General features: G+C 43.0%; 5 protein-coding genes across 6 annotated transcripts in view; 2 read left to right on the top strand and 3 right to left on the bottom strand.

The window, feature by feature from the left end:
* The window catches only part of LOC119918131 (zinc finger protein ZAT1-like), a 9,949-nt gene extending 4,191 nt beyond the window's left edge, over positions 1-5,758 (top strand). Inside the window, exon 4 of the mRNA XM_038738683.1 lies at positions 1-5,758. This exon is cut by the window's left edge and continues 1,566 nt beyond it. The gene's annotated coding sequence lies outside the window, so the exon portion shown is untranslated.
* A 2,473-nt stretch (positions 5,759-8,231) lies between these two features.
* si:dkeyp-113d7.1 (uncharacterized protein LOC407709 homolog) lies at positions 8,232-20,158 on the top strand. 2 transcript variants are annotated; one of them, XM_038709105.1, is made up of 3 exons: positions 8,232-8,560; positions 12,394-13,111; positions 17,174-20,158. In XM_038709105.1, exons 2-3 carry the CDS (start codon positions 12,653-12,655, stop codon positions 18,278-18,280), a joined length of 1,566 nt encoding a protein of 521 aa, XP_038565033.1. In that variant the 5' UTR covers positions 8,232-8,560; positions 12,394-12,652; the 3' UTR covers positions 18,281-20,158. The 2 variants fall into 2 exon arrangements, with proteins under 2 accessions (XP_038565033.1, XP_038565042.1); XM_038709114.1 differs by lacking the exon at positions 8,232-8,560 and adding an exon at positions 8,922-9,167.
* A 1,561-nt stretch (positions 20,159-21,719) lies between these two features.
* Positions 21,720-28,032, bottom strand: LOC119895800 (keratin, type I cytoskeletal 13-like). The gene is made up of 8 exons (XM_038709124.1): positions 27,416-28,032; positions 25,984-26,066; positions 25,213-25,369; positions 24,545-24,706; positions 24,328-24,453; positions 22,471-22,545; positions 22,233-22,378; positions 21,720-22,095 (listed from the first exon to the last, which is right to left on the bottom strand). Exons 1-8 carry the CDS (start codon positions 27,959-27,961, stop codon positions 21,981-21,983), a joined length of 1,410 nt encoding a protein of 469 aa, XP_038565052.1. The 5' UTR covers positions 27,962-28,032; the 3' UTR covers positions 21,720-21,980.
* Positions 28,033-46,239: 18,207 nt separating this feature from the next.
* Positions 46,240-51,356, bottom strand: LOC119895804 (keratin, type I cytoskeletal 13-like). Its single transcript, XM_038709137.1, has 8 exons — positions 50,905-51,356; positions 50,693-50,775; positions 49,738-49,894; positions 48,935-49,096; positions 48,711-48,836; positions 47,351-47,425; positions 47,100-47,248; positions 46,240-46,467 (listed from the first exon to the last, which is right to left on the bottom strand). The coding sequence occupies exons 1-8, from the start codon at positions 51,271-51,273 to the stop codon at positions 46,338-46,340; spliced, it is 1,251 nt and encodes a 416-aa protein (XP_038565065.1). The 5' UTR covers positions 51,274-51,356; the 3' UTR covers positions 46,240-46,337.
* An 8,802-nt stretch (positions 51,357-60,158) lies between these two features.
* On the bottom strand, positions 60,159-67,012 carry LOC119895773 (keratin, type I cytoskeletal 13-like). The gene is made up of 7 exons (XM_038709080.1): positions 66,583-67,012; positions 61,897-61,979; positions 61,586-61,742; positions 61,346-61,507; positions 61,010-61,135; positions 60,704-60,924; positions 60,159-60,330 (listed from the first exon to the last, which is right to left on the bottom strand). Exons 1-7 carry the CDS (start codon positions 66,952-66,954, stop codon positions 60,240-60,242), a joined length of 1,212 nt encoding a protein of 403 aa, XP_038565008.1. The 5' UTR covers positions 66,955-67,012; the 3' UTR covers positions 60,159-60,239.
* Positions 67,013-68,768: the final 1,756 nt, after the last annotated feature.

Here is a 68,768-nt window from a genome sequence, read left to right as displayed (position 1 = left end):
CCTGTACAGCGTTGACAGTCACTGTCACAGGGAGACGTGACCTTCTGATTTTTTTCTACCCGTTTGTTTTTAAAGTGCTCTTTTATTGTTTTTCCTCAACAAACTAAAAGACGTTTCTCCTTTTTAAAAAAGGTTTCCAAGGTTAAGTTTTTTTTTTCTTGTCGTTGTATTTTAAATTTTTGGACGCCCTTTGCGGAAGATCCTTGTGTCGCTACTCGTTGAAAGAAAAAAAACAAAACAACGGAAGACGGACTTAATCAGTGGCGTCGATTGTTTGGACTCGTTGAATGTGAATCCAGGCCGTTTCTATCCTTTTGTTGTACAGTTTCTACTTTTCAGACAGAACTGATGATGTATGATGAAATGAGAGAGGTTTTTAAATCTGCGACGGTTCCTTCTGTCTTTGCTTCATCCTCCCCCTCGTTCTTCAGCCCAGATCGGTTCATCACCTCATGTTAACACACAAATACCTCACCTACATAAACGAGACTACATGCGTTTATTTTTGCTGAAAATCATTGTTGGTGTTTATTTTCTCTGGCTTCTTGATGATCTGTACGGAAGCTCATTACTGCCAGAAGAAGAAATAAAATGTGAGAAAGGGACACAAATATTAAACACTTGTTTTAAGTCATAATAACGCGACACTTAATCCAAATCTTTTATTTGTGGTGAGGAAAAACAATTTCATCGTTTTTTTTGTAAAAATTACGAGAAATTAAAATAATTAATTCAGATTGTTTTGGAATAAAGGAAACAATTGTATTTTTATGTAGCAGAAATGAGCTTCCATATATCCAGCAGATATAAATGAGACAAAGAAATGACGAATGTCTATGGAACGGATCTTTTATAAGCGCTTTAAGCGTGCTGTACGTACAAAACAGGGAAAAGCAGCGAATAATGGAAATGAAGTAATTTAAGAAAGTAATCAACAAATACATAAAATGTTAACAAACGCTGAAGACTCATTTGGTGCAGCAGCGTTCAGGGCCTGTTGTTAGAGGTCTGTACTGGTCTAAAGGTTTGGACATGATCTGAAACAGACCCGTGGAGAGACCTGAACCTGACATGTAAACAGATACACAAAAAGGGCAGTGGATGGAAATCGGACTTGGCTTGGTTTCCGCAACTCGACTTCATTATTATTGAATGTCCTCCAGTACGTTTTGTTTATTAAATCAAACCCTGAAATGATTTAACGAATGATTTCTTCAAAACATGTGAATTACTGCCCTAGAAGAACAAAGTCACGCTCTCAAAAGACAAAAATTCTCAGTCAAAATTTTAAGAATGTTTTTTACACTTTACCATCCAGTAAAATGTGTTAAAGTGACGTCAAAGATATAACCCCAACGTCTCCACGTATGTTCGTTAAAAACCAAAATATAACTGTGAAATTCAAGTGGTCCAGCGTGAGTGATGATAAATTAGTCATTTAATTGGAGAGACCAATGGATGGAGAATCTCCCAACAACTACCAGACTCTGTTGACGCAGCGTTTTAATTTCATCTGTTTGTGCTGAGAGTCTCTGTACAAAACATGCTTTATCTTCTGTAGCATTCGTACAACAGGATGAGATAGAGGGATGGATCGGATAACGGATCAATGCATCAGTGATGCATCCTGATCCGCGACGCTTCAGCGCAAACAAGCCATCATTTTTTATTCTTTTGTAAATGTGCAAACTGAAAATTTTTTCTAGTGAGACTTTAATTCTGTTTTTATGTGTTTTGAACAAAACGTTTTAAGCAATATGAAGCCAAAGCTCTGCCGAGCGGCTGGAGTTTGATTTGTTGTAGAATAATAGAAGAAGCCTGTTCACAGCTGCTGGCGAACGTTCATCAGCAAAAAACAGAATAACAAGATGACGTTGAACCAAACCCAGACCACCGCTAGAAGATATCAGCAATGAAAAACTTGGATTTGATTTGGGTGGATCATGAAATCATACTTTAATTTGATAATATAATAATTTACAATTTAATTTCTGCCTCTGAACACTGCTTAAATAACTAAAGCTTCTCGTCTGCTTCGCTAACATCTGAATTACCCAACCACTTTTCTGCAAACGCCGAGCGTCTTTGTCTGGTTCATTGCACTTTCAGCCTCCACGCATGTTCACATACCTCATTTTCCTTGTAAAACATTTCAAGTTTTTAAATTTTTTCCCCCTCTTTCCACACAAACATTGTTACCTCAGTAGACGTGGGCCGTTGATACTACCGTAACGTGCATTTGTTTTATTTGTTGTTCTGTCTCATGTTGGATGCGTCTCAGCTTTTTGTTACACGGCGGCTGATGCTGTCTGGTAGAAACCACAAAACTGCAAATGTATAAGCTTCTCAGGTTTGAAGATGGGAGTCCGTTAAAGGTTCATTTCAATATTTTTAATCCTGGGCCCCTTTTTTGCACAGATGTTGGTGTTGAAATGACTCATAGATACAAAAGGTTTTTGAATCTGTGCAGTAGATGCTCCAGCGTATTCCTTTGTCAAAATGGCGTCCACAGAATGAGCTTCTTGTTGCCAGCGACAGGCTCAGGCTGTGACACCAGGAGTCTGACAACATCATGGAAAGGATCTCTACGAGGGACTCCGGGTGACCCCCTTTGTTTTTAAACAGGAAACTGAAGTCTCGCTTCAGTTTCCTGTTTAAAAACGGCATCTACTGCACAGATTTAAAAACAGCATCTACTGCACAGATTTAAAAACACCTACGAGTCATTTCAACACCAACAATATGTGGACACATGGCCCAGGTTTAAAAATACTGAATACGGAATTTATCCTTTAAGATTATAATTTATAATGAATAACTTAACCTTGGAAACCTTAATCTTCATTAACCTCTCTTGCTGCCTGACGCACACAGAATAGAAAGGTGAATATTAGAGACAGGTTTCCTCCTGACGGCAGCAGCATCATGTGACCTGTTAGCCCATCAGTGCTCCTTCTGTCTTTGTTTACAAAGCCATAGAAGAGAGAAATGTTTCTGGTCGGGCAAAACACAAAAAGGGAAAGTTAAGTATGAAGACAAATGTGAGTTTGAGACCAAAAACCAGGCGTAGAAATGAAACTGAAATGTTTTATTCACAGCACAATACAGGGACCCGGTAAATGAAAACTAATCCAATATAATGTGTTTAAGCTTTGTATTCTGAAGATTACGTGGGTGTAAGATGACGTTTTTATATCTAATTCTGTGATACAGATCTTGTAAGTAGGAGATCTTTGCTTGTATTTAAGCAATGCTAAAATCATCATTATGAGATTTTCTTTGGAAATTAGAGATGCTCCGATCCGATATTGACATTGGATAACGGCAGATGCTGACTCAGATAGCTGGATCGGGTGTCGGTGAAAAGGGGCCCGATGCGCCGGTAGACCTGAACATTTTGATTGGAGAGCTAACAGCATTTTATTTTACAACGTTAGGAAGCAATGTTTAAGACGAGCCTGATGTTGGCTTACACATAAAATAATGATCAAGGATATCTTTATTGTCCCTGAGGGGCAAATCTGGTGTACAGACAGCAGTCAACACAAAACTGTCAACAGTCACAACTAACAAACAAGCAATGTTAAAATAGGCAAAAGGAAATATATGTTAGAAGACCACAGTTGAAGTAAAACTTTAAAACAATAGAATGGAATTACAGTGAATTATTTAAAAGCCCAATAGCAGCTGGGACAAATGAATTTCTAAATCTGTTTGTCCTGCATGTTGACGTCCTCTATCTACAGCCCGAAGAGGGTGTTTAGGATCAACCAGGACTGAATGGGCCGCCTTCACATTCCAAACCTTGTAGGGTGGCTAGGATCAGCTAGAATTGAATGGGCCTTCTTTAAAGTCTGAACCTCGTAGGGTGGCTAGGATCAGCCAGAATTGAATGGGCCTTCTTTAAAGTCTGAACCTCGTAGGGTGGCTAGGATCAGCCAGGTTTCAATGGGCCTTCTTCAAAGTCCGAACCTCGTTGGGTGGCTAGGATCAGCCAGGTTTCAATGGGCCTTCTTCAAGTCCGAACCTCGTTGGGTGGCTAGGATCAGCCAGGTTTCAGTGGGCCTTCTTCACAGTCCGAACCTCGTTGGGTGGCTAGGATCAGCCAGGTTTGAATGGGCCTTCTTCAAAGTCCGAACCTCGTTGGGTGGCTAGGATCAGCCAGGTTTGAATGGGCCTTCTTCACAGTCCGAACCTCGTTGGGTGGCTAGGATCAGCCAGGTTTCAATGGGCCTTCTTCAAATTCCGATCCTAGTCCTGCATTCTGTGTGTGAGAAGCCAAGTCATTACAGTCAGAAATGACCGTAGAGCTGGTGCTCGTTTGTGTCGAAAGGGCCAGTTGAGGTGGTTGGGGCATCTGGTAAAGATTCCCCCAGGCGCCTCCCTAGGGAGGTGTTTCAGGCTTCAAACTTGCGGCTGCAATTTTCCTGCACACTTTGATGATGCTTTGCGATATATTTTCAGTCAGACGGCTTATTAATTTTACACTGGTATTGGATCGGTACTCGGCATCGGCCAATACCCAAAGCCAAGGTACCGGTATCGACTGATAAAGTCGGATCGATGCATCGCTAATCTTTATCTTCAAGTTGTGAGATACTGCTCTATCCTTATCTCGTAATTAAGACTTTATCTTAAATAATCGGAAAATGTCTCACGCCACCCTCCCATCAATGCTTATGAAGTGCTTCATAATAAAGAATCCCACCAGATGCATTTCTCTCTGACCGTTTTTAAAGTCAGTCAGTTTGTAGTTGTAAAAAGGTCATGAAAGTTATTATTTGAGACGCATTCAGACGACATTCATTTGTACATATCGGAGCACATCTCGACTCCTGTGATTTTTATGTTGTGTTTTTTCAAAAGTGGTTGTGTGGTTCCCGTGCGGAGAGAAGACAACCTTGTTTGAGTTCAGCCTTTTTACGCTGTGAAAGACGGGAGTCAGCTCTGCAGTAAAAGCTAACCATGCTTGTGTGGGAGCCCGGAGGGACCTTACAAACGGGTTCCTTAGTGAAACCCTCCACGGTCAGCTCAAAGAGAAAGAGCTGGAGTTTCTGCTGCAGGGGTTCCTCAGGGAACGATCCGAGGTCATCTTATTGTTCGATGCAAATGAGGGAATGAAAGGGATGCTTTAGTATTTTTAAAAGTGTGATTATTTTCCATTTAAATCATTTTTAAGCAGATTGTATGTTTGTAAATGGCATCGGGAAACGTGACCCTGTATAATCCCAATGAAGTGACTTGCTGTCATTTGTCAAAGAAAGTTCATCTCAGTTTTTTGGATTTGATGCAATACTTTTGATAAAAAAAAATGTGCCCTTTTTTTTTGTAACTCAGCAATCTAATAAAACCAAATCTTAACATTTCCTTTTTAATAAGATTTAGAAAAATTGAAGGAGTTAAGTGATGGACAGTTCAAACTTCAGTCAGAAAATGGAAAGTTTATTTCCGTTTTCAATAAATGTGAGAATTCACTGAAAATGGATTTGACCTTTGACCGTTGTCAGTTTTGAGTGAATAATTGCCAACTTTTTACATCTAAAACCAGTGAAAGCGAATATCCACTGTTAATTTTGTGCCCCGTGTTGATCACAGCAGCGTGGTCTGAATGTCACTTACGCCAAGTTAAAGCTGTCTGCCATGATGATGTGATGATGGTGATAGTGTTTTTTATTTTTATGACCTGTTTTAGTCATTGAGATCGGGTACTTTTTAGTGTTACAGTTCAAACAAAACCAATAAATGTTAACAACGACCAGCTGGCCTGACGAGTCTTCTTTACAGCTGTTGTAACAAACGATAAAAGGCAACAGAACCACAGACAGTAAAATGAGTGGACGTGGCCGCCGTGACGTCACAACCCTCGTATTTTTCATTTTGGCTGTGGCCATCTTGGTTTTTTGGAACCAGACATGACCATATTTGGACAAGAGGGTAGATTTAGCGAGCTTGGTTATTAGCAAGGTGCTTCTGTAATTCACATTAACTGTGAAATTTTGGCTTGTAACAAACGGGTCGCTATCTTGGCAACCTTTCAATGAGGACAGAAGGTAGCCCCGCCCTAAAGCCTCCCCTGCTTCCTGGTCTCTGTTCCTCTAAATGGGACCATAATTTACTAAATGAACATCATGCTGTGTTGAAGAAGACTTGAAACTAGCGACTGAGACCAGAAACTCATCAGGAAAGTGTTTACTGAGGGAATAAATCAGTAGAAACATTTTCTCAGAGACTTCTATACAATCACACTTCTTTCTGCAGCCGCTGGAGTCGCCCCCTGCTGGCTGCTGGAGAGGATGCAGGTTTAAGTTGATTCACTTTTCAGACCCAGAGGTTCCTGCATTAACCGTCCCGACGTTTCGGTAAATTGTGATGCTGGAAAAGTGCATCACAGGATCCATAGAAACTTCTGAATGTTGTCCATCCGTGTGAGCATTTTGTTCCAAAAATTCATATTTCAGAAATGTTACCTAAATACTTGTCACATGATTAAGTCTTGTCTTCTTATTGTAATCGAATCACATTTAAAGACCAACAAAATCTAGAATATACAATCTCACAAAAGTGAATACACCCTCACATTGTTGTAAATATCTGATTATGTTTTCATGTGACATCACTGAAGAAATGACTCTTTGCTATAATGTAAAGTAGTGAGTGTACAGCTTGTATACAGTGGGTACGGAAAGTATTCAGACCCCTTTAAATTTTTCACTCTTTGTTTCATTGCAGCCATTTTCCAAAAATCAAAAAAGTTCATTTTATTTCTCAGTAATGTACACTCAGCACCCCATCTTGACAGGAAAAAAACAGAAATGTAGAAATTTTTGCAAATTTATTAAAAAAGAAAAACTGAAATATCACATGGTCATAAGTATTCAGACCCTTTGCCGTGACACTCATATTTAACTCAGCTGCTGTCTATTTCTTCTGATCATCCTTGAGATGGTTCGCTGCTTTAACGCTGCTTTAACCCTCCTGGGCCTGGAGTTCAGCAGAGCTTCAGGTTGGCTCTGGAGTCCTCTTCCTCTCCTCCATGACGACATCACGGAGCTGCTGGATGTTAGAGACCTTGAGCTCCTCCACCTTCTGTTGGAGCAGCCCCACAGATGCTCAGTAGGGTTCAGGTCAGTCCGTCACCTTTACCCTCAGCTTCTTTAGCGAGGCAGCGGTCGTCTCGGAGGTGTGTTTGGGGTCGTTATCGTGTTGGAACGCTGGCCCGGTCTCAGAAGGGAGGGGATCCTGCTCTGCTTCAGTATGTCACATGTTGGCATTCACGGTTCCCTCAATGAGCTGTAGCTCCCCAGTGCCGGCGGTCTTTGTTTACCAAAGACAACCTCTGGACGTGACGCCGAGCACGTGCGCTCAGCTTCTATGGTCCACCATGGCGAGGCCTGTTCTGCGTGGAACCTGTCCTGTTGAACCGCTGTACGGTCTTGGCCAGCGTGCTGCAGCTCAGTTTCAGGGTCTTGGCGGTCTTTTTATAGCGTCGGCCATCTTTATGTAGAGCAACAGTTATTTTATTTCTGATCCTCAGAGTTCTTTGCCATGTTGAACAAATAAAACAAAGGTCGAACAAACGCTAAAGGAATTACGTATAATTAAAATCAAAGATCCAACTTTGTGACATTAGGCCGAACTATTTACTTGTTTCAGATACTATTGACCATTACTGTATCCCTAAATGTGGAATTAAATATAATCTGATCTTTTTGGGACAGAGGGGGTTTCCTTCAAAGTAATCATGGGTGACTACTGATGACACTTCACACAGTAAACAATTATGTTCACTTCAGATTAATCTGTCTTCTATTGATTGATTGGTTTATAAAACATCAGAAAATGTCATGAAATGTGTCGTTTTGTCCCAGCAGCAGGATGAACCCCCAAAATATTGATTTTACCAAAATTAAAAGTATTCTATCATATTTGAGAACCTGGATTCATCAGTAATTTGGCATTTCTGAAGAGGCGCAGATCAATAAGTTCATCAGAATCTCGGCTGGCTGCATCATTATTTAATAAGCACGTTAACGGTCCTGGAGGGACGTCAGCGAATCGCCACTTGACCCGGATCAGCGGGGCGCGTGCTCCTCGCTTATTCATTCATTTATCTTACTACACCGGGCGCGTGGAGCTAAAAAAAACACCCGGGGGAGGGGGGAGGAGGGAGGAGGGGGGAGGGGGGGCACGCACACACAACACAACGAGCGCGAGGTGGTGATGCTGTAACAATGTGTCGCGCGCGTACCCGCTCGTGGAACTGAGGTGAATCGGTGCTGCGCGCGCCCCTGAGAACTATACCCACCTACTACCGTTGCCGTAGTTACCGACATACCCGCCCGAGCGGGTGTGTGTGTGCACGAGCGGCCAGTGGGCAGGCAGGAAGGAAGGAGGGAGGAAAGCAGGGAAGGAAGGAGGGAGCGGAATTAGTCAGTGATAGAGGGGAGGAGAGGAGGAGAGGCGGCGGGTTCTTCTGCCGAGGTGGACGTGGCGGGTCCGGCGGAGTTTAGCTACAAGTGATCCGAGGCGGACGGACAGCCATGAACCGGACCACCCGCAGGTAACGTACCGCTCCCCGCCGTTGTTACCCGCCTGCTCGGCTCCGGTGAGCTCCTTTTCTTCTCGCCGCTCGGTTTCCTGCCTGCTGCTTCTTCTGTCTGACAGATTCCACATTTCATAATTTGACACAGTTGGTTTCTTTGGTGCTGCGGCCTCCCGCCGCTCCCCGCTGCGCCCGGACAGCCGGAGCACCGCGGCTCCCCCCCGCCCCCCCCGCCTGCCTCCTCTCCCCGCTTCACTCTCACTTTCTCCCCCCCGTGCTAACACCAGCTAGCCCGGCTAGTTAGCTTAGCGGGCTGCAAACGACGTTAGTGTGATAAACAAGATGGCCACTGCTGGCTAGCGGTGCTAGCTAGCTGTACATGGCATCTTGCCCCGTCTTTGTATCGCGGCTCTAACGCGGGCTGAAACGCATTTTATTGGCTCAGTCACGCAGAGTTTCGACTCTCGGAGCAAGAATCCACGAAACTTGAAACTTCGCTCGCACAAACGGGAGATGCGGTGTTAGTGAGGAGCGCACGGAGACATCCTGAGACACAAATCACCGCCAGATTGTGCGCAGGCTGCGTGGCGAGTTCTAACGGCTACCTGCGTGTTTGAGGACACAGGTAAGAAGTTTGCGTTGAGCTGGCGGGAGGCTGCGGCCTGTCTGTGTTTGGGGGGGAAAGTGCTGGCTTTAGTACTCTCACGGTAACCTGAGCTCATACCAGCCTCCTCCAAACTTTTCTGTGCGCGTGCGCGTGTAGCGGTGGCAGTAACGTTAGTTATTTGTGCCCACGGACACGCGGGGGGTCAGAGCAGGTCTGCGGTGCTCACCTGTGCGGTTCCTCAGGTGTGAGCCCGAACACTGTAAAACTACAGGAAACTGTTACCTGTCAAGCCTGCCAGAGACCAGATGCAGCGGCTCCAGGGTGGGGGTCTCATTTTTATTGAGTGGAGTCGAGTCCTGGTTTCCTGGAGTACTGAACAAGTCACCCAGTGCTCCTCGCCACATGCAACACTTTAAAATGCCTTTAATATATTTACAGGGCCCAACATTAAACGTTTTGCAACTGGCCCCAAGACAGTTTTTACTGTCCCTCCTCCAAAAGATGTAAATTAATCAGTGTTACAACAAAACCAAAGACTTTATAAGTTATGTTACTTTGTTGACATGTTTAACCGTTAAATAAATACATCCTGGATATAAAAAAAATATATAATCAGTTCAAACTATACAAAATTAAAAGGTAACCGTAAACAAAACAATTTACTTTTACAACAGAACATGCTAACAAACGCACACATGACCTGCGCTCTCTCCTGCCTATATCAGATGTTTAGAGACCTGTCAATCAGCTTGTAGCCCCGCCCTGAAGCCCCCCCTCTAAACGGGACCATAATTTACTAAATGAACATCATGCTGTGTTGAAGAAGACTTGAAACTAGCGACTGAGACCATAAACTCATCAGGAAAGAGTTTACTGAGGGAATAAATCAGCTGACAAGTAGAAACATTTTCTCATAGACTTCTGTACAATCACACTTCTTTCTGCAGCCGCTGGAGTCGCCCCCTGCTGGCTGACAGAGTGCTGTGCGTGGAATCCTCACTAAAAGTGTACGTGCGTGCGCCCAAAAGCATATGGCGTATGGCAAAAAATATTCACTTACAAAAACCGTGCGTACGCACACCTGTAAGCAAGTTCCCTTTATAAATCACAATCAACTTTAAATGTGGCGCGTGAGAGCGAGCTTCCTGTCCTGTAAATGTTCAGTGAAACGGCCCTCATTAATATTAATACGTCCTGACTGCAGAAAGAAAAGGAGGCTAATTCAGAAAGAAAAGGAGGCTAATTCAGAAAGAAAAGGAGGCTAATTCAGAAAGAAAAGGAGGCTAATTCAGAAAGAAAAGGAGGCTAATTCCGATGGAAAAGCTACAAAACGAAATTTAACTCATTGAGACACTGACGTTCCTTTAGGTGAAGCTGAAGTTGTTTGGTGGGTAAAAAACTGGGGCACCGGAGCTCCACCCTTTTGTAACCGATCTGCAGGAAGGGGCCTCCCTCCTGAATATTGACGTCGCTGGCTGGAGGTCGACACACAGGCGGGATGACCCACGTACTAATCTGGACTCCCCTGTTTGAAAAGAAAACAAAAGACGTCACCCTTGTGTTTAAACAGTTATTTACACAAACGGTCTACTCACTTAACGAGGCTGCTGATGAGTTAAAAGAAATACAACTTGTTGTAAATGACGTGTTTTTACAAGCGGCGCATCACATCCACACGCTGGCGCAGCGTTTGGCTCGAAAAGGCAACGAACATCTGATAACAATAGGCAGTTTTAAACTATGCACTCGTGTTTGCTCCACTGACTCTTTGAAAATGGCATTGATTGTGATTTATAAAGAGAACGTTATTTACATGTGCGTAGGCACGGTTTTATGAGTCTGAATATTTTTTTGCTGTACGCCATTTTTGGCTTTTGGGCACACGTGCACTTTTAGTGAGGATTATACGCACAGTTTTATAAATGAGGCCCCCGGAGGTTACCGAGGGCGGTTTCTATACCGCCAGTGGTTTGAGATTTTTATTTTGAAAAACAACACCGTTACTGATGATTGAAATGGATCATGTTGACCTTTTCAGACGGTCCCTAACTCCTCCTACAGTAACAGCAGCGTTGGACAAACTGCATCGTCATCTTTGGTGATTTTGAGTCGATCCAAACTGTGAAACGTCCGCCTGAATTAGATCTCCAACCAGGGCGGGACAATAAAACAATAACAGTAATTATCGCATTATAATTTTTTTCAATAACGATATAACAAATGTTCAATAAACATTCAGTATTATTCACCTGAATCATTCACGTATTAGGATTTTATTATTTTTTTTATTGAGATGCTTATTTTGTTGAGGGGGGAAAAGGACTGAAAAAAGATTTTACTAAATGTTACGCATATTTTTATCATAATAGTTTTGAATGTTCTACCTTTGGCATCAAGTGTTTGACCATAAAGACGAGTTTAAACCACAATTAACCATCAGGTTTCTTCAACTTTCACTCAGGAACAAAAATCAGCCTTTAAACTCAAAAGAAATAACAATTTGATTCTAATCATAAGAATTATCTATCGAAACATATGAAACTTTTTATGGTGAGAACATTTTTGCCCACATCGCTTTGACGAGGAGCTGTTGAAGGAAACGGCCGCGAAAACAGCCGAATGTTAATTATTAACGTAACTTCAGCCCTTATCGTAATCCTTTCCATTATTATTATAATTTATGTATTTCTACATTTATTTACATCAACTGTATGTTTGTCTACATGTTGCACTTTATCTCCAAAGTTTGTTTTTGGCAGAATACCTTTTTATCTCAATTAAAGGTATTGAAACAAATGTGTATGACATAAAAAGGCAAGTTATTAATTTGGCCAATAAAAAATGTGTTTGGCAGTTGAGCCGTGTTATATTAAATGTGGCGCCCTGGCCTTCTGCTGACCCCGGTGGTTTAAAGTGTATCTGGTCGTCTGGAGCTGAGTTCAAACTTTAAAGTTATTTAAAAATAAATCTTAAGACCCAATCTTTCAGTTTAGCGTTTTCCTCCAGTAATTTTTTTATTGATCTTAATATCTCTCTTCTTTCATGTCTTATATTTTTACTGGTATTTGTAGTTCTCATTGTGTTTTCTTAGCTTCCAGTCACGTCGCAGTGCAGGCTCTTAAAGCTTGAACTTGAACACCGTGTTCCGGCAGCTTGTGTTGTTGTTTTGCAGGAAAGGTGTTTCACAAATAAAGTCTGATTGATTCTACAGACTTAAGAAAACATGTTTGATCTGTCTCCACAGGCTGGTCCCAGTCAGGTGTGCGTGGTGACGCCCGCAGGACATCTCGCTTGTTGGTTTTCCAGAAGAGACGCTCAGGGACGCGTCCCTTACCTGCCGGCTCCCCCCCTCTCAGGACGGGTCGATTTCTTCAGAGGAGGGAGGGAGGACTCAGGGAGGAGGAGGAGGAGGAGGAGGAAGGAGGTGGACCTTTTTATAACCTCAGTGATACTAAAGGTGCTGAACCAGAGTGAGGCGAGGAGGGTTAGCTCCGCCCCTCACCATGACAGACTTAGAGACTGAGTGTTTGAGCCTCGGCCTACCCTCCGAGTGCGGCTCCCCGCCCCCGCCTCTGGACCCCTCCCTGCAGGTGGACTGCGGCGCGGGGCACGGCACCTCGGCCCAGTCTTTGGCCCTCCTCTCCTCCGACTGTCCCACGGCCACGCTCAGCTCGCTGGCGGCGGAGATCGCAGAGCCGCTGGTGATGCTGCCGTGTGTGAAGAGCGAGCCGGAGGACGGAGACCTGGAGCCCATCCGGACCGTGGACCTGTCCGAGATCCAGCCGCTGTCGACCGCCGAGCTGGGGCAGGACCAGATCAAGATGGAGATCAGCGGCCTCGACTACATCAAGTCGGAGCATCACGGCAGCCACCACCTGGGCCACTTCCACCACGCCGACGTCCCAGAGCTGGACTACAAGTCGCACTACGAGCCCAGCTCCGTGTTTGACTACATCTCCCAGGTAAAGAGGGTCGCAGGTAGATCCGGATGGGTCTTCAGAACAGTTAAAGGGCACACGTCGGTCCAGAACAGGGAGCCAGGGGGTCAGACTGAGGTCTGAGGCTCCGTCCACACTCCCACGGTTTGGTTTTAAAACTCACCTTCTGCTACGTTTGAACCTCCCGTCCAGACTAAAACGTTGAAGTTTGAAAACGCCGCCGATCCCGTTTTGGTTTTAAACTCCGGGGTTCCTGCTTCCTGTTTACACCGGCACGCACGTGCTCAGTGCACATAAACGGTCATATGACGTGCGTTCTCGGTCGTTTTAAAACAGACAGAGATCTGTTCTGATACGCAGCTGAAACACTGGCGATTGTTTTGAAACTCGTAGTAGTGTGACTGTGGCCTGAGCAAGAAGACATGTTTTAATATCTGTTGCGGCTCGACGCTACGTGAACGGCCCTGTAAACCATCAGTCTGTTAACAGCCAGAGTGAACATCAGCTGATCCATCGTTAGATGCGGGGTGCTACTGTGGATCAGGCACTCACACAAAACCTGTTAACCTGTTAACCTCTGATTAAACACATGACGGCCAGCTGCTGAACTTCTAAATCAGAAACACACTGTGGGCCTCTGCCCGCTGAAACGTTCTCTGTAACCTCCAGAAAGACTAAAAACAGCTGCTTAATAAATGAAAACAGACTCAGTTTGTCTTGACGTGAAGGAAACGGATCCCAAAGTGTTTCCATAAATGCACTTTTATGCTCTTTAAATATTATAACTGTTCAGTGACACAGCGTTGTGCTGCCCTTTCTCTTCCTACTGATGGCTGTATTTTGAGTTTTGACCCTTTGGGGTTGCTGTAGCTGGTCTGTGTGGAGTGCAGAAGCAGCAGATCAAGACAGTGAAGCTATTTCATTTCACACAGAGCTCAGGAAACATGCGCTTTAAGTATTTGCACAGTCTGTCACTCAGGATGTTCAGCATGTGAAGTTTATGTTAAGATTGTATTATTACGATGCTAATGTCAGTTAGCACGTTAATGGAGATTCCCATTATACGTTAGCATTGAGCTAACCATCGAAGCGCTATTTTTTGTTAATATTATGTAACAATATGATGGGCTGCAATATCGATACAGTATCATGGAAAAATGCACAACGATATATTGTCACATCCCTATCTGTGAATATAATCCAGTTATCCTTATTTCCATCCTGTACAGACGCCTTATTTTGAAAACCGGACGTGTTTCCTCCTCGCGCTAAATCCATCCAGTCCGACCCGGTTTGATAAATAATATTGTCTGTGGTTCTCGTACGGCGTAACATGAAGACTTCACACAGGGTACCCGCGGGCTCTTAAAAGTATTAAAGTCTTAAATTTCATTACCAAGGTCTTAAATTTTTTCTTGTCCTTTCGTAGGATTAAATTAAATAAACACTTTGTGTGTGTGAGACTTCATAATTTACTCCGTTTGGTGTGACTCTGATGTTACACGGCAGCACAGGTAACGTTCCTGTTTATGTCAGCGTTCAGCTTCACGCTCTGGACTGTGGCGTGTTCGCCGTGCGCGAGCTCTGACATCCGGCTCTGTCATTCTTAATCAATGGTGATAAATGATTCAAAGTATATATTTTATGAACGTTTAGAATATTTTAATACACTCAGTAGAAGTACCATTCCTTGACATTCAGTAAATATATGTGGTGAAAACGCCGTTTGATCAATGAGCACAGCAAAGTGTCTGACGAGGACCTAAAGAGGTGGACGCGTAATTCGGCAGATCAAATTTTGTAGGCTACCTGCTGAGATTTGCATCCACCTCTTTTCTCAGCATAGATTACCGTTAACACCTGCGAGGTGCGTGCAATTCTCGGCAGGCAGGCAGATTCGGCACCAGTCACTCTGTGGCGAGCGCTAATGGAACAGCGGAGCCCGAAGACCCGCTGCAGGTTCCTGGTCAGTTAATGTCACAGCAGCAACGGAGAGACAGGTGTGTGAAGACGAGGACGGTGTCTGTGTGTCGGCGTTTGGCCTCTGTTGTGGGCTAATGTTATGTGAATGGAAACTTTAAACTTACATAACTCGGATGCGCCGATCACGAGAACGAGAGAAAAATAAATCCTTATCCCCGCTGCTTTCCAGCCAATACTATATAATACTGTATTTCAAGCAGCCTTTAGATGCTTTACAAAACAGGACAGGATGAATAATCACTGAAGCAACTGGTATTTTATTACTTTACCTTTTCTAGCCAAGGTGCAACTCATAGTGCACAATGTGTTTGTATTTTTGATTTCACCCCTTCAGAGTTCTTAGTGCACAAATATTGTATTAATTTCATAGGTGTCATTAACGCTGTGGACACTGGGGACGTGTCTCCTTCACTTTTGTTTTTAAAGCATTTGTTAAATATGTTCTGAAAATGGCTTGCAACAAGAAATGTTAAAAAAACAAATGAAAATACTTTGAGAAAGGTTTATTTTCACAATAAGAAAACCTGCAATGCAATTTAAAGATAAAAGAAACAAAAGTTTCTTAAGCAAAAAAACAAGCTGCTTTCCCTCCAGGGTCCTCATGTCCACGCTTTGTTTCTGGTTCGCAACCTCTACTTCTTGTTGATCACAGCCGTGCGTAACATTAACTTCTGACGAAAGCACACATTGCAGAGCCTGGTTCATTCGCCCCAATATAGTTGATGGAAACACGGCTAATAACAAACCTCAGAGAGAACGGGATCGGTTAAAACGGAGAGAAGATGTTTTCAAAGGGCGCCGTTAAAAGCCAGATTATACTTTGAGGATCCATGCGGCCGTAAAGGTCCGTTCAGCGTTATGCATTTATGACCGTCTGTGCTGTCGGGTGTCTGATCCTGCTGAGCTCATTAACTGACGCCTGCAAATCCTTTTAAACAAACACCCTGCTTACAGCTGAACTGACTCTCCCAGCTCAGACTTCTTTTAGCTTCTCTAAACAGGATGTGAACGGAACCCTTCCTGGCGGTCCGGGGGGGATCAGGCGGCGTTCAGCTTGGTTCGCACGGTCAGCAGCTCCGGGTGTTTGTGGAGGATCAGACACGTATCTCATTCCACATTTCATAAAGGGCGTACGTCATTTAAAGAACAACACACGCCTGCTGGTGTTTAATTGAATCGTGGCATATCTGGCATTTTTACTTCGTGGGACTCTTCGACAAAGTGCATCACTTAACACATCTGAGGTAGAACATTCAAAACTACGATGATAAAATATTTTTCATAACGTTTCATATTTTCTCTTTATTTAACGGCCACGTATGAATGTGTGAATCGTTTCAGTTGTTTTCTTTGCGCCACACTGCTGCAGAAATAGATTTTATTATCACACTGCATTACTCAATAATGAAATAAATCCACGTCAGAAACATTTGAAGTTGTAAGTTATTGTCTGTTATTGTTATTATCACATCTCATCAGTGACGTGGATTCAAGATCTGCTGCTATTATTCTAATGTGCTTCATCAGGATGACTGGATTGTTTTTGATATTTATTTTGGATAATAACATTTCTTTAGAATACACAGTTAGTGGTTTGATTAATCGACTTGAAAAATAATCGTCACGTTCAGCCCTGTTGGGATGTTCTTGGGAGTTTGTTTGTCAGTAGACGATTCCCTTTCTGTTCGACCACACCAGGGCTGAAACGATTACCGGTTTAACGGCAAACCAACCGACAGTTATTACTCTAGACATTTTAATGACCTTGGTAACCGGCTTTGGTTACGATTATAAACTCACGGCAAACAGCGTCCAGCATCAACCAAAGTCACGCGTGTGCAGTAACGTGCAACGTGGGTTTGTTTGGGTCGATGATGCAATTTGTGTGAATAGTTGATACTTTAAAGTAAGTAAAAGTCCTGCATTCAGACCATACCAAAGTAAAAGTACTCGCGTTGCAGGAAAATTATAAAAATAAACTCGTAAGTGTGGAAGGAGTTCGTCTTCGTGACTTTACTGAGAGCACAAAGTGTTTCTTCTTCTTCTAGATGTGTTCTGTCTGGAGGACTGAGTATGGAAACGTGCTCTTTCTCTGTGTTGCAGGTGACGGACACTCTGGAGTACATAAAGTCAGACCACCACGTGGACCTGCAGTGTTACTACACAGAGTCGGGCGCCATGTCCACCCACCTGCCGCACAACGGCCTGGAGTCCATCCACATGGCCGAGCTCCGCACCGAGCTCAACAAGCTGCGACCCGACTCCCTGCTGATGGACGGCATGGGCAAACTGGACCCTGAGTTTGCAGGGGGGGCGCTGTACGAGCTGCAGCCGGCCGAGCACGGGAAGACGGGGGCCGACATGGCGGCGGCAATGACCGGGCAGGGAGGAGGCGGTAGCCTGGTCATCACGACCAAAACCCAAAGCCCGACTGTGAGGAAACCCCGTAACATGCAGGGGGAGAAACCCTTCTCCTGCACGCAGTGCGGGAAGAACTTCAGCACGCTGGGAAACCTGAAAACCCACCAGCGCATCCACACCGGGGAGCGGCCCTACACCTGCTCGCAGTGCGGCAAGAGCTTCGGCCAGGCGGGAAACCTCAAACGACACCAGCTCATCCACACGGGCCAGAAGCCGTACGTGTGCGCTCACTGTCCGAAGGGCTTCACCAAGGCCGACGACCTGCGATCGCACCAGCGGCTGCACACCGGCGAGCGTCCGTTCATCTGCCTCACCTGCGGGAAGAGCTTCGGCCAGTCGAAGGAGCTGAAGGCTCACCAGCTGAGCCACACGGGCGAGAGGCCGTTCTGTTGCCAGCACTGCGGCAAGAGCTTCAGCAAGGAGACCAGCTACCGCAACCACGTGCAGATCCACACAGGCGAGAAGCCCTTCACCTGCTCGCAGTGCGGGAAGACTTTCAGCAACTCGGGCGTGTTAAAAACCCACGAGAAGATCCACTCGGGCGAGCGGCCGTTCGGCTGCACGCAGTGCGGGAAGAGCTTCGGACGCCTCGGCCACCTGAAGGCTCACCAGCAGATCCACACGGGGGAGCGGCCGTACGCCTGCCCCCACTGCGCCAAGACTTTCAGCCAGTCGGGTCACCTCAAAGCACACGAGCAGATCCACAAGCGGGAGCGAGTGGACACGGCGAGCAGCAGCAGCAGCAGCAGCAGCAGCAGCAGCAGCAGTGTGGGCAGTGACAGTAGCTAAAATAAACTCCATACCCTTTAACCTCGCGGAAAAACAAAGTATTATTCCTCTTTTTTATAAATACTATATATAAATTTTTTTCCTTATGAATTTTTTCTTACATTTTCATACCTTTTGTGCTCTTTTGCATTATATCTGTGGGCCGGGTGGACTCTGACTGATTTGCTCTTATGCAAGTGTCTGTGTGTACATGTACTGTGTGTGTGGGTGGCTGTGATACCGAGGGGCTTGTAGATAATCTTCAAACTGGTCTGTCTGAGCTGTCTCGAGTCCCAGTACTTATTTTGGAGTACTTACTGATACACAAGCACAAATACTTCAGTAACAAAGTTTGAGTACTTCATTTAGTTTTTTACTGAAACAGACCAGCAGCTGATGAACCAGAGCCCCGTTTACTAAACGCTCCGGCGTTTCCTGAAGCAGTACTTCAGAGCAAGTACGTGTTCACCATGTCTGTGGCGACGGGGACACTTCAGAGTAAAGTGGCGAATGTACCTGAAGGAATACATAAATCCCACAGTGTAGACGTCAGGAATGTTTTATACTTTTTATACTTCAAGCTTAAAGTTCGGTCTTATCTGGATAAAATCCGGACTTCGTTTAACAAACTTCAGATCCGCCACAGGTCTGATCACAACCCGTCCTTGTTTTCTCAGCTACACGTAAATCAGGTCGACCCTCCAGGTGGAGTTTAAGAAGTCCAACGGCGATGTATTACATAAATACATGATGGAAATAATCAATCTTGACACAGATCCCTTGGATTTGTTTCTTTTCTTTAAAGAATTGTGACCCAGATGCTTTGTCCCTGGGGGGCAGTTGGTCTTGCAGAAAGACATAGATGCAGCGTACAGAGGGTACAACAAATAGACATCAGATACATACTGAGCGTAACGCTTTACTGGGAAAAACCCGGGAAAAGCTGCACAGTTTCTAAGCTCAAAGCTAGTTTTAACATATCAGCCAACATAAACGCACAAGCCCATTTATCTGTCTTGCTCTAATGGTGATCCACACCAGAAGAAGAACTTAAACTAGAACAAAAAGCAACAACAACGAGCAGTTATGGTTCATAAAATACTGATGAATGTGTGTCATCAGTTGTAGGAGTTGTCATTATTTGTGTCAACGGTCAAAAAACGCACACGTCCGAGAGTAAAAAGTAAAAGTGGTAAACTCTTAAAGCCAAAGGAGATTCACATACTAGGTTCTAAATAAAGTTTGTTACGTTGCCAAATAAACCGTCATCCCTCGTGTTACACCCAACACGAGGCCACGGCGCCAGCGTTCGTGGTTAAAGGACAGAATTAAACGTGCAGCTTCTGAATCTCATGCGATGGTTTCTTCATGAGACGGCGTGTTCAGATGCTTTTGGGAAACGGCTGTTTGTCTTCAGAAGATTAAACTCGGTGCGTTCGGTGAACAGGGCTGTGGTTCCATTACTCAGCGTGTCGACAGCAGTTAAAAGTACTTTTGCCAACCGTGTGTGGGTACTTATTTTTGAGTACTTGCTGCCAGTTTACTAGTATTTTCCTTACAGGTGTGGGTACTAGCAGGTGTACGCTCTTTCTGTATAGTTAAAACAAATCTGATATAATTTTTATATTTTGTATTGACCAGTATTGTTTTGTTGTTGATGATAATCTGCTGATGACATTCCTTTAAAATCATTCCAGTATCGTCACAAGATAAAGGACCAAACTCATCAGCACAAAGGAACCTCCCCTATCCCCCCGTCCAGATCGCTCACTGTGTACAAATCTATTGATTATGTCATTACTTTTAAAAAATAAAGAGAAAATGGGGGAAAAAAACAGAAGTGAAAAAGTGATGCAGCATCTTGTACTGGAAAATGAATTATTAAAGAAACTAATGACACGTCCGGCTCTGTCTCGGGTTTGTTTTTAGACCGGCGCTGAAAGGTGGTGTATTTATTAAAATCTGTGTACTGTTGTTGTGAATGTGACAGGAAGTGATGATGCAGCGTCACCGTTCAAGGTACGAACCAAAGAAATAACATATTATTTGTAAAGTGAGACAGTTTAACTAACACTCAGCTTTTTTTTTTTTGTAGAATCCTCTTGTTTCCTGGCCGATCCGAGGACGCAGCCCACGACTTTAAGACCCGACCCAACTAAACCCGGGTGTTGCCGCCAACTTTGAAACAAAATCCAACCCGAGACCTTCGTCCCTAACTGAGCAGGCCAACTCAGCAGTCGGACACGCTGGGTGTGATTATTTAATTATTCACGTTTATTCTTTTGACAGATGCTTTTGTCCAAACCTACAAACAAGTGAGGCACAAATCCAAACCTCAGAGCTTTGACGCTCAGGTGCCTGAAGCAACGAGTGCAGAGTTACTTTTTAAAAAAATGATTTGAATCTATAAAATATAAGAAAATAGTGAAACCGACTAGCTCAGTCTGAGGGCGGAGCAAGTAGGGATGCACCAGCTACAGATATCCGGAGCGATACGGACTAAAATATGTGATTGGGTATTGTGACGCCGATCTATTCAATTACACGCGGTCTACATGATGCGTCGGTAGACCCAAACATTCTGCTAGGAGCGCCAACATAGCATGGAGGGAGCTAAAAACAAGGGGTCAGCAGTTTGGAGGTCTTTCACGGTGGCTTCTACCTGCAGTATCTGCAGCGCCAGTGTTTGGAGGTGTGGCAGCAAAATGTAACACTTTTATTAACCAATTTAAGCAGCCAAAGAAGCTTTGAGTGTCGTTCTCACAGCGAGGAAGCCATCATACAGCTTATTCATTTTACACTGGTATGGGATCCGTACTCTGCGTCGTCCGGTACCTGAAGCCCGGGTATCTGATATTGGGTCTGAAAAAGTCGGATCCGTGCATCTCTTATTAACAGAGAGAATAACATTTGATGTAAAGCTGCAGATTCAGCTGATGACTGTAGGTTCATCACTGGCCTTCACCGATATCTGCGTTAAAGTCAGTATTTTATTGTATTCTTGTCTGTCGATAAATTTGCTGCTGTGAAAATGTGTCATTGAATGCAAATTAGTACCAAAATTGTGAGACTTGAGTAGTTTGACACAATCGCCTATACAACATTCCCTTCAGACGTACAAACCTGTACGACCGTCTTTTGTTACGACACAGCAACTGATCCATCGATGAAGGCTGTGAGTTGAAAGCTCTGGGGGGGGGGGAGCTCTTAAGTGAACCTACTTTACAACTTATGCATCCAGTTTGACAAGAAAAAAACCTCAATACGTTTCTGGAGCTTTCAGCCGCATGTTGAGGCCTTCCTCAGCAGGTCGGCTGAGAAGACCGTGAGATGTGGTTGAAAGCTTTGGAAACATGGAAAGTTGGACCTTCTGTAAAACTGCGGTTTGCAAGGTTTGAAATTAACCTTCATGTTGAATTCTATATCAAGCCCTTTCTTCAGAAACATTCGACACTTTTCATTGAGGTTTTTTGAGTTTTATTCCTTGAAGCAACAGACAACAGGTTTGTCGCCACACCAGTGAAGTTCCCCCCAAACCAGACTATCAAGGAAGGTTACATTTCCCCTCACAAATCCAGTCTTCACTGATCGGGGTTTTAGTTACAGCAGAAAACGAGCGAAAGGTGACAGATGAAGGCAGATTCTTGATGAAGAGGGGAAACACTGTTATAGGTTGAGATCAGGCTCCTCCCCTCCGGATCAGATGGATGTGGGATTGGTCTCAGGTGGCTTCCTCCAGCTTGAAGTCCTTTTCCTTGACCTCTTCGTTGTAGACTTTTATGATGGCTTTTTTGGTGGTGGTGGAGACGGTGTGATCAGAGGAGGAGAGTAAAGATCTGAGAGAGAGAGAGACATGGGGAAGTGAGAGCTCTGATGTTATTTAATTACTCTGGTTTTAATGTTTGGTATAGGCAATGACTGATGATAAAACTTTAATTTGAGATTGTGAATTGACTCTCTGATCTCCTCTTACCCGACGCCCTCTCCGTCCAGCAGCTTCCTGTACTGAGCGATCTCCATCTCTAGTCTGGTCTTGATGTCCAGCAGCATCTGGTACTCTTGTCCCTGTCTCTCCAGGTCGGCCCTGAGCTGCATCAGCTGTTCCTCCATACTGCCCACCTGCACACGGTCACACAGGTAGACTGTGTCAGAGCGGACGCTAAGTGCAGCTAACAGACTTTAACGTGATGCCGGCAGTCTGAAATGCTCACCTGCATCTGGTATCCGTTCAACTGCATACCGTAGCGGCTCTGGACTTCGCCCAGTTGGGCTTCAAGAGACCCTTTCTACAGGGAGACAGAGTTAGAAGACAGACAATGGACCACTGGACGACCGGGTGTATGCAGTAATACATATTGAGATGCTTAACAAAACTAAGTCTGGACGGGGACACCTGTTAGTCAACGTCTGTGCAGAGACAGCTGGGAGACATTTTCTGTCTGGGACACCTGGGACTCGTCGTCGTCTGTAAAGGGACCCGTGAGAGTCTACAGGGACGCCTGGCACTTGTCATTGTCTCTATGGGTACATCATAGTCTATACAGGGACACCTGGGGGGGAGTCCTTGTCTCTATAGATACGTCATTGTCTGTCAGGGACCCCTGGGAGATGGGGACACCTGGGTGTCATCATAGTCTGTCAGCGACACCTGAGACTCGTTATTGTCTTTACGGGTACCTCATAGTCTGTCAGCGACACCTGGGACTCGTTATTGTCTTTACGGGTACCTCATAGTCTGTCAGCGACACCTGGGACTCGTTATTGTCTTTACAGGTACCTCATTGTCTGTCAGCGACACCTGGGACTCGTTATTGTCTTTACGGGTACCTCATAGTCTGTCAGCGACACCTGGGACTCGTTATTGTCTTTACAGGTACCTCATTGTCTGTCAGCGACACCTGGGACTCGTTATTGTCTTTACGGGTACCTCATAGTCTGTCAGCGACACCTGGGACTCGTTATTGTCTTTACGGGTACCTCATAGTCTGTCAGCGACACCTGGGACTCGTTATTGTCTTTACGGGTACCTCATAGTCTGTCAGCGACACCTGGGACTCGTTATTGTCTTTACGGGTACCTCATAGTCTGTCAGCGACACCTGGGACTCGTTATTGTCTTTACGGGTACCTCATAGTCTGTCAGCGACACCTGGGACTCGTTATTGTCTTTACGGGTACCTCATTGTCTGTCAGCGACACCTGGGACTCGTTATTGTCTTTACGGGTACCTCATTGTCTGTCAGCGACACCTGGGACTCGTTATTGTCTTTACGGGTACCTCATAGTCTGTCAGCGACACCTGGGACTCGTTATTGTCTTTACGGGTACCTCATTGTCTGTCAGCGACACCTGGGACTCGTTAATGTCTCTACAGGTACATTGTCTATCTGGGACCTGGGACTCGTCATCGTCTGTAAAGGGATTTGTGAGAGTCATAATGGTCTTTACGGGGACACCCGGGAGTCATCATAGTCTGTCAGCGACACCTGGGACTCGTTACTGTCTGTACGGGTACCTCATAGCATGACAAGGATGAGGTATTTGCTTCTCTATTCTTGGCCTGCTAACCTTACTCTATAACATCATTCTTTCTAATCAACACTTTAATGTAATTTGTGTTCAGATACAGTTTTGTATCCCCTGGTTCCACTCCTGTGCGCTGACTCGTGTTCGTCGGCCTTTCATGCTTTTTTACAGACTTGAGAGTTAAATGCAGTTAAAACAAGTACATAGTCCTCTACGTCCAACTGCGTCTCTGACTATTGTTTTCAGAACTTTCAATCAGGCTGCTGGCACTTATAAATCAGAAATGTGGCTTCACATCGAGCTCAAATGTTAAAGCTCCCAAACTGCCTGTAAATGTTACTTGTTCCCTGATCTCTCTTGTAGGAGAGATGTTGATCTCTACGCAAAGTATCAAGTGGCTACAGCTTCAAAACAATATATATTATGTTTAACTATTGGTGCCATTAAAACAGAACAAACTTTTAAAAAGATCACGCCTTGATCAAGGGCCACTACATGCTAACTTTGTTGTAAAGTTAGCATAAGGTGGCGCTGTGGCCTCACCATGCTGAGCTGCGCTTGGAGCTCGATCTCCAGAGCCTGAAGCTGACTCTTCACCTCCTTCACCTCAGAGGACGTCGTTTTCAGCGTCATCTCTGTGGTCGCCACCTCCTGCATGATCTCCTCCGACTTAGAGAAGAAGAAGAGGACGTCACCAAGATGCATAAAGGTAAACATACAGGTTTATAGATGTACTTCTTTACGGTGTTTTCTCTCTCACCTTGGTCTGGTACCAGCTCTCCAGCTCTTTGCGGTTCTTGGCGGCGATGCCCTCGTAGTGTTCTCTGATTTCCTCCATGACCTTACTGAGGTCAACCTGAGGACCGGCGTCCACCTCCACGTTCACCTGGCCGCTCATCTCACCTCGCATGGACAGCAGGTCCTGCAGCAGGAAGGGGGGCTGAGGTCAGTCAGGTGACAACAGGAGGGGATGACCCAATCCCAATCTCTTATTGCTGCCAAATCATCAGGTACACCCTTTCTGTAAAACTGCATCAGACTTCGACTGGGGGAACTACACAGTTCATAGCGTTGTGACGTTACTCGGCGAAGCCCGGAGGTGTTACAAAAAAAGTTAACGAACAAAGAAAGTCAAGTACTGAACCCACAATTGTACGTAACGTGTTTTGCCGTCACCAAGGTAACGTGCTATGTTGCAAAGTGCCGTTCCATTACACCATTTTGTGCCCTTGCAGCCTCTCGCACTCACCAGGTGACTTCAACTAAGTCTGTGAGGGTTTAGGATGGAAGTTGGGATTGGGCCAGTTGGTTTTTAAGTGTCTGTTAGCTGCATGACAGAAGCTATAAAGGTTAGGCTGCGTGGTCCAAGATATTTGGGATTAAAAACAAGAAAAGTAGAATGATCGGCTCTCAGGTAACATACGTTACCTCCTCGTGGTTCTTCTTCATGGACTCCAGCTCGTCCTTTAGGCTTTCGATCTGCATGGTCAGGTCGCCCTTGGCCGCGCCCAGTTCTCCCAGCAGCATCTTCAGCCCGGCGATGTCCGCCTCCACCGACTGACGCATCGACAGCTCGTTCTCAAACCTGCACAGAGTTCATCATGGGATCAGAGCTTCAGGTGTGTGGATGTGTTGAAAACATTTCTAGTTGTCTAAATGAAATCTGGGTGTAATGTTTCCCAACACTAGGACCTCATAAAGACTTAAGCAAGATAAAAAACACTGTTTACAGCCTTGAAAGGCTTTCAGATAAAGTCAGTTTCTAAGAATTGATTTAAAAGATGCTACAGAGTTAGCTAGACTGAGACATTCAGGTATGTTCTAACTATGAACTATTCTCTTTGCTGCGCGGTCACAAGCTTTAACCAATCAGAGGGTTAAAGTGCTTCGTTTGGTTAAAAGTTTGAAATGTTTAAAATTAATTTTTCAAACACAAAATAATACATTTTATGATGTTTGCAGGGGAGGTTTTGTGTAATTTTCTATAAGACAGTAATTCCACCTTGCAGCCAGCAGAGGGAGTGATGCTGCTGGTAATAACACCTGCTGTCCGGTGGAGACCCGGTTTGTCTCTTTGTATCTTTAGTTCAGCTGAATAACAGAAAGGTTTATCACCATCACGACTTAGTTTTTACTTTGCATAGATTTTGTTGTTCTTGTGTTGCAGCAGAGGCTGAAAGAAGACAAAGAGTTACTGACTTGACTCTGAAGTCGTCCTGAGCCAGCTTGGCGTTGTCGATGCTCAGCATGACTGTTCCTCTGAGGACGATGGCGTCCTGGATCTGAAAACACACCGACACAAAGAAGAAGTTGTATCACCAGATCAGTCCTGCATCTGCAACAACACACACCACCGGACGCCAGGGGATGGAAAGAGCAACTTTTATTTAATTAATTTATGTGTCAAAGATGCAGCAGCATGAATATACTGAGCAGGTCTGGTGAGCAGAAATATTCTTCATGCGCACATTAAAGTAGAACAGAACAGAGTAAAAGCTTAAGTGGAAATAAAGCAGGTATAATGTTCAAATTACAAAGTATGAGCGATTTAATAAACCAAAAAATGTGTGTGTTACAAATTTCAAACTTAGAAATACAGATTATAAAGAAAAATGAACATAAAATAATCCAAGATAAGAATTTAAAATGTTTTTAGGTAGTGTTATGATTTAAAGACACGGGTTTTTAGGAAAACATTGGAAAAGGAAAACTCATCTTTCGTGCTGCGGTGAAATATGAAACGTCAAACTGTTCATGTCGTCTGAAGCATTTCTAAATCAGACCAGAGTTTTTAAGGCGTGGCAGCTTCACCTGGATCAGGCGTGGTCGACATCCGTCTGATTCACTTCTCACTTTGCTTCTTTTAACTTTCTATAATTATTATTTATGGAAGACGAGAGATGCCATCATTATCGTTAAAAAAAATATTTTACTGTCTTGTCTCTTTTCAGAGAAAATGATTTTCCTTTCAGTCGACAGCAATCAAATTGTCCCTCTGACACAAAATCAGCCCTGTGCAGGGAGACGCTGAAATGAAATCGGAGCTGCTTTTACACCTGGATGGAGAGTCAGGTCAGGTCGTCTGTGTGCAGCAGCTGGAGTTTTTGAGGCGTGGCCGCCTCACCTGGATCTCTTACACACAGGTGGGGTCGACCTATTTCGATTCAGAGACATCCATCCAGTCACTGAGAGCCCCGTTTACTTCTCACTGCCTCAAATTACAGAACAGTCCGTGAATCTCGAGCTTCTGCTGTTTATTCTTGCGGTTATGTTATTTTATCTTTGATGCACTAATTATCTCATTATCTCCCGAGATACATAACCGGTTATTAGAGGAAGAAGAAGAATGTATTACAATCCTGGTTACTTCTACTGTTATTGTATTTATTTAGTGTGTAGATTTTGTATTTTCCTTCTGGAAAGGATTTTGTCTTTTGTTTGTGATGTTGAACTAGGTCTGTGTCTTTTGTTTTACTACTTAAGTTACGAGCTGTTATTATGTTAGAGATTAGGCAGAAGTTTCGTCTTCTGTACAGTTATGTTCTCCTTTGATATTGCTTTGTGAATAAAAGAAGACCACAGCTAGATTTAGACACACCACCCCGTTTCCCATGCTGCCCCTCTTCCTCACCTTGCCCTGCAGATCTGCGATGGTAGCGAAGAAGTGGCTGTAGTCCCTGGCCTCGGGGCTGACCTGGCTCTCCACAAACTGCCTGATCTTCAGCTCCAGCTCGCTGTTGGTCTTCTCCAGAGCCGCCACCTTGGCCAGGTAGTTGGCCAGGCGGTCGTTCAGGTTCTGCATGGTGAACTTCTCGTTGCCGATGAGGCTGTCGTCCGCAGACGCCCCTCCACCAAAGCCTCCTCCGAAACCTGCACCACCACCGAATCCTGCGCCGCCGCCTCCGCCGCCACCACTACCGAAACCTGCTCCTGCTCCACCACCGAAGCCGTAGCCTGCACCTGCCCCGCCACCTAAGCCGTAGCCACCGCCACCTCCAGCAGCAGAGAAGCTCCTGCTGGCCTGGGAGACCCTGACACCACCACCTCCAGCTCCTCCCACCACACTGAATGAACTCATGCCTTTGCCATAGGATGCTCGCCCCATGCCCAGGCCGTAGCTGCCGCCACCACCGCCACTGCTCATCATGCTGCTTCGAGCGGAGAACATCGTAGTCATGATGATGGAGTAAGAATCAGAGGAGGTGTCTGTCGGTCTTCTCCAGCGGAGGGAGGAGTAGAGAAGTGAGGAGAGACGGATGAGTTTTCTCCTTTTAAAGGTGCTCAGGTGGGCTGAGCTGCAGGTGAGGGGCAGGGTCCACAGTCCACACCCCCCCCAGAGGTGGAACGTAACTCGGCGCTTCCACTCCTGTGCTGTACGGTGTGATTTTGAGGTACTTGCGCTTTTTTTGATTATTTGTTTTTATGCCATTTTTTTGCAACCTGCTACTTTACTACGCTTCAGAAAGAAATGGTTTTCCTGCAGTGAGCAAAGAATTCAGTTACATCATGAAACTGGTTCTGTCGTGTTTCCTGCAGCTCAGATATGTTGCAGAAATGAGATCCATCATTGCACCTGGAGAGAAGAGTCCTGCCTTCATAACCTCCCAGTTAGATGTGCACTTAATAAATCAGCTTGTTTCTGCTGAAGGTCCGCTCACATTACTTCATTTTAACATCAATAGGTTCACAGTTAGTCAGTTTTACTTACTACACCTCAAACCAAACTCAGATCCGATGGAGACTAAGCTTCTGTTAGCGTGTCCTCTGACCTGAATGTGGTTTTTAACCATATTTTGTTAGAACAGCTGATTCAATTAATATTTTTAATCTTGTTTTGAGAATTAATCTTCATAGCTTGTCTGATTTTGCAGTAATTATGGAAACATATTTTGCATCTAACTTACATCGTTGTCCTTTTATTTAATTACAAGTTTGTGTCTTACTTTGTGACCACTTCTCAGCATCCCTAAGAACTCTAATTGTTATTAGGGATTATATTTCTTACAATTAAAATAAAGTGTATTATTATTATCACATTTATCTCACAGCTGCAGTTACTGGTTTCTTTCCAGATTAAGATTTTACATAAATGATCGTTCAAGATAAATTCAGTGGTTTCAAACCTTTTTTTCCCCAAGTCGAGGCCAACAAGTCACCTGACGACCCCTTACATTTATCTGGTGACCCTTTGGAGGGGTCCAACCACTGGATTAAACTAGTTAGCTGTACTTGTTCCAGGAAGTCTTGATGTTGAGGGACAAGACATGGCTGGATAGCTGCGCGTCGCCCGTTACTCACTGTCAGATAGAATCAGACATCAACCACACGAGACATTTTGCTGCACAACCAGTACTTTTAACTACATTAGGCTGATAATACTTCTGTACTTTTACTGCAGAGACCTTTTCTGCATGAAGTTGAGACTGTGTGCTTTTACTAAGTAGGATTTTGGAAGCTTGACTTGTAATGAAGTGTGTTTGTTTCTTTGTTACTCAGAGGTGGAAGAAATATTCAGATCTTTTACTTAAGTAAAAAAAAAATAACAGTGTAAAAACAGTCCTGCTGTTTGTCTGTAAGAAAAAGTCCTGCATAAAATTTTTAAAAGTTCGAGCGGAGAACATCGTAGGCTCACAATGTACTTAAGTAGTAACTCATCACGCAGCATAATGGATGTTAGGCCGTATTACTGAATTATAAATGTTGATTCTGTATTGATTGGTGGCCTACTTGAGTAAATGCACAGTTACTTGTTTCCAAATTCTGTGTACTTTTAAAGATATAAATACTTGTTGCACCCCTCCTCTCGTGGCTCTGGGCTGTGTGATATGTGAACCAAGTATCTCGTTACTGCTGGCAGTTTTTTTCCTCTGAGTACAAAGAGCTCACTGAGCAGCAGCAGTGACTCAAACGCTGCTGGCACCGAGCGCTCACCTGTCTGAAAATGTCCTTCTTTAGGTGTACACGCTGTGAGAAAACGCCCCTGGCTGACGGCGAGAGTGTTGGTTTGTTGTGTCGTCATGGCGACCAGCGAGTGTGCTTTAGTTGTTTTGTTAACTGTTTGAACTCTGGGCTTTTTGACTTTTGCTCCCTTCACTTGTGTGAGGACGGTACATCCAGGATAAATCTGAGTTACTCCTAAATCCCACCCCTTTGCTCGTACTTGTACTATACATGTAGAGACAGCCGTGGAGGAAGAAGTGCTCCAAGTAGAAATACCATAGTCTAAAAATACTGTTACAAGTAAAAGTACAGAAGTATTCTCAGTGAAATGTACTGGAAGTAAAAGCTGAACTCTTTCCTGAGCTTGTCAGAAATTTAACTCTTCGTTCTGGTCCATATTAACCCCGGTCAAATAACAGGATCTGGGTCCTGCAGCAGAATAAAATAGCAGAGAGTACACTTTATTTTCCCCAAGGGGACATTTGTTTTGGGCGCGGTACTACAACCTGTTGCTTCATAAAACAAACATGTACAAGAAAACCCAACGTATTTAATAAAGAAATCAAGATAAAATTGTCTAGAAATCATGATAAGATCAACAAGACATCAGACATTTTTGAGTTCACATACAACACGGCATCTTGAAAAGTGCTAGAAGCAAAAGTGCTGGTGCATTTATTGCAATTTGCTCTAATGTGAAATGATCTATTGTTATTCAGCAGCGTGACATGTTCATTTGGATGAATGACAAATTAGTTTGATTTATATTTTGGCACATGGAATCTTCTCCCTGACGGCAGACGTTCAGCAAAGCAGCAACCACTTCACCTTCAGCTGACGTTCAGAGCGTCCTGCACAGCAATCAGTTATTCAGTTGAAATTTTCTGAATGCTAAAACTGAATGAATTATGTTTTTACTTGAGCAGCTGCAGCAGAGCCCCCCCAGTGAGGAGCAGGATGAGGTTAATGAACATGCTGAAGATTCAATAAGGGATTTTAAAGGATTTGATGGGAGGCAATTGAACCCTAAATCTACATGTTCTAGGCCAGTTTTTTTTTTTTAGTTTCAAGTATGACATAACTTGAATTTTAGGGGGCTTTAACACCTGAAAGTCTGCACCAAGGTCTGAACCAAAGTTCATGTTTTTATACACTTTTATATATTCGTTAGTTTTGGTTTGGTTTCATGCTGCAATTCTGCAACCGCAATAAGGGACTTTACATGACACACTTGAGTCCTGTCGTCGTCCTCTATGTGGGCTGCGTCTCCCTCTACTTCACATTGATTGGTTTATTAAGCAGTTCCGCGGGTGTTTGTTTGACAAGAATGAATGAATAAAAAATGAACATATGCATATTTGCCACTATATTATTATGGCATTACTACCTGCAGCGCCAATTTATAGGCCTACTGAAGGCTAGTTCAGATTCCCAATTTAACGTCCTCTTTGTGCGAACATTATAACGTTGCTGACAGAAGACAGGAAGCGATCCTTCTGCACCTCCGTTTCAGGAGAAATATAATATATGTAGCAGTGTGCTTCTATAGTGGCTGTCTGTTTGAAAAGATGAGCCACGGGGGCGGCTGTGGCTCAGGAGGTAGAGCGGGTTAGCTGTTAATCGGAAGGTAGGCTGCCCCTGGTTGCGTGTCGAAGTGTCCTTGGGCAAGATACTGAACCCCCAATTTGCCCCTGGCGGCTGTTCCATCAGTGTATGAATGAGTGTGAATGTTAGTTTCCGTTTGAGCACTTGGGCTCAGTGTATGAATGTGTGTGACTGGTGAATGCAGATGTAGTGTAAAAGCGCTTTGAGTGGTCAAAGACTAGAAAGGCGCTATACAAGTACGGAGCATTTACATTTTACATCTGTCACAGGAGATTTATAATTGTGTCCTTTATCTATGTATTTCTCCGTGCATTTGTTTGTTTCCGGTTTACACATCAACCGCCAAACTTCCTGTAAATAGTGTGAAAGTCCGAACCATCCAAAAAATGCTTTCACACCAGAATGCTGAATGTTTGATCCGGACCGAGACTACCTCTTTTCATCTGACCAAATTTCGTCTGTTTGGTCCAGTCCATGGTCCGTGGGAGGTTTCACACCTGCAATTTTGGTTCGGACCAAACTGAAAAGTCCGAAAGTCCGGACCAAACGAGGTAGGTGTGAACGCCCCCTTAGTTGCAATATTGTGCAACTAAATTATATCCTCAGAAAGTGCAACTCAGACTGGATCTACAAGTATTTGTATGCTGACTGTGTATTCAGATTCAACTCGTGAGTCAGTGACTTCTGACTCATCTTTATTTTATGATTGATGAGGCTATATGAGCTGAAGGAATTAATATGTTCAGCTGGCAGCAGAGTGAGTTCTGATGTGAGGAATGAAAAGATCTGCAATCTGCTGTCACATGTACCAGCTTCCCTGCAGCCAGTAAAGCACTTAACCCCGAATGATGGGAGTGATTTGTGGGCGTATATGTCTCTGCATGCATACGTGCAGGTATTTGTGCGTTAATAGCTAATATATGCAAGTCATAAGTTTATAAGCGAACGTTGCTGACTGCTTCAAACTGTTAACACTGGTGTTATCTGGATTTGATCACGATGTTTTAGTGACACATCAGCAGGAAGAAGTTCAGGGTTCACTCTGCAAAAAGGACTGATGCTGATATATCTGTTGGTGTGAAAGGAATGTTTCACTACATTACATTCATTATATCAACCCCAAAATAACTTAGTAACCAACTAACTAACAGTAAGCGCATTCATTGCCCACAGGAACAAGAGCTGACATGTGTGTCTCGTTGTTACTTCATACCAAATCATTGCATGTGAACAAGAAACTTGTCAGTAAGATTCATCCTCTGGGCGACCACGACTGTGCAAAGTTTAAAGGTAATCCTTTCAATAGTTGTAGAGATATTTCCATCCACAGAACCATGTTGCTGTCATGGTTTGAAAAAGACACAGAAGCATCACGACATGATGCACTCGATGCACATCAGAAACCCTGCTGGTCTGGGTTGACCTTAATTGGGCGTAATTGTGTTAATAAGGGATGACTTCAGGGCCAGTGTGGACAGGAGGAATGATTAAAAAACACTGTCTTCAGAAACTTTGATTCAACATGCAGCTTCACGTTCAGTCAGTTCAGCACAAAGTGATTCAGTGCCTTGCTCAAGGGCACATTGATACAGTAGATTGTGGTTGGATTACTCAGCAGGCTTTCTAACTTGGCTTTAGGCCCTCCTCTGGTCACTTTCTAAGCTGCAAAGTGCGACCACACCTTAGCTCTAAATGAAGCTAAAGCTCTGTAAACCATCTGCCAGTCAACTCCAACAATGAGTTGTAACTTTGCATTTTCTTTTCAAGTCACAACAGAAACCACGGGGCAGCTGACCAGGAATATGAACCAGTGTTGAGATTTAAGAAACAAAAAAACAACCATCTAAGTCAACTGGTGACCTAGTTTGTCTCCTTCATTTACAGTTAAACTTCACCTCACTGACCAGCGTCAGAAACTGTGACGTCTTACCCTTGTCTTTCTGTCCATACAAGACACTGGACCATTAGGACTTTAGAAAGTCACTGAGACGGAGTTCCAGTCCCAACATCGACTGTCGTTCAATAAGAAATAGTTCCGGTCTCTGCACCAACTGTGATAGAGTAAGAAATAGTTCCGGTCACTGCACCAACTGTGATAGAGTAAGAAATAGTTCCGGTCTCTGCACCAACTGTGATAGAGTAAGAAATAGTTCCGGTCTCTGCACCAACTGTGATAGAGTAAGAAACTGTTCCGGTTTCTGCACCAACTGTGATAGAGTAAGAAATAGTTCCGGTCACTGCACCAACTGTGATAGAGTAAGAAACTGTTCCGGTCACTGCACCAACTGTGATAGAGTAAGAAACTGTTCCGGTCTCTGCACCAACTGTGATAGAGTAAGAAATAGTTCCAGTCAATGCACCAACTGTGATAGAGTAAGAAATAGTTCCGGTCACTGCACCAACTGTGATAGAGTAAGAAATAGTTCCGGTCTCTGCACCCACTGTGATAGAGTAAGAAATAGTTCCGGTCACTGCACCAACTGTGATAGAGTAAGAAATAGTTCCGGTCTCTGCACCAACTGTGATAGAGTAAGAAATAGTTCCGGTCTCTGCACCCACTGTGATAGAGTAAGAAATAGTTCCAGTCACTGCACCAACTGTGATAGAGTAAGAAATAGTTCCAGTCACTGCACCAACTGTGATAGAGTAAGAAATAGTTCCAGTCACTGCACCAACTGTGATAGAGTAAGAAATAGTTCCAGTCACTGCACCAACTGTGATAGAGTAAGAAATAGTTCCGGTCTCTGCACCAACTGTGATAGAGTAAGAGTTCCGGTCTCTGCACCAACTGTGATAGAGTAAGAAATAGTTTCCATAAATTTAATTTCAGCATTAGGAAATGGAACACAGCTAACCATTACACTAATCATTATTAGACATTTATTCACCCATTAAACTGTACTGATCAACCGGCATCTAAAATCTATGCTTCAGATGTGTTTATTGTCTGATGTGTTGTACTTTATGAATCAGTGAGTATTGTTACTGAAGGATTAATAACTAAATTTGCTTGCATGTTTGGATTTACCTGCAGGTGAAGGAACAACAAGAACAACATCTACCGCTGCTCTGCAGCCTTTACATTTCAGACAAATCTGACTTTACATTTCCAAAAAGAGAAGATTTTATGTTTATGAACTGTGTCTCACACTGTGCACCATCATTAGATGTTTTTGATTTTCCATTTTCTGCTCCTCCACCACTGCAGAGGAGAATTAGCCATCAGCACACTTTCAGATCATGAAAATGATCAGATTTATGGTCATCACCAGGAGCGTGACAGTAGCCTGGGGTAGAGGAGTGGCTACATACACTATTTTGTAATTTTGAGAAGCTGCAGAGCTGCAGTCTCTTTTCATTCAACTTACACTACATTTCCAGCTAAACTGAGGCTTTTTGAAGACCCATTTCTCTCTCTGTCGCCTGCCATTCACCGGTCTTGAGCAGAGTTTTGCGTGCATTCCGTGCTGCCAACAACTGCATGCACGTTGCGGTTCCTCGTGGGTCTATTTCAAGTAGCCAGCCATTTTAAAAATTTATAAATTTATTCACGCACTTTAAAAACATTTATTGAAAGTTTTTTTTCTTTTTACATGTTTATTTACAGCATTAAACATTAAAATGTATATTGTAATAAGGTGTATATTAACTTATTGGGAGAAAACTGGTAGTTCTATGTAAAATCAGACATTGAGCACCCCCATATCGGCAAAATGGTGTGATCCTTGTTTCACTGCAAAGCTTCGACTGTGAGATTGACAGTTGAATCAGGCTGCGCCCATCCAAGCATCGAATCTTCGACTATTTGGGGTCAACCCTAGAACCTTCACAGACATGACATCCCATTCTTAATCTGTAGGGATTCATATGGAGTTGGCCCACCCTTTGCAGCTATAACAGCTTCAACTCTTCTGGGAAGGCTGTCCACAAGGTTTAGGAGTGTGTTCATGGGAATTTTTGGCCATTCTTCTAGAAACGCATTTATGAGGTCAGGCACAGATGTTGGACGAGAAGGCCTGGCTCGCAGTCTCCACTCTAATTCATTCCAAAGGTGTTCTATCGGGTTGGGGTCGGGGGCCGAATTACAGAAAGTTCCTAACTGGCAGATCCTAACTGCTTGGTAACCATGGTAATAAGGGTTAGGAACAGATTTAGGAAAAAGGCCATTACAGATGAACTGTTCCTAAGTTAATATTCCTTTCCTAACTTTAGATAAGGAAAATGTTTTACAGAAGCATCCTAACTTCGTAAAATCTTAAAGAAGCTCTCCTAACTTTTTGGACAACTGTTAAGCTGTCCTAACTTTTACTTTTCCACCAGTTAGTGTTTGGTAACTCGTTTAATTCACATGGTTGCTTTTTAATTGCTTTTACGAAATCAACAAAATGTAAACAGGCTGAACTTAATTGATTCTACCGATGTGTTTGTTGACAAAACACTCGTTAGTAGGAAGGCTGTAGGCGATGTAACGCTAGATAATGTCTCATTATATAACATAATGTAAAGGCTTGATGTGACAAAATCATCCTAATGCAAGTCTTTGATAGATCGTTAAATTAAAAAAACATACATGAAAAACCAGCGGTTTCATCTGCTCTTTGGACACAACAGTTGCCTGTGTCTTCATATCACTGTAAATACACTTATTTTCTTTTTAACAACAACAACGCTCTGCTGGATGCCGGATATGCGGCGGAGACTGTGTCTGCTATTTTAGCCCAATCTCTCTCTTTAATCTGCTGAGTTAAGCGTTATGTGGATTTGGATTTCTTGACGGAGGTTACCAACACCTCTAAGTCATCTAACTTGAAGTTCAATGATAGTTGTTGTTTCTGCTCCATTTTCATGTTTCATTAAAAGAAACAGCGAAAAAAGCCGGATAGCTCGGCGAAATGAGAAAAGTGGCATCGGTCGCTAGGTAACAGACATAAATGTTGATAACCGATGTTGGATCGAGTATTTAGGATTTCCTAACCTGAGATAAGATAGGATGAAGTAAGATAAGATAGGATTCCTAAAGTTATTTAGGATTTGCTTCTGTAATACCAAATTGAGAAAAATCCTATCTTAGACTCTTCCTATCTTAACTTATGACTTAAGATAAGAACTTTCTGTAATATGGCCCCTGGACTCTGTGCAGGCCAGTCAAGTTCTTCACACCAAACTCGCTCATCCATGTCTTTATGGAGCTTGCTTTGTGCACTGGTGCACAGTCCTGTTGGAACAGGAGGGGGCCATCCCCAAACTGTTTGCACAAAGTTGGGAGCATGAAATTGTCCAAAATGACTCGGTATACTGAAGCATTAACAGTTCCTTTCACTGGAACATAAGCCGCGTTTCGACCAAAAGTACTTTTAAGATCTCTTTTTAAAGCCCCCTCCAGCTAGTTTTAACTGCCGTTTTTGGCGAACGTTCTTTCTCAAACAGAGAATGGGGGTGTGGTTAATAGTCGGATACATTACCATGACAACCAAAAACTGACCAGCTGGAGCGTTCACCAACGATATGCTGTGTTAACATCACTACACTGTAAAGTTTAGTCCACTTTACTGTCTGGCAGGAGTAGCTATTACTTACCCATGATAGAAACTAATGTGTGAATATCAGCAGTTATCAATCATACAGGACAATAGGCAAGCAGCTTGGTGAGAAGGCAACAACTGTTGGCGCAATTAGTAGAAAATGGAAGAAGTTCAAGATGACGGTCAATCTCCCTCGGTCTGGGTCTCCATGCAAGATCTCACCTCGTGGGGCGTCAGTGATCATGAGGAATGTGAGGGATCAGCTCAGAACTACATGGCAGGACCTGGTCAATGACCCAAAGAGAGCTGGGACCACAGTCTCAAAGAAAACCATTAGTAACACACTACGCCGTCATGGATTAAAATCCTGCAGTGCACACAAGGTCCCCCTGCTCAAGACAGCGCATGTCCAGGCCCTTCTGAAGTTTGCAAATGACCATCTGGATGATCCAGAGGAGGAATGGGAGAAGGTCATGTGGTGTGGTGAGACAATAATAGAGCTTTATGTTCTAAACTCCACTTACTGTGTTTGGAAGAAGAAGCATGAGCACAACCCCAAGAACACCATCCCAACTGTGAAGCATGGAGGTGGAAACCTCGTTCTTTGGGGATGCTTTTCTGCAAAGGGGACAGGACGACTGCACCGTATTGAGGGGAGGATGGATGTATCGCGAGATCTTGGTCAACAACCTCCTTCCCTCAGTAAGAGCATTGAAGATGGGTTGTGGCTGGGTCTTCCAGCATGACAACGACCCGAAACACACAGCCAGGGCAACTCCAGACCTGAACCCAATAGAAAATCTTTGGAGGGAGCTTAAAGTCCGTATTGCCCAGCGACAGCCCGGAAACCTGAAGGATCTGGAGAAGGTCTGTATGGAGGAGTGGGCCAAAATCCCAGCTGCAGCCTATGCAAACCTGGTCAAGAACTACAGGAAACGTATGATCTCTGTAATTGCAAACAAAGGTTTCTGTACCAAATATTAAGTTCTGCTTTTCTGATATATGAAATACTTATGTCATGCAATAAAATACTAATTAATTATTTAAAAATCATACAATATGATTTTCTGGATTTTTGTTTTAGATTCCGTCTCTCACAGTAAGACAAGGAAATATCATAGAAATGTTAAAATACACTGGAGGGGGCTTTTGGGATTTTAAGGATCTTTATTACCTTTATAATCAGCTGTTCTGCTTGTTTTGGAGGTGAACATCACGAGACTTGTGTGGTTATCTGACGGTTGATTGTGATTTATTGGTTTGCAAACAACGGTGGAACAGAGAGGAGCAGTCGTAGAAAAACACCAGACATTCTCAAGTTAAAGTCAGTAGCCTACACACGCCTATTCAGAATTTCACTGCAAGGCACTCCACTGCTCTAGTGTCCAGTGGCGGCGTGCTTTTCACCACTGCATCCGACGCTTTGCATTGCACTTGGTGATGTAAGGCTTGGATGCAGCTGCTCGGCCATGGAAACGATTTTATGGAAGTGATTGGAACACCTGAATTCAATGACTCGGAGGGGTGGCCTAAAACTTTTGCAATATAGCCATTTTTCTTATATTCAAAATTTTCCATCTGAACACTGCTGCTGTGAAATGAGCTTTGCTGCTAGTCTATCAAAATCCCACAGCTGTCCTCCAGCACAGCACGAGTTAATCACAACATTCTCAAGAATGTGTCCTGATGTTGATGGGCGTACCGCTTTGCTCATAAAACATTTCTTAATGTTACATAACTTAAATTTATTGGAGTTTAGCTACCAGCCAAAGTTTCAAGAAAATATGAGGTAAGATTTAATTTTGTGAAAGAGAACGTAAAGCTGTCTGAAGCTGCTGTGCACTTTCATAATGATTTATTAATTTACGGTGGCAGAAAACTGCGGCAAGACGACACGCGTCTCCGTGTTCTTATATCTTTGTGAGGAGCAGATTGAATTTAGAAAGTGGGGAGGGTGATTGTTTGGTTTACATATATAAATAATAAAATTTTATTTATATAGCACCAATTCATAACAGGAGTTATCTCATGTCACTTTTCATAGAGAGCAGGTCTGGAACTTTGTATTATTTACCCAACATTCCCACTATGGGCAAGCACTCGGCCACAGGGGCACAGAAATATAAAAGTCTGATGATGTGGTCAAAATCTTTAATGGCTTACATTAAAACCACAAGACAAACAAAAGGTAAAATACAAAAATCATCAATACATTTTTTATATTAGTATAGAGAAATTGCACAATATAAATGTGGATTTATAAATTTATATTTTAATTGAATGTTTTTGGAAAAGACTTTTGGACATTGAGGGCATATTTGTCTTTTCTTAAACTGTTTGAGGTGTTAAGGTTTGCTTTTAGGTTAAAGGTTAGAATCAGGTTTAGGCTGGAGTTACGTTATATGGTATTAATATATTGGGGCGGCATTAGTTCAGTCTGTGGGTGCTTGATTGGGAACTGGGGGGTTGCCGGTTCAAGTCCAGCATGGACGTTTTCCGAAGGTGCCCTTGATCAAGGCCCTAAACCCCTAACTGCTCCTCAGGCGCTGCACAGTGGCTGCCCACTGATCCTAATTAGGATGAGTTAAATGCAGAGAACTACACTGAACAAAACTGTAACTAACACTTTTTGCCCCCATTCATCATGAGCAGAACTCAAAGATCTAAGACTTTCTCTATGTACACAAAAGGCCTATTTCTGTCAAATATGGTTCACAAATCTGTCAAAAGTGCAACACATTCCCTTTGCATAGAGTTGATCAGGTTGTTGATTGTGGCCTGTAGGGCGTTGGTCCACTCCTCTTCAATGGCTCTGCAAAGTCGCAGTCAGGTCGAGACCCCAATGAGGTCGACGTGAGGTTACACGTGGTCTGCGGTTGTGAGGCCGTTTGGATGTACTGCCAAATTCTCTGAAACGCCTTTGGAGACGGCTTATGGTAGAGAAATGAACATTCAATTCATGGGCAGCAGTTCAGGTGGACATTCCTGCAGTCAGCATGCCAACTGCACGCTCCCTCAAAACATGTGACATCTGTGGCGTTGTGCTGTGTGATGGAAGTGCACATTTTGGAGTGGCCTTTTATTGTGGCCAGACTAAGGCACACCTGTGCAATCCCCATGCTGTCTGATCAGCATCTTGATATGCCACACCTGTGAGGTGGATGGATGATCTCAGCAAAGGAGAAGTGCTCACTAATGCAGATTTTGGCAGATTTGTAAACAACATCTGAGAGAAACAGGCCTTTTGTGTACATAGAGAAAGTCTTAGAGCTTTGAGTTCAGCTCATGATGAATGGGGCAAAAACAAAAGTGCTGTGTTTATAATTTTGTTCAGTATAATTTTGTATACTGTGCTGTGTGTAATTGTATGTGACAATAAAAGTTGATTGTTGGATATTATGTTCTCCGGTGACAGTACAAACACACACACCAGTGTGTACATTACTCATCTCACTGTGGGACACAAACCAGTTTCACTCAGTCACATTATGGGAAATCCCCTCAAGGCAAATTGTGATTTGGGCTATATAAATAAAAATGAGAAATGAGAGAAAAAGTGACAAGTTTAATGGTGGGAAGTCACACACAGTGTTCTTAGAAGTACAGTGTGTCTCCTCCAGGCTTCCATATTTCTCAGCTTCTGTTCTGCAGGCAGAGGCAACATCCAGTTTCTGCTATTCTTTCTTTTGTTGCATTCATTTGTTCATCCGCACGGAGAGAGAAAAACTGCATAAGCAACAAACTGGCATCAAGTTTGTACACAGACAATAACATGAACACACAAAACTCAAGAAGCAACCTCCTTAGACGTTGTCAGCTGTATTTCAATTTTGAAAGACGTTTAAAAGTCCTCACAAGTAAGCAATGTGGAGAAACATGTAAATCATCACTTTTTACATCCAAATTGTGGCCTTGATAACCATGCTCTTCTGGAAATATTCAGTTGTTCTCTTTTACATGAGAAATCCAACAAAATCTAACATTTTGACAACGTTGGAGGAGTCAGAAAAGGCGTTTTCATTTCTGTGTGTGCATGTAAGGTTGGAGGAATTAAGCCCGGGGGGGGGTGACAAAGAACAACCTGTGATGGAAGGAAATTTTATCCTGATCTTGGGCATGAAGCAGCCTGCAGAGCTGCTGCAGCTGCCAAAACACACAGGAGTTTAAAAATATACATAAGTTTCAGTAGAGTAGAAAAAGAAATGCAACAAAAGCAGAAAAGACAAAAAACTGAAAGAAAAATGGGAAGTGATTGTAATAGTTTAAAGGTCCAGTGTGATATTTCTGAGGATCTGTTGACAGAAATGCAATATAAGATCCAGAACTATGTTTTCAGAGGTGTATAAAGACCTCACATAATGAACCGTTATGTTTTTATTACCTTAGAATGAGATATTTATATCTACATAACCGCAGGCACCCCCTGCTGTGGAGGTCGCTGTATTTTGTCGTCATGTTTCTACCGTAGCCGTCAACGAACAAACAGCGCTACAGAGCGCGTTTCGTCATCACGCCGTTCTTCTTCTGCTTGTGTAATTCTGGTAGTGTAGACGCCCGTCACTACATTGAATACGTACAAAGAAGAAGAAGAGGGAATAATAATAGTAATATCCAGTCTCTGAGTAGTCTTCTGGTTTATTAGAAGTAATAAGAAGAGAAGTGACATTTGGACAAAAGAAGGAGCAAGAGCCAACAGCTAGACTGAGTCGGGACAGACAGCTGACGGCAGAAATCACGGATTTTGTAGATTTTCCCAGATGGAAGGCTGTAACGTTAATGTGGGACAGATGTTTTCAAAGCGGTGCTGAAGTTGTCTGTTTTGTGCTGGACAGGTAATTAACTTTGTTTGTCAGACTTTAGCGATGCAAAATAATCACAGAGAGACATGTTTCCCCCGTCAGTGGTGTGAAATATGGATTCATTTCAGGCCGCCTACTTATTCTCCAGCCTGTGTTTTGGCTTTGCTGGTTACATTAGCGAGACAATCAACTGATCAGTAACGTTAATTGGCAATAAAACCATAACGTTAGCTTAGAGCATGGCTGCCAACTTTTCAATTTAGTTTGGAGTGAGATTCGATATTAGAGGTCGCTTCATTTTAGGCCTTCTGTGTCGTATCACACCGCAGGGGTCGAGTGGGTCCTCCCCAAGCAGATTTTTATCATTAAACACTTAATTTTCTGCATCAATTTATGGTGGAAATGTTTTTATCTAGGCTATGACAACAGAAACGCAAAACTCAGGCAGCAGGTGACAATTTAAAATATAAAATATACCAGAATTCAGTAGGCTTTCAAGCAGGCTGTATTTCTTTTTCTTTCATGATTTAGTCGGCCCTCTCCTTTGTGTCTTTGTTTGGGGAAGTTCCTCTTTAAATGTGGTACCTTTTCACCTCAAGGATAAATTAATTAATTTTAATTTAGTTAGAATGCATCTATCCCACATATCTGTGTAATCTGACATCTCCAGAAAGATTTTTAAGAGAATAACATCCTCATTTAATCACAATTCACAATATTTTTCAAAATCTCCCCGCTCTATAATCTGCTGTTCATTACAGATTGAATCCCAGACAGACAGACACAGACTGTCTGGATGAGACCTGTGCAAAACGAAACTGATAACACATCACCACAAATCCTCACTTGTTAACTTCAGCAGCTTTGTGCAGCTCACATTCCCAACAGAGCAAGGCTGCGCTTTAGATTCTACATTTTTATATCGCAAAACTCTACCAGCTACATCACTGCGTGATAGCGGGCTTGCTCGATTCCTGTCACAGCGTCCGCCAGTGTCGCATCAACTGGGTGGAGTGTAATCGCGCCGAGTCGACGCAATTAATTATAGGCTACATTAGTTTTTCCAATGCGTGAGAAAAGTGCTGTATGGCGTGAGGGCGTGTGAAAATTGTCAATTGCGTGAGAGTTGGCAGCTCTGGCTTAGAGCATGGAAGCATTAGCCAGCTAAACCTTTACTGGCTGGTAGAAAAACATTTATTGTTAGTTGGATTGGTTTCATGTAGTGACTCTCTCTCTCCAGCGCTCTGTTTTGGCTTTGTCTGTTACGTTATTGAGAATCAGCTGATCGCTAATAGGCAATTAAACCGCAGCTTCCAGCATCGAAACTCAGATCAGTCAGCTAAACTTTTACTGCGCTGGTAGAAAAAATATGTAGTTGGATTGTAACTTCATGCAGTTCTTCTCCAGACTCTGTTATGGCTTTGTTACATGGACAGAAATTACCTTCCTGAGACAAACAGCTGATGAATATTATAGGTAATAAAATGGTCACAGCAGGGAAGCTCAGATCAGCAGCTAAACTTCACATTTTACTGCCCTGGTGGAAAACATGCATTTCTTTTTACTGCTAATGGTCATATATAACAAGACTGTGTGCCTATCAAGTGACCAATAATAAATACTTACTTAAATACTACGAATTTGCATTAAATAATTGTTATTGGATATTGCTTCCCACTGTGCACACAAATATGTAATATGTACATTCACACGCTAAATGCCCATTAAAACGTTGCACCGTTTTACCACAAACTGAAATTATGGCTGTCACTACTTTATGTTTCTGTTGTATTTCAAAAAATTCAAAGGACATTGTGGTAATATTTGCAGATTACTTGTCTAATTAAGCAAAGCGAGAGGAGCCTTGATCCTCCCCTGACGATGCCTTTGTAAACGTCATGTATGATGTGGTTTATAATGGACTGTGGTGCAGAAACAGTGAGCTCACATTGTCCTGGTATCTGTCAGTGGTCATACTTGATGCACTAGATGTGATAGTGTTTGAGATGTTCTTCATTTTCATTTTCTTCTATGTTAGTCCAGATGAGCCAACCCTCCCAAGATGTAAAATACTTTATTACAGGAGTGTGAGACATCATGTAGCACTTCACTTCTTCATGTGGCTGTTGTTTAATGAAAAAGTAACAATAATATTCAAAAAAACATTTGGTTTTACATCATTTATATAATTTCTTAATATATCTTAAAGAAACCTAATTTCTTGACTGGCAATCCCTTTTATCTCATAGATGACATCTTTGTCCTGCCTCAGCCACCGTAGCTGTACTGCTCGCTTGGGTAGGGGAGGGGGGGTGCATTTCGCGACCCTCACCACTAGATGTCACTAGAACTTACACACTGAACCTTTAAAAGAAGGAAGGGACTGATGTTTGAGAGCACCAGCAGGGGGGCGGCATCGTCACTCACCTGGGTTTGTTTTAAAGACTCGAGCGGCTGAAACTTTAAACGTGCAGAACTCTGTTTGAAATGTGTTTCTTTTCCTCTTATCTGTTCTTATTTTATTCTCTTTTTGTCCCACTGTGTGCGACGCTTGTATCTACATGCATTTCACCAATAACTTCATTGTGGTTACTTGTAATGAATGTGATATGTGGAAAACATTTCCTGGAGCTGCTGTGAAACTGGAACAAAGCCACAGAGTCACAGTGCAGCTGAGTTTAGTCTGAAGAAGCTGAAGGGGAGCGAGAGTTTCTGCTTCTGCGTTTTCACATTTATCCATAGGTGTATTAGTATTCAGATCCTTTACTTAAAAGTACTAATACCACACTGTACAAAATACTGTTACAAGTAAAAGTCCTGCAGTGAAATGTTACTCCAGTGCAAGTACTAAAACCTAATAAAGTACTGCATTGAAAATGTTCTTACAGTAAAAGTACGTGGGTATAATCAGGAATTAAAGTATTAAAGCAGTAAAAGTATGAGTATACTCCAGCCTTGAAGTATTAAAGCAGTAACATGTTGTACTATTATATCTCCTCCTCAGATTCTTCTTCATTAATGTACAGCAGGATGTTGCAGCTGCAGCTCCTTCTGAGCGGTTTAGTTTCAGACTGCAGCTGACGATTCTTTTCATTCTGGATCAATCTGCCGATTATTTCCTCCATCACTACATTGACCCAGAGCCCAAAGAGACTCCTTCACAAGATCAACGTTACTAACAAACGTCAGTGATTACAGTCCGAGGAGACGGAGCAGATCTTACATGTAAAATGACTTTATGATAAAAATAGCCAATTTGTCTCTCAGTTGACTCATTGATTAATCGACTAATTGTCAGCTGTATAAGCTGTTTATAACAAAACCTGTTTAAAAACTCTTCGTATGTTTTATTTGTAAAAGCCTTAGTTTGTAAAGTAACTGAAGCTGTTATAATAGTGAATAGTGAAGTTTAAGTACGTATTTCCCTCTGAGATGTGGTGGAGTCGAAGTAGAAAGTGAAAAGGAACTTTATAATTAATAAAGCTGCTGTCTTCACTACTGAAGCTGAGAGCAGCTGTGATTTTTAACACTCTGTCTCAAAATCAAAGTAAATTATTTTGGACGAAGTCACAGGGCAGGTGATTCATCTGAGATTCAATGGATCAATGATGATGTTAACCAGGTTACATGCAGCTGTGCTCGTTTGCCGTCTGTTAGCTAACATCTACAGTGTGGCAGACGTTATTTAAAGCTTTTGGACTCTTAACTTTCTGTTCAGCTTATTGGCCTGTTTCTAAGTTACTGTTACATTTCGTCTTAAAGAAACCAACAAGCCTCGTCTGTTTCTGCTTCTCAGTTATTTGGAGAGTCTGGCTGTTGCTCAGCGATGCAGCAGCAACGTCGAGTCACCGAAAACATCAACTTGACTGCAACATTCAGAGTAAAGCAACCTTTTATTACCTGGGCTGGAGCCCCGTCTCAGGATCATGAGGTAATTTATATATTTTCTCAGTTGTTTTCTTCAGATATTGACAATCACAGAAAATTTTTTAATGATTAATTTGTGACACATAAAAAATAAAAAACTCACACATGGCCGCTCTCGGCTTCCGTACTTTTTTAATTTGACACTTTTCTACATATTCACTGACTCCCTGATGTCATCATGGAGGAGGGGAAGAGGACTGTGAAGCTCTGCTGAACTCCAGGCCCAGGAGGGTTAAAGCAGCGCTGGAAAATAATGGTGGCCCCACAAAATATTGACACTAATTTGGACATTTTCACTTAGGGGTGTCCTCACTTTTGTTGTCAGCGGTTCAGACATTAACGGCTGTGTGATGTGTTATTTTGAGGGGACAGCAAATTTACACTGTTATACAAGCTGCACACTCACTGCTTTACACTGTAGCAAAGAGTAATTTCTTCAGTGTTGAAACATGAAAAGATAGAATCAGATATTTACAGCAATGTGAGGCGTGCACTCACTTTTGTCAGATTCTGTATATGTATGTAGTTGCTGTCTGGGAAGATGCTAAATTATCCCGTTGTGCTGGGATTTACTGCGTGCAACGTCTAAGGTGTAATACTCTGCAGGAAAACATCAGCAGCAGGACGGGCATCAACACTGTTAAAGAAAAATGACTAAAACATTTATTTGAACTCTCGTTTTATTGTTTCAAACATCAGCATCAGTGAACCATGATGATGATGATGATGATGATGATTGGCTGTTGCCCTCTGCAGCAGCTCAGTGGATGGTGGCCGAGGCAGAGGAAGTGGAAGTGGAGGAGGAGATCACCTTCCCATCAACCACCTCTTCCACCACCATCACCGTCCGCTTGGTCTTAGTGGTCGTGGAGGAGGAGGAGCTTACGACGCTGTGGACAAATCAGAAAACAGATCACTGTTAACTGAATATCTCTGGGGTTTAATTGGACAAATGACATCTGAAGACGTTGATAATGGACGTCTCCATCAGCTGATATTTTGTGTTAGTATTTGAAATTTTTATTTATTTAACATGGAGTGTATTTTTTCTCCACAAGTCCACAAGGATAATTACTGTTACTTATTTAATTACTTGCTTAGGAGATACTACGAGTAAACCCACTTCCTACTTAATTACATGTAATTTACTACTAAAATAGTAATTAACTACATATTTACTAATTTTACTAATTATTTACACGATAATACTACAGATATACAGATTCACTTCCTTCTGAATACTAATTCTACTTATTCACTAAAGTACTACATAATTTACTGTTTTACTACTTATTTACTTTACTAACCAGCTAAGTACTTGTGACTTACTACTAAAAGACTAAATGACTTTTTAGTTAATTAATAAACACTTTACTTCCCTAATATTTTTTATTGGCCTAAAAGTAGGTTAAACCACGTGTACTTTTCAGTTGTACAATATAACTGCCCCCCTCGTTGCTCTCCACAGCCCCGGTATCTGCCCTCCTCAGGTCTGACCGTGAACACCTGAGTCTGCTCTCACCTGCCGCTGGCCTCTCCGTCCAGCAGCCTCCTGTACTCGGCGATCTCCAGCTCCAGCCTGGTCTTGATGTCCAGCAGCATCTTGTACTCGTGTCCCTGGCGCTCCAGGTCGGCCCTGAGCTGCACCAGCTGCTCCTGCAGCATGGTCACCTGCAGGACGAGAAGAGGAGTTCATCAGACTCTGCCGCAGGAAACAGGCTGGATAATGCAGTGAAACACAGACAAACAGGTGGAGGACGGTTTCTGTCTCACCTGCGTCTGGTATCCGGAGAGCTGCATGCTGTAGCGGCTCTGTGTCTCAGCCAGCCGGGCCTCCAGCGACGCTTTCTGCACAAACAAAACACACAGGTTTCTTTCACGACCACGTTCTCCCTCAAGCTTCCATCTACAGGTTGTTACATGTTTCAGCTGTGGCGGCACTGAGCAGCAGTCCTGCACCATCAGGGTTTATACTGATGTTAAAGGATGGGACTTTTCTCCCGTCCTCAGCAGAGAAACGGCCGAACAGGTCGATGATGCAGCAGCTTGTTACGACCCGTATTCAGGTTTTTGTCAGGCCGCGACCTCCAGTGGCAGAAGGAGTCAGGCGACGTAGTATAAAGAGCGACAAAGACCTGTAAGGAGGTGGTGGAGTGGATGGATGAGCTCAGGAGACTGAGGTTCAAATCCCGTGTGGAAGAGAGACAAAGGTGAAGTGTTTTATAGATGAGTTATGTCACGTACTTATTTTAACCCAAACCACCGTCTTTTCCTACACCTGACCAAACTACTACAGCTTCACAACGTTTCCCAAGTGTTAAATGTCATGTGACGTAGGTCATGTGACTTACTGAAGGTCTGCACACAAATCGACCTTTTTAGTCGTTCAGATATGAGGACGTGTTGGTGATGTTTCAACGTTGGACCAGTTATAAATGCAATAAACTTCTGTTTAAATAAAAATCTGAATCCCTGAAAAAAAACTACTGACATTTGATTCAGTTTCAATTTTGCCAATTTCAAATGTTGACGTCCAATCAATCAATTCAGCTGTTTGTCGCTGACATATCTGTGTTTCCGTTGTCCGGGCGACGGGACCAGCAGAGTCGGAAAGCAGCTAAATACATTTACTCAAGTACAGTTTCTTTTTCTTTTTCTTTTTCTTTTATTTATTTATTTTATTTTGTTTTATTTCTTTTACTCAAGTACAATTTTTTATTTATTTATTTATTTTATTACTTTTTTTACTTAAGTACAATTCTGAGGTACTTGTATTTCTATTTTCTGCTACTTTATACTTTTGCTCTGCTACATCTCAGAGGGACATGTTGTACTTTTTACTGCACAATATTTATCTGATAACTTTACTTACTTTGCAGATTCAGATTAATAATACAAAATAAAAATAACATGTTTTATTATGAATGAAGTTAATACTTTATTGATCCCTTGATGAAATTCATAAGCTTGGCCAGCTGTATATGAAGTAATATAAATAAATAAATAAAGTGATGAACACATGAATGCATCAATATTTAGGTATTATCAGGTAATTTAATATAATATTCTGCATAATGAATACCTTTACCTTTTGGTACTTTAAATATTTTATTTATTAATTAGCGACACTCACCATGCTCAGCGTGGACTGCAGCTCGATCTGCAGAGACTGCAGCGTCCGTTTGACCTCCGTGACCTCCGTCTTGGACGTCTTCAGGTCCACCGTCTGAGTGATCACCTCTTTGTTCAGAGTCTCCGTCTGCAGCCGACACAAACACACACAGCTCCGGTCTACACGAGAACGCAACGCGCACGCCAATCTCTGCGTGCACAGGAAGTGATGTCATGGCGTTTTACCTTCGTGTGGAACCAGATCTCCAGCTCTTTTTGGTTCTTGGCGGCGATGGCCTCGTAGTGCTCTCTGATCTCGGCCATGATCTTGTTGAGGTCTTGTGCTGGAGCGGCGTCCACCTCCACGTGGACCTGACCGCTCATCTGAGCTCGCATCGCCAGCAGCTCCTGGAGACAAAACAAGAGAAGACGTCAGTTTACGGAGTTCTTCCTTCGTTCTTTCATGGATATTTATTTTACTCCTTGTCTGAAGCGGTTTTAATAATCAATAACTGAAAACACAAACTCTTTGTTGTTGTTATTGTCTGTATCTTTTACAATGTCACATTGAACTAATGCAAAAATACAATTTAAAAATCTTTATTTATTAGCAATAAGAAAATGTATAATAGGTGGCTTTCTATCTGCAGTGTGTGTTTGGGTGTAATGAGCAGCACGGCCTGTAGGGGGAGCTAGTGGAGCTTTTACACTGTTAATCCTGTAGATGCTTCTCCGGTATGGAAGTCTGGGGCTGCCGATATTCAAACAAAATCAATTTATCAGGCTGAAACATACTTCTCTATTGATGTGTGTGTCATGGACGACAAAAATTAAAAGCAAATTAAAAAACAAAATTTTTTTTTAATGTGAAGTTTGAAAACTTATAATTACTGTAATAATACCAAAATTATAAACTATTTTCAGTATACTACAGAGAATAACACAATGACTACTGAACTGAACTTATTTTACATCGGCAAACAATAACATTTTTTACTTTTGTTAATTTGTTCCAATAAAAATTAGACGTGTTTTTCGTGCTCACTGACCTCCTCGTGGTTCTTCTTGAGGAAGATCAGCTCCTCCTTCAGACCTTCGATCTGCAGGCTCAGGTCGGCCTTGGCCAGTTTCATTTCCTCCAGCACCCTCTTCAGCCCGGCGATGTCGGCTTCCACCGACTGACGCATGGCGAACTCGTTCTCGAACCTGCAGGAGGAGGAGTGACCGGTATGATGCTCAGCTCGTTGTACAAACATGATTAAATCTGTTATTAGAGCTGCTATTAAAAAAATATAAATATGCAGTGCTGGTGCCCTAAATGCGTCTTTCAGTCTGCGTAGGTGAAGGTCAGCACAGAGGCTGATCTCATGATAACTTTGATGATGTTTAAGACCTAGTTTGAAGCCTTTTGTGACTGCTGGCTCATTATAAATGAAACGCGCTTTAGCAGTTCAGTTTAAGTCTGTCACTCTCCACTCTTTGATTTCCGGCAGCTGTCAGAGTTGAAATCTCTTATTAGGAACAGATTTATGAGTGAAGCCCTGAGGGTCAGAGCCGCTCCTGAACAAACATGCATATCTCACCTGTCAATCAGTGAACACCTGAGACTGTTTAACAGTGTCGCTGTTTCTGTTCACATGCTGCTGTGGTTTCACCGACTCATTCACCTGCTGATCAGACCTGATAAAACTGATGCAGGTCAGCGACGCTCATCTAAACTACTTTACATCAACAAGTACTGCTGCTGCTACAGCTAGTACTGTTACTGCTGCAGCTGTACTAATACAGCTTCTACTGCAACTGGTACTGCTACTACAATTACTGTTGCTGCTACAGCTGTTTGTACTGCTACTACTACGACAGTGATTCTGTAGTATTACTAATATACTACTTGTGTTTATTGCTTCTTCGACTACAACTAGTGCTTCTACTACAGTTACTTGTAAAATAGTATTACTATAACTGCTACTACTACAACAGTAAGTTCTGCTGGCAGGGACTCACTTGCTCCTGAAGTCGTCTGCGGCCAGGCGGGCGTTGTCGATGCTGAGATGGACGGCTCCGTTCACCTTGACGGCGACCTGGATCTGGAGAAGACAAACCACTCTCATGTGAGAACCAAAACTCAAAAGAATTTTCTCTTCCAGGACGCCAAATGTACGTTTCCAAGGTCATTCGCTGATCCTGCACATGTTACCTGTGAGGATGAGTTTTACCTTGGCAGTGATGTCAGCGATGGTGGCGTAGAAGGCGCTGTAGTCCCTGGACTTGGGACCGACCTTGCTCTCCACAAACTGCTTGATCTTCAGCTCCAGCTCGCCGTTGGCCTTCTCCAGGGCGCGCACCTTGGCCAGGTAGGTGGCCAGGCGGTCGTTCAGGTTCTGCATGGCGAACTTCTCGTTGCCGATGAGGCTGTCGTCCACGCCATGGTTGACGGAAGAAAGGTAGCCTCCACCCATGGAAGCGCAGGAGATGCGGACCTCGGAGCCTCCTGCTCCTCCGTACACGCTGCTACCCTTCCTGATGGTGGAGCCGGAGGACCTCACGGACCTGGAGATCGAGCGAGATGAGAAGGTGGAGGTCATGATGGATGCTTTCTTTCTGCTGCGGCTGGAGGCGACACAGAGAGGAGAGTGAGGCGCCGCAGGAGTTTCGCCTCCTATTTAAACCTCCTGCAGCCAAAGAGCCATCAATCACTGCGCAGATACCGTGACAGCAGCTGAGGCGGGGAGTCAGGTATGCGCACGGGGAGGCCCGTCCTGGGTGTGGCAGGCGAAAGGTCGGGGAAAAATGTAACCATAAAAAACTTACTTGCATGACTGTGATGGGTTGTTTATCAACGGCAGAGGTAGGTCTCCTGAACATCCCGGTCTTATGTGACTTACAGAGTGCAATTACCAAGCAGGCCCCTGTGTAAACTAATCTGCCCAAACACGCAGCAGAGTACCATAGTTTCAGTCAAAAGTAAGAGTTCAATTATGGAAGTAAACTGCTGCGAAAGCTTCAGGGTTTCAGAGAAAGCTTGTGTTTGTGCGTTGGAGATAATTATATGGTTGCAGGGGAGTCTAAATGGCAACAAATACAAGTTAAAGTTAATAGTCACATGTGAAACCACATCCTTTGCAATTATTCAGTTCCATTCAAGTCACTTCATTTTCCCAGAGGGGCAGTTGCAGAGGCACATCGAGTAACGAGTAACACAATACAGGAAATAACACACGCAGCAAACAGTGCTGCTGGTTTAGAGTCACAGTGCTGAAATAGGCTAAACACATTATGGTACTCAATAATAGTAAAGTGCAGTGTGCACATTGAATGGATTACAAAAGACGGACTAGTTTATTGCTCTATTTTTGGAGACAAGAATGAATCCCGTGATGGCGAGCATGAAGACCTGCAGGAAGATGCTCATAACTTTAATTCTAAATTACAAACAACAAAGCGATGACAAATCCAACAAAGGTTTTTAAATTTGTTTGTGTGCAAGAGATCAACTCTGTGAATTCAAGGGTTTCGTACCAATTAAGAGTCTCAGAAAAATTTGTATTTTGATTGATTTACAGAAAATTATAATTTAGCTGGATGTTGCACATTCAGTAGTTGTTTTTTATTTATAATTGGCACATTTGTTTTTTCACATTAGATTTGCAGGAGCTTACTGCAAAATGCAAATCTTAAAATACATCCTTTAAAGTAGTCCTCTGGAGGCCGGCGGCAGCTTCACCAGGAGTCACCATGTGACATCTCAACTTCACTCACAGCTACGTCGGTGAGTAATTTTGCTCTGCTGCCGTTTTGGGACCTTTACTGTGTATGATTACCGTCCCCACTCTCTCGCAGCAGCAGGTCACCTGAGTGGAATTTACCCGCTTTCACCCCGAGCCTCTACAGAGGGCTCGGAGCACGAGAGGGCCACGTTTTGATCCGTTAATAGCAAAGCTATTTCGTTTGCTTATATTTCTGTACAATCATTTAGATTGTAATCTGCATGAGAAATACAGAAAAAGAAAAGTTGGTTATAACAATCAGCTTCTTATTCTGATCAATTAGACCTTTATTTTGTTTTTATTATGTTGTTTTGTGAGCACATTTCTTAACATCTACTTTCACGTTATAGTTAGTAGTTTATTGAACAGCCACCTTTTCATTACTCTCCACTATGAGCCTTTTTATGACCACCTCTCCCCATTCCAACCTTTGTCAAACCACACACCCAGTGTCCCATCTTTCATCACCGAGGCTCGACAGAGTCGCTCACACCCCGATCAACAGTGCAAACAATGCACATTTTACACAATGGAGGGTAAGTAGAGCTCACCTCCTACCCCTCATGGTTTCCTGCCAGTGTTGCATGACTTTCTCTGCTCTGTGGCACAATGACAGCAGTGTTGAAGGGTGCCAATCCTTCACTTTACCCTTGGTATCTGCCAGCAGTAATCCACCTCTGCAGGCCCTACCAGTTTGTTTTTTGACATGACCCTAATCAGAGTTCGTTTCCAGCTCAACTCACCTGTCAAAGCAGTGATTCATCAGGTTTTTCAGGAGTGTCAAGTGTGTAGAAAGCACAGTATACTTAAGTTTCATTCCAAGATTAGTAACTGATATCTGAAGAGTGACACTTTCAAAAGACTTTTTGTTGTGTTATTGGCTCCTGTTCAGGGATCTTGCATAACGAGACACATGGGGCAGTTTTGTTGTGCACAACATTAAGTAGCACAGCTACAAATGTCCACATTCCTGCTCTTTAATATTTTATGGGCACAAATGCTCAGAACACAGTGCAGTAGTAGAATCATGATCGTACAAATAACTTTATTATAATATTATCTAGTTCTAAAGTAACTATTTGACACTAAAACATGTTAAGGGACAAACATATCACCATGATATAAAAACTCCAAAAGTACATTGATGCACAGTTACCTCTTATACCGCAGTGATCCTTCTTCCCCAAATGAACATTATTTTATATTCTGTTACACGCATTTGTGGAAAACACAAAAATAGTTCAGTGCTACACAATGCTGGTTAGAAATATAAACAATCAACAGTGGAAGTGTAATTTAATATAAAATAGCTGCTATTTAGTTGTGTAATGACAACAAATACAAATTATATATATATATAATTATATATAAAACAGAATTAGTTGTATATCACATCTGGTTGTTAAATGGATGATACCTGATGTCCACTAAATTATGTTTTTTAACTGTTCTCCACCTGAAGTTTTGTAACAGCTTGAGCTACTGATAGTTTCACAGACTGACATAATGTAAGTAAGTCAAATTTCCGCAGCTAATTTTGATATAATCTAAGTTCAGACGACACTTACTTTCAGTCACATTTTAGTCATTTTTATCCTTCATAGTTTGTCTAGTTTTAGTTCATGGCAACTAAAAATTTTTTATTTGACAAAAAGTCATTACATCTTAGTAAACTTCAGGTGAAATGCATTCTCTCTTTAAAGGGGCTACACGTAGTGTTCAGCGGCCTCCAGTGGTGCGGTTTCAGATTGCAACCTCCTTCCAAAGTGTGTTCTCGTCCACAAGCTCGAACTGATGAGCGATCAGAGTCTGACTCACCAGAGACCGCTTCACACAGCATCCTGGAAACTCAGGTCTACTCCCACTTCAACATTGCAGTAATATTTCTATCAGCTTGACGTTGAACTAATTATTACATTACGTCACATTTATTCATGTAGCTTCAGGAATTGAACCCGGGTCTCTCATACCAAAGGCATGTGTCTCATCTGCGCCATCAGCACCCCCAATAATCCGTGCTCGTTGCTTGATAATGTTACACTGACTGCATTTAGCCGACATGAGACGTCGGTGTTAGCTCGCCTGTCTGCTTTTTAATAAGTATTTGTGTATCTGTCAGCGGAGGCTCAGCTGTTTCAGCACAGCTACATGTATTGGATGATAATGAAAACGCTTAGTGAACTAGATTAAATGTTATGAGATTGTTGCCACACTTTATAACAGGTAGACCGCAGTAAGCAACGTTGCTGTAGTGAATTCAATTCAATTTTATTTATATAGCGCCAAATCACAACAACAGTTATCTCACAGCGCTTTTCATAAAAGAGCAGGTCTAGACCGTACTCTATGATGCTATTTACAGAAGCCCAACAGTTCCCACCAAGAGCAGCACTAGGAGACAGAGGCAAGGAAAAACTTCCTTTAAGAGGCAGAAACCTCGAGCAGAACCATGGCTCAGGGTGGGCGGCCATCTGCCTCGACCGGTTGGGGTGAGAGAGAGAGAGAGAGAGAGAGAGAGAGAGAGGGAGAGGCAGCCTACACAATATACATACAGAGGTACACACAGTGAAGGTGATGTTGCTATAGACTAAATGAAAAATGGTTAATGGTAACCATCGTAATGCTAATGATTATAATAACAATAATAACAATAAGACTAGCAACAATAGTCGTTGCAGTAGAGGGTGTCGAGCAGGAACACGGGGGCAGCAGGTGACCCGCAACCACAGATCCAGACTCCACAGCTCCAGAGCCAGAAAACCTGCAGGAAGTGATAGGAGAGAGGAGAGAGACGAGAAAGCACAAGACTACCAGAAAGGGGAGAAGTTGTGTTAGTAACATGCAATAATGGGATGAGGTTGCATACAGAGGGAGAGAAAGTAGAGGAGAGAGGAGCTCAGTGCATCATAGGAAATCCCCCGGCAGTCTAGGCCTATAGCAGCATAACTAAGGGATGGTTCAGGACTACCTGAGCCAGCCCTAACTATAAGCTTTATCAAAGAGGAAAGTCTTAAGCCTACTCTTAAATGTGGAGATGGTGTCTGCCTCCTGAACCCAAACTGGAATCTGGTTCCACAGGAGAGGAGCTTGATAGCTGAACGCTCTGGCTCCTAGTCTATTTTTGGAAACTCTAGGAACCACAAGTAACCCTGCATTCTGGGAGCGCAGTGCTCTGGTGGGGTAGTAAGGTACTATGAGCTCTTTAAGATAAGATGGTGCCTGACCATTAAGAGCTTTGTAGGTAAGAAGAATGATTTTAAATTCTATTCTGGATTTTACTGGAAGCCAATGCAAAGAAGCTAAAACAGGAGAAATGTGATCTCTTTTCCTGGTTCCTGTCAGAACACGTGCTGCAGCATTCTGGATCAGCTGAAGAGTCTTAATGGACTTTTTCAAGCAGCCTGATAATAAGGAATTGCAGTAATCCAGCCTAGAAGTAACAAATGCATGGACTAGTTTTTCTGCATCATTTTTAGACAGGATGTTCCTGATTTTCGCAATATTACGTAGGTGAAAAAAGGCGGTCCTTGAAATTTGCTTAATGTGAGACTTAAACGACATGTCCTGATCAAAGATAGCTCCAAGATTCCTCACAGTGATGCTGGAGGCCAGGGCGATGCCATCCAGGGAAACTATATCTTTAGATAATGCGTCACGGAGGTGCTTAGGCCCCAGAGCAATAACTTCAGTTTTATCTGAGTTTAACATGAGAAAATTACAGGTCATCCAGGTTTTAACATCCTGAAGGTACATTTGAAGTTTAGCTAACTGATGAGTTTCATCTGGCTTGATCGATAGATATAACTGAGTATCATCTGCATAACAATGAAAGCTTATGGAATGTTTCCTGATAATATTGCCTAAAGGAAGCATATATAAAGTGAAGAGGATTGGTCCAAGGACAGATCCTTGAGGAACTCCATGACTAACTTTGGCATGCATGGAGGACTCATCATTAACATGTACAAACTGAAATCGATCTGATAAATAGGACTTAAACCAGCTTAGAGCGGTTCCTTTAATGCCAATGAAATATTCCAGTCTCTGCAATAGGATCTGATGGTCAATGGTATCAAATGCAGCACTTAGATCTAATAAAACGAGTACAGAGACAAGTCCTTTGTCTGATGCAATAAGGAGGTCGTTAGTAATTTTCACAAGTGCTGTCTCTGTGCTATGATGAGCTCTAAATCCTGACTGAAAATCCTCAAATAAACTATTGCTCTGTAGAAAGTCACACAGCTGTTTAGCAACTGCTTTCTCCAGAACCTTAGAGAGAAATGGAAGGTTAGATATAGGTCTATAGTTGGCTAAAACATCCGGATCAAGTTTGGGCTTTTTCAGAAGAGGTTTAATTACAGCTACTTTAAAGTACTGAGGTACATAGCCTGTTGATAAAGATAGATTGATCATATCTAGTATAGAGGTGCTGACTAAGGGTAAAACATCTTTAAGCAACCTAGTCGGGATGGGGTCTAAGAGGCAGGTTGATGGTTTAGATGAAGAAATTATTGAAGTTAGCTGGTAAAGATTGAGGGAAGCAAAACAGTCTAAACATGTATCTGGTTCTACAGCTGTTTCTAAGGTTCCTGAGTTTAGAGATAAGTCGGTGCCAGTTGAGGGCAGGTCTTGGTGAATTTTGTCTCTAATAGTTAGAATTTTATCATTAAAGAAGCTCATGAAGTCGTAACTACTGAGAGCTATGGGAATACTTGGCTCAATAGAGCTGTGACTCTCTGTCAGCCTGGCTACAGTGCTGAAAAGAAACCTGGGGTTGTTCCTATTTTCCTCTATTAATGACGAGTAGTACGCTGCTCTGGCATTACGGAGGGCCTTCCTATAAGTTTTAAGACTATCTTGCCAAATTAAACGAGAATTTTCCACTTTGGTGGAACGCCAATTCCTCTCAAGTTTCCGCGATATTTGCTTTAATTTGCGAGTTTCAGTATTATACCATGGAGCTAACCATCTTTGTTTTAGTATTTTCTTTTTTAGAGGGGCTACAGAGTCGAGTGTCATTCGCAGCGAGCCTACAGCACTATCAACAAGATGATCGATTTGGGAGGGACTGAAACTAGCATAGGAGTCCTCCGTTACTTTGTGACTAGTCTGTGTACCTGAGTGTAAAGCCACAAAATATCTTAATTGAACTTTACGAAGCAAACGGCGACAGTTTCTTGGTGCTTGTTGTTTCTGTGTCTTAGTGGAATCTTTCAGGAAAACGCATGCAGAAAATCCAGTCCACATAAAACGCAGAATAGTGGCTGTTCCAAGCAACAGAGGAAGCAGATGCGTGATTCATTCTTATGTGATGTGGCGACCCATTCACAAACAGGCAGGAAAAAAGGGATTTCATTAAGAAGCTACATGTAGTCTATTTAACTCTTTGAAGTTGTACTGGAATGGCTTGCTGCTTATCTTAATCCCTTGCCTTGTTGTTAATTATGTGCCATACAAATTAACTTGCCTTCTAACCCGCAGGCTGTTGAATCTTCTCCAACGTCAATATCCGGACACATCAAAGATTTGACAGAAGAGAACAAGCTGCATAACTGCAAACAATTGCTTGGGAAATCAGTAATTAGGTTTGATATGAAGGGAGTGGCATAAATATATCCGCACAGAGGCTGTATGATTGACAGACTTGCGTCTTGCTTGCTTTACTCTCACATATCTTAATGAAGATATCCGAATCGTCTCTTCCAAAAGTCTGTTGATGCAACCTTTTCGTTGTTTCATTGTTTTTCCTGTTGTTTAGGTATCAATAAAACTTCTGGCCATTTGTGAGGCTGATGTGGTGTTCGAACAATAATGCTGCGATGATGTGTTGAGAAGAAACCCGCTTGACACTGTTCTTGATCAATCAAGGAGTTCAGCATCAATTACAAGCTCTGCAGCAGCTTGGAGAGAGACCCAGCCCGATGGCCACTCTGTCTCTCTGTACATCAAACACAGCTTATATAGGATACTGTTTAATACTGTTAGGTACCATAGAAGGGTTTGAGTCTGCAAAGTAAAAGGTCAAACCCATAGGAGGGTACAGTACTATTCTGAGGTAACAAAACAAGGGGTTAGAGGTCAAATTCTATAGAAGGGTTCAGTCCCTACATAACCACCAATCACTGCTCTTCCCTTAGGAGGTCAATGACCCTCTGTCCTGCTGCTACAGTGCTATTTTGAACTGTCATGAGTCAAATGCATAAATATTGGATACTACACTGAACTTGCCCGTATTGCTAAAAAAAACAAGTAATATATCACATGGATAATTTATGTAAAATATTTGACGCAGCTTCAGATGTGATGGCTGGATAACGCTGATCTTATTGGTTCCTGTTTCAGCTTGAGAGTAGATTGATTCTTAGTCGTGCAGACCACAATCACCTGAGAGATGAAAGCCTTTTTGCCAATGTGTTGCCTGTTCTGCTTCGTGATGGTGATTTTGCAATGCCTGATGAAGACCTGTTAGCTCGAATCGTTGCTCATCTAAAGTTAATTGCAGCTGTTTTTACAGTGTGCAGATATTTAGTTTGCTTTGTGACCCAGCACCTGCAGATGTTTTTTGTGTGTGCGTACCCTGCACGCTTTTTGACTAAAACCATCAAAATCAGGGCGGTGTGGTGGTGCTTCAGCTCCAGTCTTGAAGGGCTGCTGTTTGTTTTACAAACCACCAGGTGTCACTGTAAAGCAGAAGCTTTGAATCTTTTTTTGTGGCACAAATGGAAAGAAAGCTCCACAAGGCTTCATCCGGACATCACGGCCATGAAAGAAACAAGAATGACAGACAGAAAGTGTTTCTGACTGAACTTATTTGATGTTGAGTCCATTCTTTCGTTAATGGAGATGAAGTCACCTTGGAAAAACATGTTAGTAACCCTGGAAAACAACTCTGGTTCATTTAAATGATTTTGTTAACTTCCTATAGTTTGTTGTACAGACAGATTTTAACTACCTCAACTCATTTCCATCCAGGCTGACTTCACCTGCTTGTACTTCGAGTATTTCCATTTTATGCAGCTTTCTACTTCCACTCCACCACACCTCAGAGGGTAATACTGTACTTTTTACTGCAATCCATGAGTCTGACAGCTTTAGTTACTTTACAAATTACTGTATTTGATCGCCTTCCTGTCAAGTGAAAACCCAAGTATCTCAGGTGTTAGTGATAACTTGCAGGATGAACAGGATATAAAGGAGTTAAAACATCTGCAGCAGTAAAATCCAACATCCACATGAATGCAGCAGGAATATTAATCCAGAAACATCAGTTATAACAGAGAAACTCTGACAGGAATATTTTACTTGACTGCTTTTACTTCAGTAAGGTTTTGAGTGCAGGAGTTTTACTTGTAGTGCAGTGTAGTGATTCAGAATACTTCTTCCCCCATATTGTACATACTGGTTCATGACATGGTGAAGACATGGAGATGCAGATGTAACTGAATAGAAGTTTTCCACCTGCTGATTACTGCAGATGGTGTTTATTGTAATGGTTTGTCATACTGTGATGCGGGTGGAAATGTTTTGTCCCTGTGAAGATTTATAACTGATGTTACACAACAACTGCCATAAAAATATTAACAATATATTTACTTTTGTTGCCTTCATTTTATATCCTGACTGAAAAAGACTTCTGTTCTCGTAGATAAAAATCATTCCATCTGATGTGTGAGTGTGAAATAAAAGCACATGAACCACAGAAACAATGTCAGACTTCATTTTTATTGAAGAACCTGAGAGAGACTCAGTTCACAGCATCTGATTGGTCGGAGGTGTTTCCTGTTTTATTTGCTGCTGCTGGTCACCACATATCCAGAGCTGTCCACTTCCTGCACTATGGTGATGACCCTGGTGGTCTTGGTGGTGGTGGAGGTGCTGCAGAAACACGGGACGGAAAATAATTGATTCAGTTAATTTCTCTTTTTTCTGTCTAAAGATACTTGAAAAGATTTTTTAAATGCAATGTGTCAAATTGTGATTTCTAATCAGCAAATGTTAGCATGCTAACACGCTAAATTAAGATTGTGAACATGGTAAACATTATACCTTTTAAGCTTCAGCATGTTAGCTTGCTGCTGTTAGCATTTCTGGTTTTCTGGTCTGAGTTTCCAGAAAAGAGTCAAGAAGTAATCATCAAGTAGAAGTGATGAACTTTGGTTAAAGATGGTTGTGAGTCTTTGTCCTCAAGTACTTGTTCAACATGTTTTTAAAGAGTTAACGGCTGTGAACGACTGTTTCCTCCACTCACCTGTTAGTTTCTCCGTCCAGCAGCCTCCTGTACTCGACGATCTCCATCTCCAGCCTGGTCTTGATGTCCAGCAGCATCTGGTACTCCTGGGACTGCCTCTCCAGCTCGGCCTTCAGCTGCGTCAGCTGATCCTCCAGCATGGTCACCTGGTTCTGGTAACCCGTCAGCTGCATGGTGTACCGGTTCTGAGTCTCATTCAGGGTGGCCTCCAACGACGCTTTCTGCAGGAGAGAGGAGCTGGATCAGTTTTATTATTACCTCACTAAGACACTGGACATAAAAGAAGTGATGAGACGTGATGTTCACCATGCTGAACTGGGACTGCAGCTCGATCTCCAGGCTCTGCAGCGTTCGTTTGAGATCTGTGATCTCGGATTTGGACGACTGGAGGGTTTCTGTGCTGATAGCGACTTCTTTGTGAAGGTTTTCTGTCTGTAGAGGAAACAGCACGTTATTAACATGTTGACCTGATGATGGCGCTAGATGGAAAGTCTGAGGATCACCAAAGTTATTACAGTTCATCCTGAGGGGAGCATGAAGGTCTGAACCACATTTCATCACAATGTTTCAGTCTGAACTACAGGGGTGGACGGACAGACGTGAGTCCAAGAGTCTCTAGCGTGGCTAAAATCAGGTCCTTACCTTTGCATTGAACCACGCCTCCAATTCTTTGCGGCTTTTGGTAACAGTGGCTTCGTAGTGCTTCCTGACGTCCTCTATGACCTTATTGAGGTCCTCTGCTGGAGCCGCATCCACCTCCACGTTCACCTGACCGCCCATCTGAGCTCGCATCGCCAGCAGCTCCTACAAGGTGACAGTGTTTAATGTCATTTAGCCATTTTATTTACCCCAAAACTCTTTTAGACCTGAAAGCCCACTGACCTCCTGGTGGTTCTTCTTGAGGAAGATCAGCTCCTCCATCAGACCCTCGATCTGCATCTCCAGGTCAGTCCGACTCAGAGTCAGCTCGTCCAGGACCCTCTTCAGACCTGCGATGCCGGCCTCAACTGACTGACGCATGATCAGCTCGTTCTCGTACCTGAAAAACACGACAGTGAGTTTCAGGAAAGTCTCCTGAATGTTTTCATGATTGGGAAGAACAAGATCTAAGAAAGACAACTTGTGCAGGATTCTTTCATGTTGCATCCTTGATGCTCGATTTGATGTTGGTCGAAACAAAATCTCACACTCACCTGACTTTGAAGTCGTTGGTGGCCAGGTTGAGGTTGTCGATGGAGAGGACAAGGGCGGCGTTTCTACTAGCTGCAAAATAAATCTGAGCAGGAAGGAAGAGAAAAATTATATGAACAACTGGCAGTTTGGCTAAAGGGCTTCCTTTTACTGCGTGCACAATTATTAGTATTTTGACCAAATCATCATTTCATGCATATTTTCTATCTCTAAACTGTATAATTTGGAATGCTTATTAGCATATCAGATGATGTGTTTGTGTAATGAGGGATGGTGTGGCCTAAGGAGATCAAGACCCTATATCAAGCTATGCATATTTAGGCAGCTTCACTGCTTCAGGTAAAATGGGCCAACACTGAAAAATAAAAATTGTAAAATGCCCCTCAGATAGATGCAACACCTCAAACTTTTGAGGCATGACCACCGGACAATGAAACGTTTTGTGGGTTTTAAGGCCACGTTTAAAATCATCCACAGTCTGTGGTGTCCTGAGGTGGTCAGGGAGAGCATTTCACAGACCGGGAGCAGCTGAGCAGAAAGCGCAATCTCCCATTGTATGGAGCTTGGTCCTGGGAGGTTACGTGTGGAGGTCTGTGGGGGAGGAGTTCCTTGAAGTGGGGGGGGGGGGGGGGGGGGGGGCTTCACCATGGATGCACTGGCGGATAAGGAGGGAGACCTTGTACTCAATCCTGAGTGAGACAGGAAGCCAGTGCAGTGATTTGAGGATTAGGGTGATGTGCTCGTGTTTGCGCACCTTCAGCAGGATCCTAGCAGCGCTGTTCTGGATGTAGTGCAGCTTCTGAAAGCTTTTCTCAGGGATCCCGGTGAGGAGCGCATTGCAGTGGAGGAGACAAAGGCATGGTCAAGCTTTGCCGCATCTCCAGAAGTGAGTGTGGGACAGAGTTTGGCGATGTTCTGGCAGTGGAAGGAGGGGGTCTTGCAGAGATGTGTATTGTGAGCCTCAAAGGTCAGATGAGAGTCCATTTTAACACCCAGGCTGGTGGCTGATGTTGAAAGTGGAATATCTTGGCCAGAGAAGGTGATGCTGGTAATGTCAGATGACCGAACGTGGTGTGGAGTGCCGACTAAGATGGCTTCAGTCTTTGAGCTGCAGAAAGTTTTTATCCACACCCCTACCTCCTCCAGGCAGGCGGTCAGAGTGGATGATGGCAGCCCAGCAGAGGGGGCTGGGTTTGTCCTGAGGTAGAGTTGACTGTCATCAGCATAGCAGTGGAATGAAATTCCATGCCCCCTCTGCCCCTGGAGTGTGTGGGGACATCAACATGTTGTTGGAGGTTGAGGCAGTCCAGTAGTTGCAGAAACTCTAACTAAACTAAGTATAATAATGCTGAGTTGGTTTTGGGTGGCCGGTAAATGAGGAGCATTGTCATGGGGAAGGGGGTTTACATTTATATGCTAGGCATTCAAATGAGGACAGTGCAGGCAGTGCGAGATGAAAAAGCTCCAAGTTCTGTCGGTGTATGATAGCTTGGCCGCCACCACGACCAGTACTGTAGGCTTTCCCCAGGTAGCTGTAACAGAGGGGACAGATTTCATTTAGTGCTGAGTAAACCCCTGGCTGGTGCCATGTTTCTGTTAGGCACATGAAGTCTAATCCCTTGTCTATGATGTGGTCTTGTATGAAGGATGCTTTATTTGTGAGGGATTGATTCAATTCAAGTTTATTTATATAGCGCCAAATCACAACAACAGTCACCTCACAGCGCTTTTCATAAAAGAGCAGGTCTAGACCGTACTCTATGATGTTATTTACAGAAGCGAGAGAGAGAGAGAGAGAGGGCAAGAGAGGAACAGAAAGAAAGAGTGAGAGAGGGGAGGCAGGCAGCCTACACAATCAGGATTGTGTATTGAAAAGTTCTATTTTGAGTGTTGATGCTGTGGTAAATCTCTGTAGAGGCCGTAGTACACTGGAATCCACTCCACGTTTTCTGGCCTGCTTAGTGTGGCGAGATCTCGAGGTGTTTCCCGTGCTGATCAGCTGAGCATGAAGAGATCTTGCAATGCAATGTTGCTAGCACCGAGACCGACACTGCTCTGACGTGCGACAGTTGTCCAGATGGATGGAATGTTTGAAGCGAGTGCCCAGGCTGATAGTTAACAAACTTTCGATGGGAACTTCTGTGTTTATGTAACATGGATGGCGCTGAAGTTCAAGTTCTTTGATGGCTGCAATGCACGTTGAAATGGTGGTGTGGTTGAGATTTAGCAGCTGTGGGATGGAGTACTTGAGCTTCATGCCTGTCGTTAGCCTGGAGCTAGCCGTTAGGCAAACACAGAGAACGAGGACTGTCAGGCACAGCGAGAAAATGGTCCATATCATGTCAGCGGGGTGCACAAGGCACGGAGGACTGGTTTGAGGCAGCTCACAACTAGCTACCAGCTGCAGAGGTATTGGCCCTAGGCTTGAGGCCGAACCGGACTGGGACAGCTAGATGGCTGCCCCGGGAGTATAGCTCATAGTGGCAGCGCTGGAATGACTAAGAAATCGGGGTGTTCACCGCTGACAGCGGGAGGTGACCAACAATCTGCCTATGTTGGAGGAGATGGCAGTAGATGAGTAAAGCCTTCAATTTCGTGTCGATCCGTACAAAAACTCAAAAGCAAAATACTGTTCAGAACGAGAAAATGGCGGAGAAGCGGCAAACAACAAACGCCAGCGTACTCTCCTCTCTCCAGGATTCCTCCTACTTCACACTTCCTGCTGCATTTGCACCATCAGGGCCTGTCAATCATCAAAATATCAGTTTCTTGATTTGTTCACAATGAACTTTTGCTGAAGCAACAACCACAGCCTCCAAAATGCTGTTCAAAGGTGTGTGTTGTCGTCCCTGACTGCAAATCTGACATTTTAGAAGGGAAGTTCTCAAGAGGATTCAAGTCAGGTGAGGATGAGGGCTAGATCCTTATTTTGGAATCTTTGAGGCCCTTGTTAGGTAGTACTGTGGAGTACTTGGATGCATGTGATGGATCATTGTCCTGCTTAAAGACCATGGCCATGATCATCTTGAATGAGGACTTCTTCCTGTACAACTGCTTGAAGAAAGTATCTTCCTGAAAATGACAGTAGGTTTGGGAGCTGAGTTTCAGCTCATCTTCAACCCGAAAAGATCCAACTTTCTAATCCTTAATGATGGCAGCTCATACCAGTACCTGTACCTCCACCTCGCTGGCCCCTGAGTCAAAATGGTGCCGTGTCCATCAGTGATCCAGCCTGTCTGCTCCATTCCAGTCACTCTCATTTCATTTATCCATCAAACATTTGAAAAATCTTGAGGTATTTCTTTGCCCAATCTTGACACGTGTCACATGTCAATGCCATGCCATGCCAATTTTGACCTTTCAGTGTCTGTTAAATGTCTATTTTACCTGAAGCAGTGAAGCTGCCTAATAATTACAAACACCTTAATACAGGGTGGTGATCTTCAACAAGCACACACCTGATATGCTTAAATCCAATAAGCATTTACCTTTTTTAAAGCTTGGAGTTGGAAAATATCCATGGAAATCATGCTATGGTCAAAATGATCACTGGCCTAATAATTGTGCATGCAGTGTAGATTCATTCCATGGAGCTCTGTTGCCACCAAGTGGCTACAAAACCAGCAACATTTTTTACCCCAAGAGTTATAAAACTTAAGCTTTAAAAAACAGAAAAATCATAAATAAAAAACACCTTAATTCTGAATAATTAATAACTTAAAACTTTATATATAAAAAGATCAAATATTAAAAAAGGTTCAACTTTAAAAAACATAAGAAAAATCTCTCTTACTCTTCAGGCAGTGAACTCACACTTACGTAAGTGATATAACCTGTTACATGTAGGAATTTTCTGATGTTTTTTTTAAAGTCAACACATATTTAGCTAAATATTTTTTACATTGTATTACAAAAACAACTGTTTACTCAATATGTCTTCTTTCTTTGTAAATGTATAACATATATATAATTTTTCTATCCGCTGTTGAGTTCTAAAGGTCTTCATTTTTAAGGTAAGCTCATTTGTAGTGTCTACTACAAATTAACTTGTTTAAAAAAAGATGTGTGTCTCCTGAAACGGACAGGAAAGGCAACTTACTGCAGCAGAACAAAGAAAGTGATACTTGACGAACATTCATGTTGCTTTGTGTTGGTTGAACTTGAATTTTCACTGGTTTTAAGAAAATAAGACTTTTAGGACTGAGTAAGACAGAAAACTGCATTGATGAGAAGTTAACTCATGCTTTGAAGCTGGATTGATTAATAAAGATCACTTCAAATAAACATTTATAATTTTAACATAAAGTAAATGAGAGTTCAGCCTCACCGGGTGCAGTTAACCACGGAGAAACGTCTGACAAGCCACCAACCAAACTTCGTACAAGTTTTTCAGCCTTTTCGAAAATTACAAAACATTTACGTTATATTTATTAATTGCTACATATTTTATTTCCTGTATCTCTATTCTTGGTGAGATGCTTTTAGAAGCCCATCTGTATTGGATTTTATTTCAAGCACAAACCCTTTCTCTTTTTATCCAACACTGTTTTATGTTCTGTTTGGTTTTTAGCTTTTATAAATTAACTCTTAGTTTACTTTAAAATGTATCCTAATTTTCAAGAAATATTACCAAGAAGGCTAAATTCAGGGTAAAGTAGCCCCACTAGAATCCGTCTTCCTGTTCTCACCTGGTCCTGCAGGTCTTTGATTTGGACGGTGAAGCTGCTATAGTTGTGAGCCTCTGGCGCAACTTTGCTGTCCAGGAACGTTCTGATCTTCAGCTCCAGATCGGCGTTGGCCTTCTCCAGGCTGCGCACCTTCTCTAGATAGGTGGCCAGGCGGGTGTTAAGGTTCTGCATGGTGGATTTCTCGCTGACCGAGATGTCCATTGCGTCGCTCAGGTTGAAGGCTCTGCCAGCACTTCTAGCACCGGAGGAGGAGAAGGAGGCCGTGGACACACGGACTCCAGATCCTCCAGCTCCTCCATACACGCTGCCAGCCCTAAAGCTACCCAGGTGGGAGGAGGACAAGTAGCTGCTGCTGCTGGAGAAGGAGGTCATGTCTAAAAGTCGGCTGGTTGTCGGCCCTGAGCAGAGAGTAAAGAGCAGCTGTGATGTCGCTCGCTTTTATACCTGAAAAGGAGGAAGTGTGGTAGGTCAGGTTGGGATGCCAAACATGCCTCGGGAGGAACATCGTGGGCCTGGGGCCTGAAGAGCAAACCGGTCTGAGCTGAACTTGAAATTTCCTAGGAAATTATACAAAGTTCAATTAGTGGCTGCTCAGGTGGTGGTGAAGGTGTTCGTACATGAGGTTACGAAAACCTATTTTTCTTCATCAGATTGTTATTTTGAATAAGTTTTGTAGCCTTGAAGAAGTAAAACTATACAGTGTTTCACAAGAAAACAGCAACGCAAGAGGAAATGTTTGTAAAAAGTCAATAATTTTAAACTTATTTTTTAAAGTCTTATGACCCCTCAGATCTATCTTTGGGGGTCCCAACCCCCAGTTGAGAAGCAGAGACTTAAAGGATTAGTTAATGCAAATAAAATTGTGAAATGAAAAAATGAAAGTGAAAGCTGATGGTAATTTTCCTGCTGTCGCTGCATACATGATGGGTTAAGTAATGGAGCCTCACTTGACAGGCCTGATCCTGGTAGGGCTCCTGTTCCACATGGCTCAGGTCAGTGGGGAAGGTGCTTGTACATGAGGTTACAAAAACACATTTCTCTTCATCAGATTTTTATTTTGTAAGTAAGTTTTGTAGCCTGGAAGAAGTAAAACTATAAAGAGTTTTAGAAGAAAACAGGTGTGGTGATAGGGCAGTGGATAAAACACATGCCTTTGGTGTGAGAGGCCCGGGCTTGAATCCACTGTGAGACACCAATGTGTCCCTGAGCAAGACATATATATAGCAATTGTAAGTTGCTTTGGATAAAAGAGTCAGCTGAATGAATGAATGCAATGAAAATAGCAGCAAAAGTGGAAATGCTTGTTAAAAGTCAATCATATTAAATATCTTTTCAAAAGACCCTTCAGAGCCATCCCATCCCCCGGTTGGGAAGAAAGGTATGATGACAAACAGTGAGGAATAACTCTTCTTCTCAAAGAGGGCAGCGTTTGAGAAGAAGGCTGAGGCTTCACAAGACAACCAGTTCCTGCTTGTGGGTTTGGTGGAAGGGGTTTAGCGGAGTGATATAAGGTTTTTCTGGACGCATGGTCAAGACCCCTTGGCCTCAATTTGTAACGCACTGGGGAGCCCCTTAGCATCATAGTTCAATGCACTCGGGGGGGGGGGAGCCCTGTAGCGTCTTTTTTTATGCTAAAGGTGTAGGACAGTTAACAAAAAGTCTGAGTAAGGAGGTAGGAGACAGGTGTTTATTTAGTTTTATTTTTACTTTGAAAGTTTAACCAGATTTTGCATATTTATTATTGCTAACTTAACTGGACGTTAACCCTAATCTGTCCGTGGATTCCTTTTTTATGTCCAAAAATAAGTCCCTACGTCCTGTATTGACTTCTCTGATCTCAACAATATTGCTTTGGAGCTACTTCAGGGAGCGTTTTCTCAAAACCTGAGCTCAGGAACGCTTACCATCTGGTTCAAATCTGGTTAATGATGCACTAAGGGATTTCATTAACTGTAGTTCACCTTGATGACATTCTATTTTTCTCCCAATACCTGTCCGATTGTGTCTCCCATGTCTGACAGGTACTTCAGACTCTGTTAGAGAAACAAACCTTTTGTCAAGGCTGAGAAGTGTGCATTTATCAGCAGTTCTGTGAGTTTTCTGGGACGACACATTGAAAGCAGACCGATGAAGACAGACCCAGACAAGATTCACACCATGGGGAAACCCACCAACCATAAGCAGTT

This window comes from Micropterus salmoides, unplaced genomic scaffold, assembly GCF_014851395.1.
Source record: "Micropterus salmoides isolate LMB-PRFRI ecotype aquatic unplaced genomic scaffold, ASM1485139v1 Ms_hic_scaffold_10, whole genome shotgun sequence".
Lineage (NCBI taxonomy): Eukaryota > Metazoa > Chordata > Actinopteri > Centrarchiformes > Centrarchidae > Micropterus > Micropterus salmoides.
Note: the sequence above shows the minus strand (reverse complement) of the source record. Positions and strands in the feature narration are given on the sequence as shown.

Excerpts from the sequence above, each read along its gene's own strand:
- LOC119895773 (XM_038709080.1), bottom strand. The coding sequence starts at position 66,954 with ATGACCTCCTTCTCCAGCAGCAGCAGCTACTTGTCCTCCTCCCACCTG. Across the intron at positions 61,743-61,896 it reads ACCAACGACTTCAAAGTCAG|GTACGAGAACGAGCTGATCA; the intron begins GTGAGTGTGAGA and ends CGTGTTTTTCAG. Across the intron at positions 61,508-61,585 it reads TCAAGAAGAACCACCAGGAG|GAGCTGCTGGCGATGCGAGC; the intron begins GTCAGTGGGCTT and ends GTCACCTTGTAG.
- si:dkeyp-113d7.1 (XM_038709105.1), top strand. The coding sequence starts at position 12,653 with ATGACAGACTTAGAGACTGAGTGTTTGAGCCTCGGCCTACCCTCCGAG. Across the intron at positions 13,112-17,173 it reads TGTTTGACTACATCTCCCAG|GTGACGGACACTCTGGAGTA; the intron begins GTAAAGAGGGTC and ends TCTGTGTTGCAG.
- LOC119895804 (XM_038709137.1), bottom strand. The coding sequence starts at position 51,273 with ATGACCTCCACCTTCTCATCTCGCTCGATCTCCAGGTCCGTGAGGTCC. Across the intron at positions 50,776-50,904 it reads TCGCTGACATCACTGCCAAG|ATCCAGGTCGCCGTCAAGGT; the intron begins GTAAAACTCATC and ends TGTCTTCTCCAG. Across the intron at positions 47,249-47,350 it reads TCTCCGGATACCAGACGCAG|GTGACCATGCTGCAGGAGCA; the intron begins GTGAGACAGAAA and ends CTCGTCCTGCAG.
- LOC119895800 (XM_038709124.1), bottom strand. The coding sequence starts at position 27,961 with ATGACTACGATGTTCTCCGCTCGAAGCAGCATGATGAGCAGTGGCGGT. Across the intron at positions 25,370-25,983 it reads CAGGACGACTTCAGAGTCAA|GTTTGAGAACGAGCTGTCGA; the intron begins GTCAGTAACTCT and ends AACTCTGTGCAG. Across the intron at positions 22,379-22,470 it reads TGAACGGATACCAGATGCAG|GTGGGCAGTATGGAGGAACA; the intron begins GTGAGCATTTCA and ends GACCGTGTGCAG.